Raw genomic sequence first — 60,948 nt, 5'->3', positions numbered from 1 at the left:
CAGACCAGGGGTCAAACCCGTGTACCCTGCCTTGGCAGGCGGATTCCTAACCACTGTGCCACCAGGGAAGTCCCATCCCTGCACCATATTTTTATAGCAGATTGTTTGCACCTCCTGGTGCAACACTTAAAGCACGGTTTCACCCACTAGACTGTGACTAGCACAGGGTCATTCTTTGTTACCACCCTCAGTTCCCCGAGCAGTATTACTTGCCCCATCGTAGCAGGACTACCATACGTACCTGTGTCCGCCAGGGGGCACTATGGCCGCACCTTCTCCTCCCGCTCCCTGCACCCCTGCGCAACCTGAGAGGGGCGGAGCCAGCGTTGGGCGGAGCCAGCGTTGGGCGGAGCCTCCGAGACGCCCTAGGGGGAGCTATCCCGGCGGGCCGCGCGTGCGGCCGCGTTTGAATGGCCCTGAGTGGGCTCGGCCGGGGATCCGAGGGATAGTCTGGGCGGCCGGGGCGCAGTCGGTCAGCGCCTGGGCTAGGCGGAGGCGCCGCGGTACCATGAGGCGCCGGTAAGTGACAACCGAGCCTGCGCCATCCCCGCGCCGGCGGTTGCCTTGCAGGGGCCAGGCTTCTCCTCGGGCCTGACCGCGCCCTGGGCCCACCTGCAGGCCCCGCGGCGGCCTCTGCTCGGCCCGGCCCGCGCGGGGCTGCAGGGGTCGGGGGTCGGGGCGGCTAGGCCGCGGTCTCCCGTGGAGCCCTCTACCCGGCCGCGGCGAGGAGGGTCGGGGCGGCGAGCGCAGGAGCCCGTCCGGGTGGGCGCGAGGGGTCCGGGCCGGGAGAGGCGTGGACGGAACCTGCTGTCACTTATTTATCTGCGGGTGGAGCCGACTTGTGCATCCCAGGGAGGGGGGAAGGACGCCGGCGTCTGAGGCGCTCTGTTTGAGGACAGGTTTTTCCGAGAGCCGCCTAGGCCCGGCCGTGGTATTTCCTTATTTTCTGTCGGGTCCTTGCTTCCCTGACACATAACCTTTTGTTCAGCAGGACAAAAACTTGACATAACTGCATAAGAATTGCTGATTGCAATTTTAAAAACCTCATTGTATTTTCTGAAAAGTTGTTCTGTAACAGTACCTAGGCTTTTACGAAGGTCTTAAATTGGCTTAAATATGGAGAAAACAAAGAGTTGATTTGTTTTCTTGTGGCTTGTAAAATTCCTTTAAAACAGAGGTGTCTATGTCAGTTTCTTTGAGATTTAAAAAAAAAAAAAGACTAACAGAAATTAGGTCTGTTATAATCACCAGTTTAGCACTGGCAAAGATTATGAGAAACTAGTCCACCTAATAGCTTAAATTTGTGTAGTTTGCCCTGTTGTGTTGTTTTTTAGACCAGCTTCAGACTTGAATCAGAACTTTATACGTTGAGGCTTTTACTTGGCTAATAACTAGCGTTGTAATCATAACATCCTGAAATGGGTCAGCCCCTCCATGAGAAATAATTACCCCAAATGTCAGTGGTGATGAGGTTGAGAAATCCTCTTTTAAGTTGTTTGCTTATATGGCCAGCCTCTGTTTCCATATGCTATAGATAAATATGAATGATGAATTTTCAGACCATGAGTACAAGCAATATTAAAGTTAGGGAGAAGCTGCCTCAGAGACCTCAAGAAGGCAGCTATTGTTGGAGTCCTGGGGGAAAGAAGCTATAAGGAGTTAGGATAGGAGCACTGAGAGTGAACAAGTAGTGGTAAAAATGAGACAACTATTTGAATAATATTTTTTCCAAGTTTGAAAATAATGCATGTTCATTGTAGGAAATTTAGGAAATGTAGAGAAAGTGTAAAAAGAGCAAAAACCGCTTATAAAATCCCCCAAGCAGAAAGAACAACTGTTAACATTTTCATGTGGTGTTTCCTTTCAAATCTTTTTTTATGCTGATAGCTATTTTCCTTCATAAAACTAGGATTATACATTTTTCTCCTTGTGGGTTTGTTTTTTGTTTTTGTTTTTGTTATTTTGACTCAGCATATCATGAGTATTTCCCATTCTTTGAAAAATGTTCTTCAGTGAGTCTTTTTTGTTTTTTTTGTGTGTTCTTTTCAAGTTGGGAATTTTGCTTTGTATTCAAAAGAGACATTTTGAAGGAAGAAATATTAGAACATGATGACTGATTAACTATAGGAAACAATAGGGGTAAAAGTGTATGGTATCTCCAAGGTTTTAAATCTAGGAAGCTAAAATAATGGTGCAGCTATTGAAATAAATTGGGATTCTCATCTTAGGTATGGAAACTGCCGTTTACAGAGACACATAATGAGATTTTAATGAGGATCCTTGATGCCTATCAGCTTACATTTTTCCTAAAACTCCTATAATTAATAATCTTCCTTTTCTTTTCTTTCCTTTTTTTTTTAAACTTTTTGTTTTTTGTACTAAGCTTATTTTTCAGTTCTTTCTTTGCAAGTCTTCCCCTTCTTGGAAAGGTTTTTTGAAATATGTTTTCTATTAGAATACTAAGTACGGCTCAAGTTTGTTGGTCATGAATCTTTACTTTGAAAGATTAAATGACTAGTTTGAGTTTTTAAAATGTATAGATTGCTAAAGTTTATAAGCAAGAGGTGAGTATAACTCTTCCAGAGGAGGAGGAATTATCTTTAAAAATGCTTGCCCACTGATGGGATGCGTCATTACATCACATCAGTCTATATTACATTGCTATTTTATCAATCATTATACTTGTTGATCTCTATCTGTTAATTTGGTGCTTTGTGGAAAATGTATTTAGGAAAGTAAATTAAAAAAAAAACCTTAAAGCTATTACAAATGGTACTTTTACTGGGACTATATGCTTTTCAAATTGGATAGGATGTAATTTGACTTTTTTTTACTACTGACTGTTTTAGTACTTCATGTTCATCCCCCACCCCCGGTATCTTCTCACTAATAGCTAATATCCATTAACTTTGGAGAAGTTTTGTAATTTCTTTGTTCTTGGGACATGATGAGGGTAGAGATGGGAGGAAAAGGTCTTCTGAAAGCTCCCCTCAGTTTGCCTCCCCTATAAACCACCTGTCTCTCCTTCAGTTTTACACACTGCCTAAAATTCCTGAACAAGTCACTCAGGAACCTACCACCTATGTATGAATCATGAATACCCGTTCTAGCATCTCTTCTAACTAGTGTAATCTTAAAACAGGCAGCCTGGTTATACGGGAAAGGCTGTAACACTGGAAGTTACAGTTCTAAGCCTGGTTCTCCTATTAGTGGCTGAGTGTTCTTGGGCAAATCCCTTAATCTTATCTGTAAATTGAAATTATCTCCAAGGTCCTTTCCAAATCTTAAGAGTCTGTGAATCTGTGAAGTATTTGCTTTTGTAATTACCATGGGGAGACTATTAGTCTTTTACATTTCAGCGTGAATTAATCATAGATCATAAATGATTTCTTCCAAAGGCATTTGTAAAAGCTACTCCCATATCATAAGACTGGGGGAGGAATTTTAGAATGGAATTTAAATGGCACTAGAATACAAGCTCCAGGAAGGCAGGGAACTTTGTTTTGTTCCCTTCTGTTTTCCCAGTGCCTAGAGTGGTAATTAGTATATAACATGTGTTAATATTTGTTGAATGAGTGAAGGAATGGGTTGTTTTTGAGGAAAGACAAGCTTGTTGGAGTACTGTACAGATCCTCTGAGTACCTTGAAAGAACTCAGAGTACAAATCAACCTGATTACAACCCAATCATTTCTACAATATAAAAATACGTCCTAGTTGTTGTAAAGCATCCATTGTTCACTTGGCTGCCTTTCAGAACTATTAAGTCATGACTGCCCTGACTGCCCTTCATGCTCACAAAGTGCAGTTTTGTCCATCACCAGATCTTACTTTAGTGCCAGCCTGATTTTTCAATGTGCCTTTTACTCTTATTTGCAAAAATCTATGCTCTGCCTATTCCCTATACCACTTAATATTATCATTAACAGTATGTTTAGTGTTACCGCAAAAATAAATCATATATATCGATTAAAATTTGGTCTTTCATCTATGGAGGATTCATGGCACAGCAGTTAGAAACTAGTACTCTTAGCCTTCCTATTCCAGTCATCCTAATTCTACAACTGCCATATAAAATAATCTTCAGGAATATTTTTAATCATATGATATACAAAGCTTCAAAGTAAGGCTGTTTTGTCTACAAACTAAAGTCCAAGATTCCGGACCCGGCATTCAGTGATTCTGCATTTTAGCCAGTCTACCTTCTTAGTCTATCCTAGTCTTTCCCCTGCAGTGACATGGACTGTAACTATTTTTTTTTTTGCCGTGCCACGCGGCTTGCAGGATCTTAGTTCCTCAGAGATGGAATCTGGGCCCTTGGCAGTGAAAGCCCAGAGTCCTAACCACTGGACCACCAGGGAATTCCCTGGACTCTAACTATTTGTAGATAATAATGAAACAAACACAATTATTCTTACCTAGAAGATATGTTTTCAGATAAGGAGAGGCTGACAGACTATTTCTCAAGAAGGCTTGTATTGGGTGGCATTGACTATTTGGCTGAATTATTAATTTACTGAAAAATAACATCAAGGAACAAGAATCCTTAAAACGCTACATAAACAGTTTTTTCTCTCCTTGTTGGCAGATGTATCTGGAAATTAAATATATGTATAGTATATATATTTAGTGGTATTAGTTGACTACTTAGTGAGACTGACTATATAATTCTGTGCCCACAACATTGTTTGGATGGTTTATCAGTCTGGATGGGCTCGGTTATTTTGCAGTAACAAATAACCACCATATCTCAATGGCTTAAAATAACAAAGGATTATTTCTTCTCAATTCATATTACATGTGAGTTGTCTGGGGGCTGTACTGTGTGTTGTCCTTGCTCAGGAATACTGAGCAAGTCATATGACCTTGCCTAACTTCAAGATGATGAGCAAGTACAAACCTATCATGTATCTGAAAGGAGAACTGGAATATAATGGCACAGTTTTAATGTTTACCACAGTTGGGGCAACCATTGACTTTTTTTTTTTTTTAAGTTAGAGAGGAAAGGTTGCTTTATTCAGGAGGCCGGCAGCCTGGAGAGAAGGTGGACTCATGTCCAAAAACCAACTCCCCCTTTGACATTTTTGAATATATTGTTACTCTTCTCTCCTGGCTGACCGTTATCTTTCATGGTTGACATAATCTTTCTTTAGATATGTTCCTTCATTTATCAGCTATTCATTAAGTACCCACTATATGTCAGGTACTATCCTAGATACAATGAATGTGGTTCCTGGTCTCATGGAGTTCACAGTCTAGTGGGAGGACATGGACAAAAAGCAAATAAGCAAGTTAATTTCAGATAGTGATAAGTGCTATGGAGGGGTGAAATAAGGTACTGCTGTAGAGAATGGTTGGTGGTGAGGGTAGGGTTATCCTTGATTGGGTGGCCAGGGAAATCTTCTGGGGTGGGTGACATTTGAGCTGGGAAGCAGCAGCCCTGAGGGTATGTGGGAGAAATATCTTAAGCAGAAGGAATGCCACAAAATGGAAATGAGCTCAACATGTTTAAAGACAGGAGACCAGTATGGCTGGAGCATTTAGGAGAAACTGATACTATAGTCCAAGGGAGAGATGATGGTAGTTTGCTCTAGGATGGTGATAATATATTCCCAAACTGTATTCTAGTTTGGGAATATATTATAAAGGCATAATCAATGTATTGGATATAGGGAGTTTAGGAAAAGAGAAATCAAGGATGAATCCTCTCTTTTGGACTTGAGCAACTGGCAAGATGATGGTTCCATTTACTGAGTTAGGAACAGTTAGGAGGAGCAGATTTAAGAGGGTGGATATTAAGGGTTCTATTTTCAATATATTAAGTTCAAGAATGATGACTCTTAGACATCCGAGTGGAACTGACTTGTAGGAAGTTGGAGATACCACTCCAGAGTTTAGAGGAAACATTGAGACAAATGATTTTTTTTTTTTTAATAAATTTATTTATTTATTTATTTATTTTTGGCTGTGTTGGGTCTTCGTTTCTGTGCGAGGGCTTTCTCCAGTTGCGGCGAGCGGGGGCCACTCTTCATCGCGGTGCGCGGGCCTCTCACTGTCGTGGCCTCTCCCGTTGCGGAGCACAGGCTCCAGACGCGCAGGCTCAGTAGTTGTGGCTCACGGGCTTAGTTGCTCCGCGGCATGTGAGATCTTCCCAGACCAGGGCTCGAACCCGTGTACCCTGCATTGGCAGGCAGATTCTCAACCACTGCGCCACCAGGGAAGCCCTGATTTTTTTTTTTAATGAGGCTAATATGTTAAATTTGGTTACAGTTAAGTCTTAGACCTGGCAGTCATTATATCTCCTTAAAGCAGTGTACAATTCCTCTGGAGAAGGGAGTGTTCCCTAAGAGAAGGGGGCGTTTTCAAACTTCAGTATGCTCTGATTTCAGCCCAGGATAATGGTGGTAACAAACCTTGTAACTGATGGGATGTACGATAATCCTTACAAGCATTCTAGTGTAAGAAGCATTAAGAACCATTGCTATAAAAGGATGCTAGTATCATCGTCTGTTGATTTCTTCATTTGATTCTCAAAGGAAAATCTACCCTAATGTTTAGGATCTTTAGGGTATACTTCACTCTACTGATTTCAAAATTAGGAACATGTATTACAACAGACTGATAATCCTAGTCCAAATCATGAAGACAGGTTGTTAAAATTAGTTTACATCAGCTTGTCTTTTTTGAGTGTTATGTATCTATATTGGCATATCCTTTCACATATATAGAGTCTGTCTATCTTGAAAGCATCAGGAATACCTTTAGTAGCTAAACAAGGGTTCAAAAAGGATCCTTAAGGTGATGTTGTTTTATATATATGTATATATATTTACATTTCTGAGTTTAGGAAGACAATTGGAAAGGATTAGAGTGGTTTTTCCTCCCTGTGAATATTTCCAGAAAAATAATGGAATGTTGTAACAGGGAGAGTAAGGGATATTCATCAGAACATGCTAAGATAATTATCTACGTGGCTTAAGAAACCCTAAGTCTTCCCAAAGATTTGGGTGTTTATATAGCCATAAGAAAAGAAATATATAATACATTTTAATTTAGTTAAAACATAATTAGGAGTTTGGGATTAACTTCTAATATATATACACACTACTATGTATAAAATAGATAAACAGCAAGGACCTACTGTATAGCACAGGGAACTATATTCAATATCTTGTAGTGACCTATAATGGAAGAGAATCTGAAAAAGAATATATATATAATATAACTGAATCACTTTGCTGTACACCTGAAACTAACACAACATTGTAAAATGACTATACTTCAATTTTTAAAAAATGGTTAAAAATGAAACATAATATTTGCATTTGATACAAAATTCAAATTTGATACAGATTCAAAGGGAAGTCTCCCTTTCACCCCATCCCCCAGCCACACATATCCTCTCTCTAGAAATGACTTTTCTCCCCAGTTTCTTGTGTATCCTTCCAAAGATACTCAGTGAATATATAAGTAATCACTCACGTACACTTTATTTTTCACTTAAGTAATAGCATACTGTTCTGTACCTTATCTCCCCCCCCGCCCGCCAACTTTCCAGTAAAAGGCATAAAGTCACTGAAAATATTAAGTCTGTATGTCCAAAACTATTGATAAAGGGTGATGATAAACAAACACCTAGTTATCAGAATTTAGCTTACTTTGTTTTCCCATTATTAATCTCAGTTCCTTAATGTAGAATACTCAGTGGGCTTAATTATTACATCTGAGGAGTAGGGACTTGCCTGGTGGTGCCATGGTTAAGAATCCGCCTGCCAGTGCAGGAGACACGGGTTCAAGCCCCGGTCCAGGAAGATCTCACATGCCGCAGAGCAACTAAGCCCGTGTGCCACAACTACTGAGCCTGCACTCTAGAGCCCACGAGCCACAACTACTGAAGCCTGCGCTCCTAGAGCCCGTGGTCCGCAACAAGAGAAGCCACCACAATGAGAAGCCCGTGCACAACGAACAGTAGCCCTCACTCGCCGCAACTAGAGATAGCCTGTGCGCAGCAGCGAAGACCCAATGCAGCCAAAAATAAATATAAATAAATAAATTTATTAAAAAAAAAACAAACTGAGGAGTAGGTGGTGGGAATGGTAATTCCCACTTAGTATCAATTTTGTAATTTTTATTTCAGGGTGACTTAGTCATAAGAGAGTTGGAATTCAGTTTGGTCTAATTGATTGAAATGATGTATCATCATGTTGTACCCACTGAATTGCCAGAAATCTGTATTTTCACGCTTGACCCACCTTCCTGAAATTGACATTATCTCTCAAACCAGCCTTCCATGGGAAACTGAATTAAGAGAAGGTGGTGTGTTGAATCTTTCAACAAATAAAAAAGCCCTTGGGGTTTACTCCAGGTACTAGGGGTTTTGAGTTGTTAAGAACATGGAATCAGAATGATGGTACTTAAGTTTTATGATTTGACTGTTTAATGATATCGGGCTCTGATAACTTGGTAAATTGATTACCTCAGTAGGAATAAATCTAGAAATGTACTAGAAAATCTGGGTAACTTGATGGGGCACTCTTTCCCTGGACAGTGCATGAATAAGCACCGGCTGTATTTGTTTCTGTGCTTCTCTTTTTCTTCTCCATAATTGTTCACCTCCTCTCCCCCTGCCCCCAATCCATACCCCATCTAATTGACAACATTATTTCAAAATGTTAACCTTTAATCAGATTAGAATCTAGAAGGGATTGAAAGGCTCCAAACAAAATGAAACAAGTCAACACAGTGTATCATTACTCTGCCAGTGTAATAGTTTCTCATACAGTTTATGAAAAGCACAGTTAACATGCCATTCACTTTGTCACTTTGAGTAGTACAAGTGTCTGCTGCCTTTGTAAACCACCACCCCACCCATCCGCCCAAATATGCTAGATAAATCAATGTCACAGTTAGGGAATCATGTAATCTTTTTTTGAAACTGGCTTGACATTAAAGTATGTTTTTTTAGTTCTTACATGTGATAAGTTGTATCTGCTCTACACTGGGTCACATAGTCTGTTCAGCGCACCATTTGTGTTGAACACCCTTGTTGGAATAGTTAGGGGAATACATTTTACATGTTGATTAAAATTTAGTTAAACACTCATTGAGAGTCACTGGGTGAGTCCTACTGGCCCAAAAGCTATTGTTACTCTGTAAAATGACTCTCTAAATAGCTTTGCTTAAAACCATTCTATTTCATATTTTAACTCAGAGCAATTTTTCCCCGTAAGCTCTTAGATAAATCATATCACTATGCTTAACATAATGTATTATAATTGTTTGTGTTTCTCCCACTGTAAATCTTGTGGTGATGGTGAGACTTTTACAATAGGAAAGTTTGGGAAGTCTAAGGTTATAAGCAGGAATGAAGCAGAAAACTCCTAGTTACTATGATGTAGCTGTATGTAATACCAAGAATTCTTCTACCTAAAGTGATTCAAGTCATGAATTTTACAATTTTGTGTTGCTTTACATAACTTAGGAATTTATGTGTTTCAAGGCTTAAGAAACTTTATTTCCTATTACTGTATTGTCCTCTTATGTTTAAAAAAGAAACTTAATTCTTTTATTAAAAATGTGAATTTTTTTACTGTACAAAATTGATACAGAAAAATAAGCCAAAGAAAATGGTTCAACCTTAATACTGTAGAAAAATAAATAGGAAAAAAAAGGATTCAACTATAATAGCACTCTTTAGAAAGAACTTTTATCCTTTCAGCCTTTTTTGTTCTCCTGTGCTATGTGTGCACATATACAGAAACATATAACAAATTTAGGAACTGGTATTAAAATTTCCTGACACCACGAAACATGTTTCTCACACCAAAGGCAATTTTCTTCACTAGTGATGTTTGTGTGTAACTTAGTAAGAGTTAACATTTACAGTGATTAACCATGTGCTAGACATTGTGGTAAGTGGATTATTTTATTTAATCCTCACAACTCTACTCTGAAAATAGGAGGTTAAGTAACTTGCCTAATATCACATAACCAGTAAATGGTTAAAGCAGGACTGAAACCCAGGAAGTCTGACTCCAAGACTTGTGTTTGCCCCTTACCACATACCGCCTAGTCCTTTCCAGTTTAATCACAGAAGAAAAATACAACTTATATTAAATATTTCAAAAGCAAACTAAAAATACATACACAATCCTAAAGATGCCACCAGAAAACTACTAGAGCTAATCAATGAATTTGGTAAAGTTGCAGGATACAAAATTAATGCACAGAAATCTCTTGCATTCCTATACACTAATGATGAAAAATCTGAAAGAGAAATTAAGGAAACACTCCCATTTACCACTGCAACAAAAAGAATAAAATACCTAGGAATAAACCTACCTAGGGAGACAAAAGACCTGTATGCAGAAAACTGTAAGACACTGATGAAAGAAATTAAAGATGATACCAACAGATGGAGAGATATACCATGTTCTTGGATTGGAAGAATCAATATTGTGAAAATGACTATACTACCCAAAGCAATCTACAGATTCAGTGTAATCCCTATCAAATTACCAATGGCATTTTTTACAGAACTAGAGCAAAAAATCTTAAAATTTACATGGAGACACAAAAGACCCCGAATAGCCAAAGCAGTCTTGAGGGGAAAAAAACGGAGCTGGAGGATTCAGGCTCCCTGACTTCAGACTATACTACAAAGCTACAGTGATCAAGACAATATGGTACTGGCACAAAAACAGAAACATTGATCAATGGAACAAGATAGAAAGCCCAAGATAAACCCACACACATATGGTCAACTAATCTATGACAAAGGAGGCAAGGATATACAATGGAGAAAAGACAGTCCCTTCAATAAGTGGTGCTGGGAAAAGTGGACAGCTATATGTAAAAGAATGAAATTAGAACACTCCCTAACACCATACACAAAAATAAACTCAAAATGGATTAGCGACCTAAACGTAAGACTGGACAGTATAAAACTCTTAGAGGAAAACATAGGAAGAACACTCTTTGACATAAATCACAGAAGGATCTTTTTTGATCCACCTCCTAGAGTAATGGAAATAAAAACAAAAATAAACAAATGGGACCTAATGAGACTTAAAAGCTTTAGCACAGCAAAGGAAACCATAAACAAGACGAAAAGACAACCCTCAGAATGGGAGAAAATATTTGCAAACAAATCAATGGACAAAGGATTAATCTCCAAAATATATAAACAGCTCATGCAGCTCAATATTAAAAAAACAAACAACCCAATCCAAAAATTGGCAGAAGACCTAAATAGACATTTCTCCAAAGAAGACATACAGATGGCCAAGAAGCACATGAAAAGCTGCTCACCATCACTAATTATTAGAGAAATGCAAATCAAAACTACAATGAGGTACCACCTCACACCAGTTAGAATGGGCATCATCAGAAAATCTACAAACAACAAATGCTGGAGAGGGTGTGGAGAAAAGGGAACCCTCTTGCACTGTTGGTGGGAATGTAAATTGATACAGCCACTATGGAGAACAGTATGGAGGTTCCTTAAAAAACTAAAAATAGAATTACCATATGACCCAGCAATCCCACTACTGGGCATATACCCAGAGAAAACCATAATTCAAAAAGACACATGCACCCCAATGTTCATTGCAGCACTATTTACAATCGCCAGGTCATGGAAGCAACCTAAATGCCCATCGACAGATGAATGGATAAAGAAGATGTGGTACATATATATGATGGAGTATTACTCAGCCATAAAAAGGAACGAAATTGGGTCATTTGTTGAGATGTGGATGGATCTAGAGACTGTCATACAGAGTGCAGTAAGTCAGAAAGAGAAAAACAAATATCGTATATTAACGCATATTTGTGGAACCTAGAAAAATGGTACAGATGAACTGGTTTGCAGGGCAGAAACTGAGACACAGATGTAGAGAACAAACGTATGGACACCAAGGGAGGAAAGCGGCAGGGGATTGGGGGGGTGGTGTCATGAATTGGGCAATTGGGATTGACATGTATACGCTGATGTGTATAAAATTGATGACTAATAAGAACCTGCTGTATAAAAAAATAAATAAAATAAAATTCAAAAAAAAAGAGAAAGAGGTTAACACTTCCCAATTAATTTTATAAAATCAGCAGAAAGTAATGCCAAAAATCTGACAGAGCCATTAAAAAAAAAAAAAAAAAGAAAGGTAGTGACTTACAAGGAAGGTAAGCAGAGTACAGAATTCATGGTTGGCAGTTTTACAATCAAAATGCCAAAATTCAAAATCAGCTCAGCAAATAAAGACCAAGTGCATTTGGAAAAGTTTACAGTCTCTCTGTGGTAAAGTGATAAAGTGGTATGAAAATAATAATACCTACTTCACTGATTTGGAATTAGATGAGTAAACGCGTGTGAAGGGCTTAAGAGTTCCAGACATTTATTAAACACTCAAGAAATGTTAGCCGTTATTATTACCTAAGATCCCATAGCTAGATGGTGACAGAGTAGGGAATTCAACCTCAGTCTTACTGAGAACAAGGAAGAGGGCAAGTGTCATGCTGCCCAGGGATATGTAAATAGCACGTGTCTGCTCTAACTCCCCAATAAGCAGAAGGAAATGTCAGAATACTGTAAATTGTAAAGTCCTATGAACATACAATGTGATACTCTTAAATACGTGTAAAAATGTGATACATCATCTTTATAATTAAATGTTGCTGTTTAAAAAAAAAGCAAACTAAAACATGGTATTGTTTATTGTCTGTCAAATTTTCAAAGGGAAAAATTGATAATACAGAATCTTCTGTTATCAGGAGTGCTGATAGTGTTCATTCTCTACCCCTGTTGGCAGGAGTCTGGATCTAGAGGATCTAGAGGGTAGCTGTCCATTTCTGCCATATTTGCCAAGCTTACATAGTTACCCAGTGTAGAAAATATAAAAATTTAAAATAGGAGTTTAAAAACATTGCTTCTATGAAAACTAATTGGAGTACTTTGGATAGACTGGATGAAGGCAGGTGACTCAAAAACTTCGTATCAAATGCAGTGTAGGTTAGAAAGCTAAAGGTAAGTGAAGAAAAACGAACAGTTTAGGATTTTGCACTGATAATGCTTTGTGAGTATCATTAAGTTCTTGAGCCACTTTAAAGAAATCCAAAGTAGAAATCATAGATGATGCTTATGCATTATTTTTAGATTTTAAATTAAAATGTTTAAGGTGTATGTGTACATCTGTCACTTTTTTTCATGAACCCTCATTTTAAGTGATTTTTTAAATCATTTTTTAAATAAATTTATTTATTTTTGGCTGCGTTGGGTCTTTGCTGCTGCGTGCAGGCTTTCTCTAGTTGCGGTGAGCGGGGGCTGTTGTTCGTTGTGGTGCGCGGACTTCTCATTGCTGTGCCTTCTCTTGTCATGGAGCACGGGCTCTAGGTGCGCGGGCTTCAGTAGTTGTGGCACGTGGGCTCAGTAGTCGTGGCTCGCGGGCTCTAGAGCACAGGCTCAGTAGTTGTGGCTCACGGGCTTAGTTGCTCCGCGGCATGTGGGATCTTCCTGGACCAGGGCTCGAACCCGTGTCCCCTGCATTGGCAGGCAGATTCCTAACCACTGCACCACCAGGGAAGTCCCTTTTTAATCATTTTGAATGACCAACCACCACTCCCAGTCACATTATATAAAAGGGCTCTTACTATATATTTTAAGAGCTCTAAAACCATATTTTTCAACCCAGTAATATGCTTATCCAAAGGAAATAATCAAATGGGTACAAATATTTGTGTATACAGAGATTCATCAAGTATTTTCTGTAATAGCAGAAATAAAAACAAACAGCATCCATGTGATAAAATATTTATATATTAATTTAAATCATTTTCCAAAAAACTTTTTCATATGTAGGAAAGTATATGTTAATGACAAAATGCAACATATAAAACTAACAGCATGAGAGGAGAAGCACCAGGATATTATTGGTGGTTGAATTACTGGGGATTTTTTATTTTAATTTATTTTAAACTAAGTAACATTTGTAATGAAATGCAAAATTTGGTATAAAGGGAGTTTAAAGTTAAAAGTGTCTCATCTGGTCCCCAGCTTTGCAGTTCACCTCTGTGGAAACATTCAGTGTTTGCTGGAATATTCTAAAGTGAGAGAGATAATTTTTGTCAATGTTTATTTCTGATTTTTTTTCTTTTATGCAACACACTTCCTTCTACTCCCAAATCCAAGGATGTGGAGTGAGGGAGGGAGGGACAAGACATAGTCTTCCTGTGCACAGTTGTTGTTTCTATCCCTTTCCCCCTCCCCTGCCTCTTTCACAGTACTGTTGTTGAGACAAAGCTGACTGCATCTACAGTCATTAGAGGGAATACCACCTCTAGCCCAAAGAGCAAGGACATGGCATTTTAACTATATCTTTGATAACATTGCATATACATATAGCCCACATATAAGCTTTGCTCATTGAAGTAGTCTAGTATCTTATCTAGTTCTTGTTTTTCTTCTTATTTTTTTTAAATTATATTTTGGCCATGCCTCGCGGCATGTGGAATCTTAATTCCCCGGCCAGAGATCGAACTTACACTCCCTTCAGTGGAAGCACAGGGTCTTAACCACTGGACCACCAGGGAAGTTCCTCTTATCTAGTTCTTATAACATGTAAAATTTTAATCATATAGAAAAATAGAGAGGATGGTATCATGAACATCCCAATTACCCAGCTTCATCAGTTACCAGCATTTCTTGTTTTATTGATTTTCCCTTTATCTGTGCAAATCTTGTACATCATCTCTTGTACATCATCTGTATGATGTATGTATCTCTGAAAGACTCTCTTAAAAAAGAAGACATAACCACAATACCATTCAACTAGAAATAATTAATAATAATTTCTTACTCTCATACACTGCTGTTGGTAATGTAAAATGGTACAACTTTTAAAAGATTGGCAATTTTCTTAAGTTAAACATAACACCTTCCCTATGACCTAGCCATTCCGTTCTTTAGGTATTTACCCAAGACAAATGAAAGTATCTGTTCATACTAAAACTTGTACATGACTATTCATAGCAGTTTTATTAGTAATAACCAAAACTGGAAACAACCCAAGGATCCATCAGCAGGTGAATAGATAAACAAATTGTGGTACATCCATACGATAGAATACTGTACTGCTCTGCAATAAAAAGGCATGGACTATTGATACATGTAACAGCGTGGATGATTCTCAAAATAATTATGTTGAGTGAAAGAAACCATCTCCCTCCAAAAAAGAGTATATAATATATGATTCCATTTATATAAATTCTAGAAAATGCAAAGTAGTCTATAGTGACAGAAAGCAGATCAAGTGGTTGAGGAGAAATTAAAAAGGGGCACAGGAAATTTTTGATGATGGGTAGGGTCACTATTGATTGTGTTAATGGTTTAATGGGTGTATATGTATACATACACTTTAAATGTGTGCAGTTTATTATATGTTAGTTATACTTTAGAGTTATAAACAAATAATTATCCTTAATATCACATATCCAGTTGGTATTCAAATTTCCCTGATTCTAACACATCTTAACAGGTTTTTTTTTTCACTAGGACACATACTATATTCAGTTGATAGTCTTTTTTGATATGTAGGTTCCTCCTCTTCTTTTTTTTTTCCTTGCAAAGTATTTGTTGAGGAAACTGAGTTTTGTGTCCCAAAGAATTTCTGTATTCTGGATTTTTTATAATTACATCCTCATGGTAGTGCTTAGCAGGTTCCTCTCTGTCTAGTGTATTTCCTTTAAACTGGTAGTTGGTAACAGGTAGTTGAGGCTTGATTATGTTCAGGTTAGATTTTTTGACAAGCATACTTAATAGTAGTGTTGTATAGTATTTCCTCTTGTATGTATCACATCATCACGAGGCATATAATGTCTGGTTGTCTCCTTTTTTGTAATGCTAAAGTTGGTTAGTGATTTGGATGTTGTCAACCTGATCTATCCGTTATAAAGTTCCCCATCAGCTTCTGTATCTTTTTTTGCTTTCTATTCATGCTCAAATTGAACAACCATTTCTGGAGAAGAACTGAAAATATGGAAGCAAGGAAAGCTTTAGATTCTGATTTTTGAGTACATAAGAGTTTTTATTTTTTTACTATGGTTGCTTAATAGGAGCTTTCCTTCATTTCATTTTCACAATTTCCTGTTTATCTTCAGGACTCAAATCTAGTGTAACCTGAGATACATTTCTGGGTATTTCACTACCCCTCAAATTAGATGTACTGCTAATGCTTTTTTAGCAACCTGTACTGTTTCTCTTGTATAGCACTTATTGTTTTATATTTATTGGCTTTCTTTCCCACCAGGCTATGAGCTTCTTGAGAAATAAGGCATACACTTATTAATCTCTTGACACATAGTAGGTGCTCAGTAAATGCATTCTGAATTAAATACATATGCTTTCTTTCCTTTAATCATCTAAAAAAATGAACCTTAAAATACTAGTATACTTTGATTGTGATTATATTCATATGCTCACTGTTGCCTTATTGATTTTGTCTGGATGATTTGTCCATTGATGTAAGTAGGGTGTTAAAGTCCCCTACTATTATTATATTATTGTCAATTTCTCCCTTTATGTCTATTAATACTTGCTTTATATATTTACATGCTCCTGTGTCTGCAAGTTTTCTTATTCTTTTGGAGTAAGGCAGGAGTAAAACATCTTCACTTTTATAGATCAGTAAAATGAGGCTCTGATGTTCATGTAGTTGGTTAAGTGAGAAAGCTGAGAATTTGAACATGGGTCTGTTTGACTTAACCTTTTAGCTACGCTAGCCTTTTAAGATTGATGAGTCTCTAATTTTTCACCCAAATAATGAGTTGTGATTCCTACTGCATAGTGAGCAGAAAGTTTTCTAGAGAGCTGAGTGACACAGGAGGAGCCTTGAGGCCTTTGCAGAGTAAGCTTTTAACTCCCACTAGCCTCCAAGTGAGAGTACTCACCTCACATCATTGCTCAGGGAGGGCACTGAGGGCATCTTGTGTCCTCAGGGCCGGACACAGCCCACATGGATTAGTAGAATAAAGAGAAAGCCAGAAGGGGAGGCTTTAGTAATCATCTGTCAAAACTGATATATATTCCAAATGCTTTGAGGAAGGTTTCTGGAACCTCTAGGCCTGAAGTGTGGACCTCAATTTCTTGGAGAAAAAAGAATGGATGTGGGCCCCGAGCCATATTTCTCAGTTCCATCAAGTGAGTTCTGAGTGTCCAAGGAGCCTAGTGAAAAGCTATTAATGACATGTGCTCTGCATTCCAGTTTTTTAAAGTCAGGTTACTGAGGTATTATTTATGTGGGCTTCGACATATGCACAGTTGTATATAACTACCACAGGATATAGAACATGTCCTTCATCACAAAAAGTACCCTCTTTTTCCTTTAGAGTCAACATCTCCTTCTCCCAGACTCTGGCAAGAAATTGATATTTTTGTTTCCCTATAATTTTGCCTTTTCTAGAATGTCATAAAAATGAGGTATAGTATGTAACCTTTTGAATCTGTCTTCTCTCATTTAGCATAATGTGTTTGAAACTTATTCGTGTTGTCATGTTTTTCAATAATTTGTTCCTTTTTATTGCTGAGTAGTTGATACAGAAAATCAATCTAGGAAAGTAAACATTTTAACTGGGGCAGGTTGGGGGTGACAGTGCATCCCAATTTGCTTGGGATAAACCTGGTTTATGTCTATTGACCCAGAGTAATTTTTATAGTATTTCCTTTTACTCTCAAATATGTCCTAGTTTGGATGATAAATTATATGGCTGTTGTAAACTGAGTGACAAGATATGGTCATAGTTCATTGCTCTATAGTGTTGTCAGTTTTGCCTTCCAGAATACCAGAGTTGTATATATTTATATTTTATATAAATATTTTGAATGATAACAGCAGTAATAACTTGCAGGTAGTCTTATTTTGATCTTCACAACAGTCTCATTTTGCATTTGAGAAAACTGATTCAGAATAGAATAAATGATTTGCCAAAAATCATGAGATTAAAAGTGATAAAACCTGCATTGTCTATCTACACATTTACCCTTAATATCTCATATTACTTGAGAGACAGTATAGTGTATTGGTTAAGAGTGGAGGCAATGGTGACAGAGTGCCTGGGTTCCAGTCCTGACTCTTACCGCTTTTTTGCTGTTTGACCTTAGGCAAATTATGTAATCCTTCTGTGCCTTAGTTTCCTCGTCTATAGAAAGGGCATAATATGATATAACTACAATGCCTATGGCTAGCATGTGGTAAGCTTTTGATAAAGGCTGCTATTATTTTTAATGATATTACCATTCTTTCATTAACACCATTGCAATAGAACCTCCCTCCCTCAACAAAAAACCTCCCTTTCCCCCATATAAAAGAATAGTACGGAATGTTTTGCTCAACTTCCTTCATAATTAAAAAAAATTATTAATCTCTGATAGCATGGTACCTGATTATGGAGGTCTTCGATATTTAGATAACTATTGATAGTTTAGTCTTGATGTAGTAAATCAATTCCACAAACTCTGTTCCTTGGTACCTCTGCATCTTTCAAATTTTATATGTATTGGTCAAAATTTTAAAAAAATTTTTAAAGTAGGATGGTGGCTAAGTTTGGGAATCAGAGTTAAATGAACTTATGCAGGCTCCTCAGAGCCTTTTTAATGTATTTAATTTCCAAGAAGCAGTTTAACATCTAGTATATCTAAACTTATGTGAACAGAGTAAAACATCAATTAAAATCTATGTGGATACTCTAAACATAATTTAGGAAATTCTGTAGTAAACAGGAGGGACCTTTTAGAGATTTGGGGATTTTGCCATCAATACCATAGCTTGCAAAGGTTGATTTATAGGAACCAGGAAGAGACTGGAGGCAGGAAAATCAAATAATTCATATAGTAATTAGGCTTGAAGTGATAGGGCTAGCATTTTGACACTGGGAAAGGAAAGGTCCAAATGGATCTGTGAAATATTTTGAAGAAAGATTCAAGAAGACTTAGTGATTGATTGGAAGGAAGGAGAGGAGAGTCAAAATAACTCCTAGGTTTCTAGTCTGAGAGAAATTTGATGCCAGTAATTTAAAATTTGGTAGCTAGGAGGAGCAGCTAGTTGTCCTGATGTTGGAAGAGATTGAAGGGGTTTGTTCTAGATGTGTTGACTTGGACCTAGCAGTGGCAGATCAGGAAGTCAGATGCATAGAAGTTAGAGGAGAGTCTGGGTCTACAGAAATAACTGAAGCTATGAAAGCATATTTTTCCAATTTTAGTGTAGAGAGAAGAGAGTTGTTGAAGGAAAAGGAACCAAAAAGGAGAAAGGGAACAAGGAGAGTCAAGATAGTGCTGTGTCCTGTGATCAGAAAGATTGAGGGTGGGAAAGATGAAGGGATGAAAAAGCTAAATGGTGATGAGGAATGAGCAAAGTCTGTAGAGTTATCTTGGCTGACCTGAGTGGGCATCATCAATGCTCCAAAAGGCTTCCGTATAGCTTCAAGTAACCTTGAAGATGCAATTTTTTCAGATGAGAGGGCAGAGTAAAAACAAGGTTATAAAGGGTTAAAGAGAAAATGGAAACTAAAAAGCACTCATTGTAGAAATTTGGCAGGAAAGAGAAGTAGAGAAAGAGTATAGGAGTTGAGAGGGGAAACCTGAGCAAGTTTGAAAGCAGAAGGAGAGGAATCAGTTCAAAGGGAGACATTGAAGATATAAAAGTGTGTGTGGGAGCTAAGTCCCAAGTGAGGTGAGAAGGCGAGAATTGAGAAAGTTAGATGGAGTTGCCCTAATTTTGGAAAAGTTAAAATAAATTCTTCCCTAGAAATGTTACCTCTATGTGTTGGCATTTACACCTTTCTCACTTTTTTACTATAAGGTAGTTATATAATTTAGCTGCTTTTTGTAAGATGGTGACTTCATTAAGTTAGAATGGTATTCAGATTATGAAAATAGTTCATGTTCATTGTAGAAAATAGAGAAATGTGTAAATGAAGGAAAAAACCTACCTATAATTCCACCAGCAATAAATAACTTCTGTTAATGTTTTGATAGCGCTCTTTTGAATGGATTGATTATATATATACATACAGCTTTTGAAACACCAGAATTATACTGTACATTCAATTTTCTATCCTGCTTTTTATAATAGTGTTATTTTTTGAACTTTCTTCCACTTCACAAGACATTCTTTGAAAATAGTGTTTTTAATATTCCATTGTAAGCACTGATCCCATTTGAGTCCGCTTTGGCATTCTCAATTCCTTTTTTTATCACCCTGTTTTTTAACTTGATCCAAATTCCATTATTCATGTTAAGTGCTACAGATAGCAAAGCATTTATTGAGAGGCTGGTAGCTGAATTTTGGAGGAAAGAATCAGTATCCCCAGGCCCTAAAGATTGCCCCAGAAAATCTCATCTTTACCTTCTATTTTTCTCCCCTACACTGAAATTCTTGAGAGAAAAAGTCCACGTTCATCCTTCCCTTTCATTTTTTGTGGGGCAGCTGTGTCATGGGGAAACTTATGATTTGTCCTTAAGCCCTATAAATTCCCTGATGGGCGCTAGAAAAGAAAAAGTTACCCTTATAGGACGAGGGAAGGATGGAAAGTAGGGTTCCCTTATAGTTTACGTTCATTTGTCCCTCTCTTGTCATCTCCTCAGAAAAGTTAGCACTCTCATCTTATTTGGCTTTTTTGGCTATTCAGGATTGAAAATGTTCACTTTATTGTAGTTGGGAATGAATTGGATTCAATTAATGAAAACAGAGATGTGGTAGAATGGCATAGATTCTGTGCCCTACACTCTGTCACTAACCTAGTTAGAGTCTTTGGGCAAGTTACTTGATCTCTCAAAAAATTAGGCTGAAGCTTTAAATTCTAAAACCTCTTTTTTTACTTATATATTTTATTACTATGCAATAGTGGTCAGTTTTCAGCCTCAAGACTCTTAGGGAATACAGTTCACGCCCTTTGTGATAGTGAGAGTTGACTCTATGGTGGTGATTGGAAGAGAATCACTGATACCAGGAATACTAATTATTCAATATTATAATTCTTTGTATAGCCATGCTTTGCTTTCCAAGGCAAGGAATGAAATTGCCTAGTGAAATTGCAGAGTTAAATACAGTGCAAATAATTGATGTACTGTAGTATATTGATGTAAAAAGAAAGTTTAAGTTAATTTGATCTTGAGCTGTAACTTATTAGAGACAAAAGTCCAGACATGTTTCATTTCTGTATGATGAGCTTTTCTCATTGTCATGAGTAGATAGTGAGTATCTATCTAAGTAACACTTAGAACTATTTAATCTTTTGATTTGGTAGCCATTGTAATAGATTATGTGAATAGATCCCTTTTCATCTTTCTAGTAGGAGATAAGTATTATATAAAGGGAATTCATCCCTCCAACTCCTTCTACATGCCACTATTCTTCTACCTTCTCAAGAAAATACCCATAAGCAATCACTTTAATGTCTTGATTTAAGAAAATATGCACTATATCCAAATTCAGAATAGTTATCAGTTAGTACTTTTTTCTCTTCTCAATATCTCCTAGCCCTTGCTTTTTTTTTTTTTTTTTTTTTTTTTTTTTTTTTGCGAGGGCTTTCTCTAGTTGTGGCAAGTGGGGGCCACTCTTCATCACAGTGCGCGGGCCTCTCACTATCACGGCCTCTCTTGTTGCGGAGCACAGGCTCCAGACGCGCAGGCTCAGTAGTTGTGGCTCACGGGCCTAGTTGCTCCGCGGCATGTGGGATCTTCCCAGACCAGGGCTTGAACCCGTGTCCGCTGCATTGGCAGGCAGATTCTCAACCACTGCGCCACCAGGGAAGCCCCCTAGCCCTTGCTTTTATTCTCTTAAGGCCTTGTTTTCTTTTATTCTGTTTTCATTAAAAGATTTGTCCTTTCCAGTTTCTGTAATCACTGCCTTCAACCACTCTTAATCCCACTGCGGATTATTCTCTTTGTGTGTATTATCAAATGGCACTTAGAAAACACCTAGAAGCCTCAATAATTGCTTTAAACTATTTGAATAGCACTATCTTATGCTCTTGGGGAAAAGGATAATCCTATGTTATTGCCCAAGAAAGGTACTACCAAATGCATAAGACATAAAGCAAAATGGAATTTGTAGTGTAAAAAATTCCTTTGTAATGAGACTTTAACTATTAGAACTGTGATAATTTCCTTCCCTTTTTTAAGGCTTTACTCAAGTATAATTTACATACCATAAAATTCACCTTTTTTATATGTACAATTCACTGTTTATAAGTATATACAGAATTGTGCCGTTATCAACCGAAATCTAATTTTAGAACACCTCCATCGCCCACCATAGAGCCTTGTGCCCATTTGTAGTTATTCCCACTCCCAACCCAGCCCTAGGCAACCACTAATGTACTTTCTGTCTCTATAGATTTTACTTTTATGGACATTTCATATAAATGGAATCACACAATAGGTGGTCTTTTGTATTTGGCTTCTTTCACTTAGCCCAATGTTCATGCATATTGTAACATGTATTAGTACTTCATACCTTTTTGTTACTGAGCAATGTTCCAGACAGATATACTACATTTTGTTTATTCATCCACCAGTTGATAAACATTTGAGTCCTTTCCGCTTTTTGGCTATTCTGAATAATGTTGTCATGAACATTTGCATACACGTCTTTGTGTAGACGTAAACTGTCATTTCTCATGAGTAAATACGTAGGAGTGGAATTGCCGGGTCATATGGTAAGTCTGTATTTAACATTTTAAGAAACTGCCCAGCTGTACCGTTTTACATCCCCACGGTAACATGTGGGGGTGCCAGTTTCTCCACATCCTTCTCCACACTTGTCACTGTCTGTCATTTTTGTTGTAGCCATACTGGTGGTTGTGAAGTAATATCTCATTGTCGTTTTGACTTGGCATCTTTCTAATGATGTTAAATCCTTCACTCTTAAAAAAATGCAACCTTGTTCTTTAAAAAACTGTTTTAGGGAGTTCCCTGGTGGTCTAGTGGTTAGGATTCTAGGCTTTCACTGCCATGGTCCAGGTTCAGTCCCTGGTTGGGGAAGGTGAGATCCCACAAGCTGTGTGGCACAACCAAAAAAAAAAAAACTGTTTTAGCCTATGAAGAGATGAATATTTTTCCCATACGAAAGGGGGACAGACTATCAATAAATAAATGCTATCTTCTAGAGGAAAAAATATTCAAATCTACAGACTTAATACATATATACATACACACACGTTTGTGTGTAATAAACAGGGTTAAATCTGTGGATAAAGGATTCTGGTAGTCTGCTATGAAAAAGTTAGGCTAAAGACTAAAGGTGAAAGTTGTTTCAATTAATTATCATTTTTACATAGTATAGAATGGAAATTTTACTAATTCATTCAATATATACACATAGAGCACTTTCTATGTGTCAGGCAGTGTTTTAGGCCCAGGGAATATAGCAGTGAACCAGCAGACAAGATCCCACTCCTCATGGAGCTTACATTTTAGTGGAGAAGACGTATGATAAACAGACAAATAATATATGTCTAGTAGTGTAAATATTATGAAGAAAAATAGGATAGGGTGAGAAGATAGAAGTGAAAGTAGGTGCTATTTGAGAGGAGAGGTCAGAGAAAGCACTCTGAGGAGGGCATACTGGAGCAAGAACCTAAAAATGTTGTAAGGAAGAAAGCCATAAGAATATATGAGGGGAAAGCATTCCTCAGATACAGAGTACAGCAAACACACAGAGCCTTCCTTGAGATGAGAAATTTTGTAATCCATCATCCGCTGATCAGGCAAATTTAGGCCTCAGTAAACATAAAACAGCTTTGGTACATTAGACCAAGTTACTTACCTTCCCAAAACTTTATTTTGTTTAAATAAAATGAGGATTGTAATTTCTGCATCAGATATTGTGCTGATGATTAAACGAGGTAACTCAATATAAAGCAGCCATAGTTCTATGATAAAATGATGGTAACTGTTATTTTCTTGGAAATTGTTGTTATTGTCACACAACCCATTTTAAGCTTTCAAAATTAGTTTTCCAACTACTATTCTGTAGTAAATTTTTTTGTTTAAAAATTTTTAGGATCTTAAACCAGATACTACTGTTTTAGAAATGTCATAGTCTTAATGAAACAGGACCGTTACTCCCAGCTTACAACTATTACGCTTTCAATTATCATTCTACTGTATTTATTTTAAAAATATGAATGACATTGAGACCTCTCTCCTCCAATTACTTTTATTTCTTAAGGTTTGTTTGTGATAGAGACAACTCCAGGTTTATTGATAGTTGGATTCCAAAAAGTTGACTTTTTATTGGTTGTTTAGTAATCAGATTACATCTTTGACAGAAACAAAGGCCTACTCTAATAGGTGATTAGTTTCCAAGCTTAGGTCTTAATAGCCTGTTTAGAGCTGATCCAGTAGTACTATTAATTGGATTTCTATGGGAAAATGTAACTTGAATCCAACTCAGGATGCTAAAAATACTTTCTTTAATTTAGCCTCTTCGTATAAGAAAAAGATGGAGGGAGGCACCTTGTAGTAAATGCCTGTTGTATATAGTGGATTTAAATTTATTCTTTGGATGCCTGTACTGGTAAATAACCAAGTTATTCCCACCTTGTAATCTTGTACAATATTGAGATATTTGGTATTTTTCCTTAAGCTCTCAGTTCCTCCTACCTGAATCCAATCTGTTATCAAAAGTCCAATTTAAGCCTTGCTTGTTCCCAAGCCTTTCCTAATCATGGTGGTTTTCAGAAATATGCTAAATCCCTCTTTGAACTCATATAGAACTTAATTTTCTATAAGTTTAGTCTGTATATTATGTGAGGTATACAGCCTGGTAGAATTAGATAACTGTCATGTGATTATGTCATGTGTCTCTAATAGAGTAAGTTTCTTAAGCGCAAGAACATCATCTTTGTTTTCCTTTCATCATTTTGCTTCATTGACTCAATTATTTGTTTTAAATACTATATTGACTGTTCGAAACTTGTAAGAAGAACTTTATTTCCCATAAATCCAGACACCTTTCTTAATATATTTGTATCAGATTACAAATTAATTCTTTTTTAGTAAGTGGGTTTTAGAAATCTCTTCAAAGCAGTGCTCAGTTCTTTGCCCACTGTATTTTTTTAAATGTATGCCTAATTCGTATCTCTTAGAATAGAGAAAATGAATTAGCTAGTTCCTCTCATGTATTTTCTTCTAGTCTCTCTAGTTTCATAGAGACTTAAAACAGTTCGACATTTATCTTCATCTTTTTGACTGTGTATCTTGCTCATTTTTACTCTGTTGAGAGGGAAAGGTTTTGACTATCATTGCAATTTCCCTAGATACCTAGTTTGAATTCAGAACTTTTTGGTGGGGGAGGGAGTGCTAAAGTAAATGGTAATGTATTTTTAATTTCAAATTGCACTTGCTCATCAATGATATATAGGAATGTGATTGACTTGTATTTTAACCTTGTATTCTGCATCCTTGGTGTGATCACTTACTAGTTCCAAAAGGTTTGGGGGTTTTTTGTTTGTTTGTTTGTTTTGGTCTGTTCTTTCAGAGTTTCTACATAGATGATCATAGCATCTGTGAACAAAGTTTTTTTTCCCCCTTTCCAATCTATATATCTTTTATTTCCTTTTCTTATTGCATTAGCTAGAACTTCCAATATGATGTTGAAAAGCAGTGATGAGAGGGGACACACTTGCCTTGTGCCTAATCTTAGCAGGAAAGCTTTGAGTTCCTCACCATTAAGGGTGATGTTAGCTGTAGGTTTTTTGTAGGTGCTGTTTATCAAGTTGAGGAAGTTTCCCTCTATTCTTATTTTAATGAGAGTATTTATCATGAATGGGTGTTGAGTTTTGTCATATACTTTCATGGCATCAATTGATATGATCATATGACTTTTCTTCTTTAGCTTGTTAATATCATGGGTTACATGGATTGATTTTGAAATATTGAACAAGCGTGTCCCTGGGACAGATGCCACTTGATTGTGGTGTATAATTCTTTTTTGTATTGTGAACTCCATTTGCTGATATTTTGTTAAGAGTTTTTATTTATAGCCTTGAGAGATATTGGTTTGTAGTTTTCCCTTTTTTGTGCTTTTTTGTCGTATTTTTGCATCAGGATAATATATATTAGCTTCATAAAATGAATCGGGAAGTCTTCCTTGCTCTTCTGTTTTCTTGAAAAAGTTGTGTAGAATTGGTGTTCAGTCTTAAACATTTGGTTGAATTTTCCATTAAAATCATCCAGGCTTGGAGGTTTCTAGCTGGGGAGTTTTAAAATTATGAATTGTTTCCTTAATAATTACAGGGGGCTTCCCTGGTGGCGCAGTGGTTGAGAGTCTGCCTGCTAATGCGGGGGACACGGGTTCGAGCCCTGGTCTGGGAGGATCCCACGTGCCGCGGAGCAACTGGGCCCGTGCGCCACAATTACTGAGCCTGCGCGTCTGGAGCCTGTGCTCCGCAACAAGAGAGGCCGCGATAGTGGGAGGCCCGCGCACCGCAATGAGGAGTGGCCCCCGCTTGCCGCAACTAGAGGAAGCCCTCGAAGAAACGAAGACCCAACACAGCCAAATAAATAAATAAATAAATAATTAAATAATTAAAAAAAAAAAAATAATTACAGGGCTATTCAAGTTGCTTATTTCATATTGAGTGAGTTGTGGTGTTTCTTGAGGAATTGGCCCACTTCTTTTAACTTGTCAAATTTATGTTTGTAGAGTTGGTTGTGGTATTTTCTTATCCTTTCAATGTCTGTAGCATCTATAGTGATATCTCCTTTTCATTCCTGATATTGGTAATTTGTGTTTTCTCTTTTTTCTTTGTCAGTTTCCCTGGAGGTTTGAAAATTTTTTTGACCTTTCAATGAACTAGTTCTTTGTCTTAATTTTTTCTGTTGTCTTTCTGTTTTCGGTTTTGTTGATTTCTATTATTTATTATTTCCTTCCTCCGCTTGCTTTGGGTTTATTTTGCTCTTCTTTTTCTAGGTTCTTGAGGTGGAAGCTTAGGGTATTGATTTGAGACTTTTCCTCTTTATGCATTTTAGTGCTAAAAATTTCCCTCAGCACTGTTTTAGCTGTGTCCCACAAATTTTAATATGTTAAATTTCCATTTTCATTTTGCACAGTGTATTTTATTGATTTCCCTTGAGACTTCCTCTTTAACCCATGAACTTTTTAGAAGTGCACTGTTTGGTTTCTAGGCGTTTGGAGATTTTCCTGTTATTTTTCTTTTATTGATTTTTAGTTTCATTTCATTGTAGTTGGAGAACATGCTCTATATGATTTTGATTATTTTTTTATTTTATTTTAATTTTTTTGGCATCCTGGAGTTTGATGTGTTTATATATATTTTTTATTGAAGTATAGTTGATTTACAATATTGTGTTAGTTTCAGGTGTACAGCAAAGTGTTTCCATTATACATACATATCTATTTTTTTTTCAGATTGTTTTCACTTATAGGTTATTACAAAATATTGAGTATAGTTCCCTGTGCTATACAGTAGGTCCTTGTTGTTTATCCATTTTATATATAGTAATGTGTATATATTAATCTCAAACTCCTAATTTATCCCTCCCCCCACTTCCCCCTTTGGTAACATAAGTCTTTTTTTTTTTTTTTAACATCTTTATTGAAGTATAATTGCTTTACAATGGTGTGTTAGCTTCTGCTTTATAACAAAGTGAATCAGTTATACATATACATATGTTCCCATATCTCTTCCCTCTTGCATCTCCCTCCCTCCCACCCTCCCCATCCCACCCCTCTAGGTGGTCACAAAGCACCGAGCTGATCTCCCTGTGCTATGCGGCTGCTTCCCACTAGCTATCTATTGTACATCTGGTAGTGTATATATGTCCATAACACTCTCTCACCCTGTCACATCTCACCCTTCCGCCTCCCCATATCCTCAAGTCCATTCTCTAGTAGGTCTGTGTCTTTATTCCCGTCTTGCCACTAGGTTCTTCATGGCCTTTTTTTTTTTTTTTTTTCCTTAGATTCCATATATATGTTTTAGCATACTGTATTTGTTTTTCTCTTTCTGACTTACTTCACTCTATGACAGACTCTAACTCCATCCACCTCATTACAAATACCTCCATTTCATTTCTTTTTATGGCTGAGTAATATTCCATTGTATATATGTGCCACATCTTATTTATCCATTCATCCGATGATGGACACTTAGGTTGCTTCCAGGTCCTGGCTATTGTAAATAGAGCTGCAATGAACATTTTGGTACATGACTCTTTTTGAACTATGGTTTTCTCCGGGTATATGCCCAGTAGTGGGATTGCTGGGTCGTATGGTAGTTCTATTTGTAGTTTTTTAAGGAACCTCCATACTGTTCTCCATAGTGGCTGTATCAGTTTACATTCCCACCAACAGTGCAAGAGTGTTCCCTTTTCTCCACACCCTCTCCAGCATTTATTGTTTCTAGATTTTTTGATGATGGCCAATCTGACCGGTGTGAGATGATATCTCATTGTAGTTTTGATTTGCATTTCTCTAATGATTAATGATGTTGAGCATTCTTTCATGTGTCTGTTGGCAATCTGTATATCTTCTTTGCAGAAATGTCTATTTAGGTCTTCTGCCCATTTTTGGATTGGGTTGTTCGTTTTTTTGTTATTGAGCTGCATGAGCTGCTTGTAAATCTTGGAGATTAATCCTTTGTCAGTTGCTTCATTTGCAAATATTTTCTCCCATTCTGAGGGTGGAGACAAAAGACCTGTATGCAGAAAATTATAAGACACTGATGAAAGAAATTAAAGATGATATAAATAGATGGAGAGATATACCATGTTCTTGGATTGGAAGAATCAACATTGTGAAAATGACTCTACTACCCAAAGCAATCTACAGATTCAATGCAATCCCTATCAAACTACCACTGGCATTTTTCACAGAACTAGAACAAAAAATTTCACAATTTGTATGGAAACACAAAAGACCCCGAATAGCCAAAGCAATCTTGAGAATGAAAAATGGAGCTGGAGGAATCAGGCTCGCTGACTTCAGACTATATTACAAAGCTACAGTAATCAACACAGTTTGGTACTGGCACAAAAACAGAAATATAGATCAATGGAACAGGATAGAAAGCCCAGAGATAAATCCATGCACATATGGTCACCTTATCTTTGATAAAGGAGGCAAGCATATACAGTGGAGAAAAGACAGCCTCTTCAATAAGTGGTGCTGGGAAAATTGGACAGATACATGTAAAAGTATGAAATTAGAACACTCCCTGACACCATACACAAAAATAAACTCAAAATGGATTAAAGACCTAAGTGTAAGGCCAGACACTATCAAACTCTTAGAGGAAAACATAGGCAGAACACTCTATGACATAAATCACAGCAAGATTCTTTTTGACCCAGCTCCTAGAGAAATGGAAATAAAAACACAAATAAACAAATGGGACCTAATGAAACTTAAAAGCTTTTGCACAGCAAAGGAAACCATAAACAAGACCAAAAGACAACATAAGTCTTTTATGTCTATGGGTCTATTTCTGTTTTGTATATAAGTTCGTTTGTATCTTTTTTTTTTTTAGATTCCACTTATAAGCGATATCATGATATTTGTCTCTGTCTGGCTTACTTCACTTAGTATGATAATCTCTAAGTCCATCTGTGTTGCTGCAAATGGCATTGTTTCATTCTTTTTTATGGCTGAGTAATATTCCATTGAATAAATATCCAACATCTTCTTTATCCATTCCTCTGTCAGTGAACATTTAGGTTGCTTCCGTGTCTTGGCTATTGTAAATAGTGCTGTAATGAACATTGGGATGCATGTACCTTTTCAAATTATAGTTTTCTCTAGATATATGCCCAGGAGTGGGATTGCAGGATCATATGATAACTCTATTTTTAGTGTTTTAAGGAACCTCCATACTGTTCTAGATAGTGTCTGCACCAATTTACATTCCCACCAACAGTATCAGAGGGTTCCCTTTTCTCCACACCCTCTCCAGCATTTATTATTTGTAGACTTTTTGATGATGGCCATTCTGACTGGTGTGAGGTGATACCTTATTGTATTTTTGATTGGCATTTCTCTAATAATTACCAATACTGAGCATCATTTCAATTATTTCAAATTGTTGTGGTTTGTTTTATAGTCTAAGATATAGCCTATCTTGGTATATGTTCTGTGGCATTTGAAAATAATTATTCTGCTGTTGTTGGTGGAGCATTCTATAAATATTGATTTGATCCTATTGGTTGATGGTGTTATAACTTTGCTGAATTTCTCTCTATTTGTTCTGTCAGTTGTTGAGAGGGGATATTGAATTCTCCAAGATTACTGTGGATTTGTCTATTTCTCCTTTCAGCCATGTCAGGTTTTTTTTTTAATAATTAAACTTTATTGAGCTCTAATTCACATACCATACAATTCACCCACTTAAAGTATATAATTCAATGACCTTTAGTATATTCACAGAGTTGTGCAGCCATCATAATCAACTTTAGAGCATTTTCATCACCTCCCAAAAGAAACCCCATACCCATTATAGCAGTGCTGGACAACCACTAATCTACTTTCTGTCTCTAAGGATTTGCTTATTCTGAACATTTCATATAAATGGAATCATACAGTATGTGATCTTTCATTTCTGGCTTCTTTTCTTTCACTTAACGTAGTGTTTTGAGGTTCATCTATGATTGAGCATATATCAGGACAAAAATTCATTTTTATGGCTGGATGATATTCCATTGTATGGATTTTATTTATTTACCACATTTTATTTATCTATTCATCAGTTGATGGATGTTTGGATAGTTTCCATTTTTTAGCTCTTATGAATAATGCTGCTATGAACATTTGTGTACAAGTTTTTTGACAAGTTTTATTTCTTTTGGATGTATATGGTCATATGATAACTCTATTTTTAAACTTTTGAGGAACTGCCAAACTGTTTTCCAAGGTGACTGGATCCTTTCACATTCTCACCAACAGTATGATGTTATCTGGGCTTTTGCATTGATATTCATCAGTAAAATTGGTCCACAGTTTTATTGTGCAATCTTTATTATATTTTAATAACACTGGTATACTGGCTTCTTAAAAGAATTTGGAAGCTTTTCTTATCTTTGGAACCACTCTAAATTACTACCATAGTGCTACATTACAATAATTTTTACCCCATTATTTTAGAAGTTATGATGAAATTGTATGAATTTGGATTTAGAATACTCTTTAGCCATGTGTATAGACTTTAGTTCCATGTACCAAATGTCTTTATTTTCAAAAGGGGAATTTAAAGAGGGTGCCACTCCAGAGAAGTAATAGTGGACCCAAAGACAGAACTGATTAAGAACGTTCCCCACTGGATCACCAAGGGAAAGAAGCAACATCACAGATGAACCAAAACAGTATTTCGTTCATATGTATTCCTTCAAACAGATTATCTGACCAACTTTGTTGATTTTATCCTGAAATAAAATTAATTTACATTCTAGTCTAGGAATAAGGCTAGGAGAAAGGTGAGGGAGAAATAAAATTAGATCTCAATGAAATTTTTACCCCAAAAGATCTGTAAGACTGATCAACTACACACAGTTGAGAGTTGACTGTAGGTCAGGTCCTGTCCTTTCTTTGTAAATACGTTATGTCTGTAAAATAAACAAGAGAATACGGTGGATGGAACTGGCTTTAATGAATGGAAATCTGGACAACTTTAAAACAATGAGCACTACAGTATTTAATGAGAAGCTTTCAGAGAGAACTCTAATTCAGTAGTTCCCAGGTGAGGTCTTCAAACCAGCAGCATGAGCATCACCCAAGAGCCTGTTAGAAATGCAGAGTCTCAGGCCCCACTTCAGTCTTTCAGGGGATGGGGCCCAACAATCTGCATCATAAGAAGCTCCACAAATGATTCCGATGCTAAAGTTTGAGAACTGCTGCTCCAGCTTATCACTTCTATGCTTCTAGGCTGACTTTAAAGCTGATCCCATCCTCTGGCTCCATGTTTTTACCTGTAATTTAGCCGAAATAAACTTATTTCAGAGTCCAAAAGGAAGACGGATTTGCCTAACTTTAGGAACCCCTGTGTTGGTGACCAGAATATTCTACACTGGTTAAGGAGGACTGGTAAACAGTTTTGAGATCTTGGAATGTAAGGTACTAATGAATTATTTTACTAATTATGTTTTCCATTTCAAATATCTCTGAGTCTATGATTATGTCAGCTGATTAACTTACATAGTAGCAAAACAAAGTGACAATAAAAAAATTAGTTATGCTAATTTAATAACAAATTACAACTATGTGCCTTTTGATATGAAATCATAAAATTAATTATTCTTGGTGTTTTCATTTACTTTTCTTCTTTTTTCTTTATTTTTCAAACTTATAAACTTACAAGCATAGTGCATTTTAACAGAGGAATTTTGCTATTTCTTGCCAATTTCAAATTATAACTTCCAGCCTTGTCAGTTTTTGCTTCATGTATTTTTTCACCTGTGTTGTTTGGTGTGTACATATTTAAGATTGCTATGTTTTCTTGATGGTTTGGCCCTTTTATTTTTATTTTTTATTTTTTTATAAATTTATTTTATTTATTTATTTTTGGCTGCGTTGGGTCTTCGTCACTGCACATGGGCTTTCTCTAGTTGCAGTGAGCGGGGGCTACTCTTTGTTGCGGCACGCGGGCTTCTCGTTGCAGTAGCTTCTCATTGTGGAGCACGGGCTGTAGGTGTGCAGGCTTCAGTAGTTGTGGCACGAGGTCTTAGTAGTTGTGGCTCGTGGGCTCTAGAGTGCAGGCTCAGTAGTTGTGGTGCAGGGGCTTAGTTGCTCCGCAGCATGTGGGATCTTCCCAGACCAGGGCTCAAACCCGTGTCCCCTGCATTGGCAGGCGGATTCTTAACCACTCCGCCACCAGGGAAGTCCTGGCTCTTTTAAATTAATATTTGCATGATACATCTTTTTCTTCCTTTTACTACTTTCTCTTTTCCCCTGTGATGAGACCTTTTAAAGATCTATTAAGATCTTTCTTCTATGTTCTACTTTCCTTTATCATTATATTTGAAATGAATTTCTTATAGACAGCATATTGTTAGGTCATGTTTCTTAATCTACTCTGCTAATCTCTGGTTGGTTTTTTTTTTTTTAAAGACCTCAGACATTTTTTTTTTTTTTTTTTTAAAGATTTATTGATTGATTGATTGATTGCTATGTTGGGTCTTCGTTTCTGTGCTAGGGCTCTCTCCAGTTGCGGCAAGCGGGGGCCACTCTTCATCGCGGTGCGTGGGCCTCTCACCATCGCGGCCTCTCTTGTTGCGGAGCACAGGCTCCAGACGCGCAGGCTCAGTAGCTGTGGCTCACGGGCCTAGCCGCTCCGGGGCATGTGGGATCCTCCCAGACCAGGACTCGAACCCGTGTCCCCTGCACCGGCAGGCAGACAGACTCTGAACCACTGCGCCACCAGGGAAGCCCCAATCTCTGGTTTTTAACTGATACGTTTAGACCATTCATATATAATGGAATTATTGATATGTTTCTGCCATTTTATTTTTTGTTTCTGTTCTCTCCATTTTTTTGTTTCTCTATTTTCTTTTTTTTTGCCTTCCTATGAGTTATTTGAACACATTTTAAACATTACATCTCAATTTATCTATAGTAAGTTTTTAGTATGTTTCTTAATAAAACAGTAGCAGTAGCTTCTAGCAATGGTTCTAGGTATTATGTTACACATCTATAATTTATCACAGTCTACTGATGGCATCATTTTACAAGTTTGAGTAAAGTGTGGAAACTTTACCTCCCTTTATGTCCCTTTGCCCTTCCCCACTTACAACATAGTTGTCTTAAACATTCTTCTACATATATTTTGAACCACATCAGATAGTGTTATAATTTTTGCTTCAAACATCAAACATAATTTACCTTATAGTTTTCTTTTTGTCTCCTTGATGTTCTAAGATTCCTTCTTTAATTTCCTTTTATTTGAGAATGTCTTGGTTTCTCCTTCATTCTGAAGGATATTTCCTCCACATAGGAGATTCTGGGCTGACAATTCTTTTCTTTTGCCACTTGAAACATGTGCCACTGCCTTGTGACTCTCCCTCAGTTCTCTCCATCTCCCCTCTAATGAGCCCCAGGTATTATAAATCAATTTCATTTATGTAACGACTTCTCTCTTCAGTCTGTTAACCCGCTCCAATTGTTGTCGTGTACTCCTGGTGCACAGCCTTTATCCTGGGATCTTTGTTCATAACCATCATGGGAATTCCCTTCTCATTTCTCCTGTTGGCTCTCCATTTCTTGTATTTCTCATTTTTATTATTTCTCAGATTGCTGCAGGAAGAAATTTTTTTGGAACTTTGAATTTCTGAAGATTTTTTTTCCTACACTTGCACTCAGGTGGTGAGTAGTCTGGATATAAAATTTCAGGTTTCCTAAGAATTTTGAAGGCATTGTTCTGTGCCTTTATTATTTGTATGTGACTTGGTTTGGATTTTAGGGGGGTTTTGTTTATTTGTTTATTGTGTGTTTTCACCTTCTCTGGTTTCTCTGGTGCTCTGAAATGTGACGATGTGCCTTGTCGGTCTATTCTCATCTGCAATGCTGACCCTCAATGTGCCCTTTCAATTTGGGAATTCATGTCCTTCAACTGTGAACAGTTTTCAATTATTTCTTTGATTTCCTCTTTGCTTTCTTCTGTACTCTTTCTGAAATTCTGTTTATTTGAATGTTGGTCTGTGTAAACCAATCCAGGTTCTTTTAAAAAATCTTTTTACCCTACATTCTAGGAGATACCCTCAACTTTCTTTTCCAACTTCTATTGAGTTTTTCTGCTATCTTATTACATCCTATTTTTAATTTCCAAGAGTCTTTGGCAGTTTGTTTTTTCTCATTTGTGTTTCGTGGATGCAATTTGTTCTTATCTCTTGAGGATTTTTTGAAAGTTGAGTTTATTGAGATGTTTACATGCAAAAAAAATAAAAATTTATACTATTAGAGTTTTGACAGGTAACTACTACCATAATCAAGATATAAAAAGTTCTTTCGGGACTTTGACCATCACTGATATCAGTATTTTTAGGAGTGAGTGTGTGTGTGTGTGTGTGTGTGTGTGTGTGTGTGTGTGTGTGTTTTTCCTCTGGGACTGATCAGAGTTCCCAAAGAAGCATCTTCTGTACTCTTCCCCTGGAGTATTTAAGCCTGGCTGCAAGCCTCTGTGAGGCATGTGGTATAAAGAAGGTTAGAGGTCTTAACATTTAGTATGTAAACTTTCACTTGATCGCCCTGTTTAGAATATGTTCCTCTCACCCTCATTTGTGCCTGATGTTTCCCATCCCAAGGACTCTGTTTTAGATTTTCCATACAATAAAACTCCAGTTTTTTACTGAAATGGGAAAGGGGATCTGGGACTCTTAACTGTGTCTTAAATGGATATTCATTCATTGTACTTGTTCTTAAGCCCACCTTTATCCCACTTTTTGAGGTCCTCAGTATTGCCAATTTCTGAACCTTTGGGGGATTCTGCTTTTCACCTTTCCTCACTGATGCTTTTGGATTTCGCTTTCTTAGATCTGCTAAGTCATTTATCACTTATGCTTTGCAGTTTCCAAAATGTTGTTGCCATTGCCTCATCTTCTATTCTTTGCCCTTATGGGGTTTATGCCTTTAAAATCTTCTTTACTGTCATTGTAATAGGGTTTCAGGGAAAGGTAAAAATAATTGCATGTGTTTAGTCCATTATCTTTAACTAAAAGTCCCCCTTTCTTTCAAAAACAAAACAAACAAACAAAAAAGCTTACCTTGTGGACAAGACCCTTTCTGATCTAGCTTCTGCCTATCTCTCCAGCCTCATTTCTCACTCTGCTGCCGCACACCCCCAGCCTAAGCTCTAGTCACATGCATCTACTTAACAGATTGCCAAACAAATCATGTTGCTTCATGCCTTTCAGTTCTACACATGCTATTTTCTCAGTGTGCTATTTGCCCTAGAAGACTTTCCTCAGTGGAGATTTGCTGACTTGCATGGGTGCCCCTCTGTCAGAGTGCTTATTGTATTACTGTAATTATTTATTTACTTTTTTAAAAGTCTCATCCTAGAGGTTTCATAACCTGGGGGCACAAGTGGATGGGCTGTCCGTGAATTAGCCGCAAGAAATCGTAAAATACCCTGAAATTGATTGCAGAATTTCCTGTGTTCGTGTATATTTTTGGAAAATTCTCTAAGACAGATTTTTTTTTTTTACTAAGAATGTGTATCAGAAAAACCTGTGGGGAGGGGCAGGGAGGGAGAGGGATGGACTGGGAGTTTGGGGTTGGTAGATACAAACTATTACATTTAGAATGGATAAACCACAAGGTCCTACTGTATAGCACAGGGAACTATACTCAATATCCTATGATAAGCCATAATGGAAAAGAATAGTAAAAAAGAATGTCTCTATGTGTGTAACTGATCAGTTTGCTGCACAGTAGAGATTGCCACAACATGGTAAATCAACTGTACTTCAATAAAAAATTTTTTTAAATGATAGAAATACCTGTGGGGCTTTCTAAAAATATAATTGCTTTGGGCTTTTTTCCTGATACCTGCTGAGTTATAGTCTGAAATTAGGGCCCAGAAAGATGTATTTTCAAAAAGCTTCCTAAATGATTCTTTAGAACAGGATCTCTGTCCGCCATCTACATTAACTCCAGGGCCTGGCATATAAAGAATGCTCAATAAATGTTTAAAACAAGAATGAGGGAGAAACTTGGGTTTCAGGGCATGACCTGAAATAAATTTGCTATGTGAAACCTGAGTGCAAGTGGGAAAGTCACTAATATCCTCTGTTACATTAATGAAGTCACAGCATCTATTTTCTGCCCTTTGGATATAATTGGAGGAACAAAAGAATGTGGGTTATATTTTTCAAAGATGGAAGAAAGTTTTGGAGAGCTAGCTGCACGAATGAAAGAAAAATTTAAAGGTTGGGCATAAAACAAGTCAGATATATATAGTTTGATTTTGGTTCCCCTGGCTGCTTATGGTTGTATATGACCCAGTGATTTGATTCCAAAAATTTAGGCTTCCGTGCATTCAAATCTCAAGATACCACTACTATTAGACCTGATTTCATAAACTTTAATAATATATGGCTAGTGATATGGAAAATGGGGAGATTGACATGTTGTGTTGGCAAAAAGTACATGCCATATTATTGTAACTGGTTGCAACTTAAGAATGAGAACAGAAAGAACTTTACTGGAATCCCCTGCCTTGTGCTTCCTCTATGTTTAAGGCTTTTAAAAAATGTATAACTTAGAACTATATTCATACCTCAGAGATATTGGAGGTTTGGTTTCAGACCACCGTAATAAAGCAAGTCACACAAATTTTTTGGTTTCCCATTGCATATAAAAGTTATGTTTACACTATACTATATGTAGTTTATTAGGTGTGCAGTAGCGTTATGTTTAAAAAAAGTACATACCTTAATTTAAAAATACTTTATTGCTAAAAATTGCTAGCCATCATCTGAGCCTTCAACAAGTCGTAATCTTTTTGCTGATGGAAGGTCTTGCCTCAGTGTCGATGGCTGCTGACTGATCAGGGTGGTGGTTGCTGAAGTTGGGGTGGCTATGGCAGTTTCTTAAAATAAGACAGTGAAGTTTGCTGCATCAATTGACTCTTCCTTTCACAGATGATTTCTCTGTAGCCTGCAGTGCTGTTTGATACCACTTTACCCACTGCAGAACTTCTTTCAAAATTGGAGTCAATCCTCTCAAACCCTGCCGCTGCTTTATCAACTGAGTTTGGCAATATTCTATATAAATTCTTTCCCGTCATTTCAACAGTTTTCACAGCATCTTCACCAGGAGTAGATTCCATCTCAAGAACGCATCTTCTTTGCTCATCCAGAAAAAGCAGCTCCTCATCTGTTAAAGTTTCATCATGAAATTGCAGCAATTCAGTCACATCTTCCAGCTCCACTTCTAATTCCAGTCCTCTTGCTATTTCTACCACATCTGCAGTTACTTCCTCCACTGAAGTCTTGAACTCCTCAAAGTCATCCATTAGGGTTGGAATCAACTCTTCCAAAATCCTGTTAATGTTGATATTTTGACCTTTTCCCATGAGTCACAAATGTTTGTAATGACATCTAGAATGTTGAATCTGTTCCAGAAGTTTTTCAGTTTACTCTGCTATAGCCTTACAAAATATATTTCGTAAGTAATAAGACTTGAAAGTCAAAATTACTCCTTGATCCATGGGCTGAAGAATGGATGCTCTGTTAGCAGGCATAAAAACAACATGAATCTCATTGTACATCTTCATCAGAGCTCTTGGGTGACCAGGTGCATTGTGAATGAGCAGTAATATTTTGCAAGGAATGTTTTTTTCTGAGCAGTAGGTCTCAACAGTGGGCTTAAAATCTTCAGTAAACCATATTGTAAACACATATGCTTTCATCCAGGCTTTGTTGTTTCATTTATAGAGTTCAAGTAGAGTTGATTTAGCATAGTTCTTAAGGGCCCTAGGATTTGGGGAATGGTAAGTGATCACTGGCTTCAACTTAAAGTCATCAGCCACATTAGCCCCTAAGAAGAGAGTCAGACTGTCCTTTGAAGCTTTGAAGCCAAGCTTTGACTTCTCTCTTAGCTATGAAAGTCCCAGAAGGCATCTTCTTCCAACAGAAGGCCGTTTCATCTCCATTGAAAATCTGTTGTTCAGTGTAGCCACCTTCATTAATTATCTTAGCTAGATATTGTGGATAACTTGCTACAGCTTCTACATCAGCACTCGCTGCTTCACTTTGTACTTTTATGTTATAGAGATGGTTTCTTTCCTTAAACCTCATGAGTTAACCTCTGTTAGCTTCAAACTTTTCTTCTGCAGCTTCCTTACCTCTCTCAACCTTTATTAAAGAGAGTTAGGGCCTTGCTCTGGAATAGGTTTTGGCTTAAGGGAGTGTTGTGGCTAGTTTGATCTTCAATCCAGATCACTAAAACTTTCACCATGTCGTCAATGAGGCTTTTTCGCTTTACCATTCATGTGTTCACTGGAATGGCACTTTTAATTTCCTTCAAGAACTTTTCCTTTGCATTCACAGCTTGCCTAACTGGTGCAAAAGGCCTAGCTTTCAGGCTTCTCGCTTTTGACATGCCTTCCTCACTACGCTTAATCATTTCTAGCTTTTGACTTAAAAGGAGAGACTTGCCACTGTTCCTTTCACTTGAACACTTAGAGGCCATGGTAGGGTTATTCATTGACCTAATTTCAATATTGTTGTGTCTTAGGGAATAGGGAGATCCGAGGAGAGGGAGAGCGCGGGGAATAGCCAGTCAGTGGAGCAGTCAGAACACATACATTTATCAATTAAGTTCACCATCTTATGTGGACAAGGCTCAAAAACAACTACAGTAGTAACATCGAAGATCCCTGATCACAAATCGTTATAACAAATATAATAATGGAGAAGTTTGAAATATTGTGAGAATTACCAAAATGTGACACAGACATGAAGTGAACAAATGCTGTTGGAAAAATGGTGCCAATAGACTTGCTTGATGCAGAGTTGCCACAGACTTTCAATTTGTTAAAAAAAAAAAACAAAAAAACACAATATCTGTGAAGTGCAATGAAATGAGGTATGCCCACATGTCCTTTGCTTTACTTGTAAGCCTCTTTTACATAGCGTAGAGCTGTTGTATTTTTATGTGTGTTAAGGAAAGGATCAGGCTCTTTTGCTTTTTGTATTTTCCATTTATTATTTTTATTTTTTGTCTAGGTATTTAAGAGATTATGGCATCTGAAACCCACAATGTTAAAAAACGCAGCTTTTGTAATAATATTGAAGATCATTTCATTGATGTTCCTAGAAAAAGGATCTCTAATTTCACTAATAAGAACATGAAGGAGGTAAGTAAGTCTATGGTTTCTAGGAATGGGTAAGACAGTATCTCAGTCTGTTTGGGCTGCTACCCAAACAGAATACCATAGACTGGGTGGCTCATAAACAACAGAAATTTATTTCTCACAGTTTTGGAGGCTGAGAAGTCCAAGATCAAGGCCCTAGCAGAGTTGGTATCCAGTGAGGGCCCACTTCCTGGTTTATAGATAGCTTTTCTCTACTTCCTCACATGATAGAAGGGGAGAGAGAGAATTCTCTGGGCTCTCTGTTATAAGGACACTAATCTTATTCATGGGGTTTTACTTTTATGACCTAATCACCTCCCGAAAGCCTTACTTCCTAATACCATCACTCTGGGGGTTAGGATTTCAACAGAGGAATTTTGGGGAGACACAGTCATTCAGTTTGACACAATTTAAACTGCTAAGTCTATGGATACTTCTGGTTAAAGTGTTTAAACAATGGGAGGGTGACAGTTCTGCTCAATCTGCCAAAATTAAGTAGAATTAATAAAATAATTGAAATCTGTTTGTATTCCAAAAGCTCTGAAAACTTTTTGGCAGTATATTGTTTTGATACGGTATAATTTGAATATTTTAGTTTAATTTTAGAGGAATCACAGAGATGCTTTTTGTTCACCATTGCAAGGCTTATTAGCACTGATATAATTTCTTAAAAGCATATTAAAATTCAACTCATTTATTTAGCACTCTGTATATATAATATGTGACTAGTAGCGTGGAAACTAGCCAGATGGGTATGTTGCGTTGTTAAAAATACCTACATACAATGTTGTTGTAACTAATGATTGAGAGTACAGCATCAGTACAGTAAAAGCTTTAATCTGAAAAATTTAATAGTTCAATTTCAGACTTGTTGACATTAATCACAAAGTTTACATAGCTTTGTTAAGGAACTTAAATATGATGCAACTATCTACTTTAATTTTTCAGGTTAAGAAATCTCCAAAACAGTTGGCTGCTTACATAACTAGGTAAGAGCTTCTTTAAAGTTTGTGGGAAACAGCAAATACTGAAAGCTGGGTAAGAGTGAAAATAGTGGGGGAAAAAAGTATTGTCTTTTAGTATAATAATATTAATTTATTGTCGAACAACTCCTTTGGGCCAGGCACTGTGCTAAGCATATCAATATTAGATAGGTATCATTACCCCAAACAGTTGATGAGTAAAACTAAAGATTTGTGATTTCTTTAGGATTGTACATCCAGAAGGTGGTAAAAACGGCATTTACTCTCAGATCTGCCGAACTCCAAAGGCGCTTTCTACTAAACCACTGGTTCTCAAAGTGTGTGATCTGTGGACCCTGGAGGTCCCAAAGGCCTTTCAAGGAGTTTGTGAGGTCAAAACTATCTTCATAACAATACTAAGACATTATTTACCTTCTTCATTTCCACTCTCTTACAAGTGTACAGTAGAGTTTTCCAGCGGCTACATGATATTTGATATCGGGCTTCCCTCGTGGCGCAGTGGTTGAGAATCTGCCTGCCAATGCAGGGGACACGGGTTCGAGCCCTGGTCTGGTAAGATCCCACATGCCACGGAGCAACTAGGCCCGTGAGCCACAATTACTGAGCCTGCGCGTCTGGAGCCTGTGCTCCGCAACGGGAGGGGCCGCGATGGTGAGAGGCTCGCGCACCGCAATGAGGAGTGGCCCCCACTTGCTGCAACTAGAGAAAAGCCCTCGCACAGAAACGAAGACCCAACACAGCCATAAATAATAAATAAATAAATTAAAAAAAAAAAAGATATTTGATATCACAATATATGGAATGCAGAAGCAGATATGAGGATCCAGCTGTCTTCTGTTAAACCAGATATTAGAGATTTTGCACAAATGCAAAACAGTGCCATTCTTCTCACTATATTTTTTGTTCATTTGTTTTGGAAAATAAAGAATTTTTAAAAAAATATTCTATGTAGTATGTAATGAGTTTCTCTTTTTCTTTTTCTTTTTTCTTTTTTTTTTTTTCGGCTGTGCTGCAAGGCATGTGGGATCTTAGCTCCCCGACCAGGGATTGAACCCACGCCCTCAGCAGTGGAAGTGTGGAGTCCTAACCACTGGACCGCCAGGGAATTCCCCCGAGTTTATCATCTTTAAAATGAATTAACAAATTTTCTGTTTTAGTTTCTGATTCATCAAACATCAGTAGATATTGCCCACATAAAAAAAATTATTTTGACACCTCAATAATTTTTAAGAGTACAAAGCGTCCTGAGGTCAAAACATTTGAGAACCACTATACTAAACCATGAAATGTGCTCAATAATATTTTATCTTATTCAAACAAATTAAATGTACTTCAGCTTAATTGAAATAAGTGTTTTCTTTTTTTTATATTAAAATATATATTCAGACTTGCCTGATTCAAATTAAAATATTCAAACTTGCTCACTTATTGTGTCACTTTGTTAGAAAAAGATTAGGTGACTAGAAATTGTTAAAATTTTCATACTCCCTGAATGCCCTGTAACATTTCATTTTAAAAGTATCTAGTTATTATGCCTCTTCATTTTTTTTTTTTTCCTTTTGGTATAAAGTACCATCCTTTTCATTGTTTTCCAGATGGTTTGTAATTTCCCTTTTGTTTTCCTCTTCAATCTAAGAGTTAAGATTTTAAAAAATTATTCTGCATACTTCTAATTTTAGTGGATTGTGATCACAAAATGTGGCCTACTAAATCTTTCTCTTTAAAAACTTTTAAAGGTTTTCATATGGTTCTTTTTCATTTAAGAAAATCAATTCTTTTTACAGAACAGTTGGACAAGCTGTGAAAAGCCCAGATAAACTACGTAAGGTGATCTATCACAGAAAGAAAGTTCATCATCCTTTTCAAAATCCTTGCCACAGAAAAAAGCAGTCCCCCAACAGTGGGGGCTGTGACATGGCAAATAAAGAGAATGAGCTGGCTTGTGCAGGCCGCCTCCCTGAGCAAGTGCGGCAGGGTAGTCGACCATATCTGGTTAGCCCCAGTGATTCTGGTTCTTCACAGACAGAAAGCCCATCATCAAAATATAGTGGGTTTTTTTCTGAGGTAAGTCATTTATATAAGCTTAACTTTATTCCTGTTTTAATACTGGCTTTTTCCTTTGCCGTAGTCTACTAGCAAAACAGTTCACTGCTGATTGAATTCAGACTATTTGAGAGACTGTAGCTCCCTGAGACAATTTTCTGGATTAACTAAATTTGAATCAGTTGTTTATTCCTTTTCCAAGTTAGTGATATCTGAGATGGAATGAAATGATTAACAAGCTGCTGTAAATATCCAGAATGGAAAGTTGGCCAGTAGAGACTTAAAGAAAGGGAAAAGAAGAAATCTTGCCTAACAAGTGGACCACGAAAGCCAGTTATCCAGGCACATTTTGCTGGGCTCTCAAAATTGCCATTGGAAAGTTTTTTAAGGCAAACCTGCTTAGTTTTGCTGTTCTTCTGGCTCAGGCAAAGTTAGTTGTTTGAACAGGTTCACGGGAATTGTTTTGGGTGATAGAAATGTTCTAAAACTGGACTGTGATGATGGTTGCACAACTTCATAAATTTATTAAAAATCATTGAATTACATACTTTAAATGTGTGTGAGTTTTATGGTATGTAAATTATACCTCAGGAAAACCATTTTTTTTAATGGTTATTTGAAAGAATGGTTTGTTAAAATTTATAAACACGACGAGTTTACAATAATAATTATTACATGTTTATTGTATATGTTATAGAAAATAAATCCAAAGGAAAAAATTATCCATAATTTCAACATTTGTAAATAACAGTATTAAATTTTTGATGTGTCTTTTTTTCTTCATATTATATTGTTTGATAATTTGATTTTTGTGTTTAATAAATTTGAATATTTTTCCATGTAATTAAATAACACTTCTACAATTTTTTCCCTTCCAGTTTTATTGAGACATAATTGACATACAGCATTTTAAAAGTTTAAAGTATACACATAATGATTTGACTTAACTACATCATGAAATGATTACCACATTAAGTTTAGTGAACATCCATCATCTATAGATACAAAATTTTAAAAATGGAAAAAAATTTTTTTCCTTGTGATGAGACCTCTTAGGATTTACTCTCTTAACAGCTTTTATATATGAAATACAGCAGTGTTAATTATATTTACCAAGTTGTACATTACATCCCTAGTGCTTATTTATCTTATAGCTAGAAGTTTGTACCTTTTGACTGTCTTCCTCCAATTTCCCCTCAGCCACGCCCCACCTCTGGTAACCACAAATCTGATCTCTTTTTTTGTGAGTTTGTTTATTTGTTTGTTTTGATGTATAATAGACCTACAACACTATGTTAGTTCCTGGTGCACAGTGTAGTGATTTGATATTTCTGTACATTTCAAAATGATCACCACAATAAGTCTAGTTACCATCTGTCACCATACAAAGATATTATATAATTAATGGGTACATAACATTACATTGCTTAAATTTACCTTAATTTCTTTAACTATGACTTGGTAAACTTAGTATTGTTTCTATCTGGCATGACAGTTTGAAAAGCATTTTCTGTGGCATACAAGCAAAAAAAAAATCTTTTTATATTAAAATGGTCATAAGTATGTAGATGAATGAAAATGAGCATCATATGCAGGATAATAATTACAAGTAAATAATACAAAAGACAGGTAGAAAACAAAGTGTTATTAACTAAAACCATAATGAAATGATGCAAAGATTCCATTTGCCAGTGGAAGTGTTCCTGTGTAAATAAGATCCTGGGGGAGTTCCCTGGTGGTCCAGTGGTTAGGACTTGGCGCTTTCACTGCCGTGGGACTAGGTTCGATCCCTGGTCAGGGAGCTAAGATCCCGAAAGCTGCTCAGAGAGGCCAAAAGAAAATACCCTGGAGTAATAGAAAGTTAGTAATGCTGGGAGAGGTGAAGGAAGTGTGTATGGTATCTGTGAGAAAAGAGGGAGCAAGGAGAATTTAATAGTGAATTTTATGAGCCCTGGAGAATAGGATACCTACAAGTACCTAAACCTTAGTGTTACAGAGGATCACTATCATACTAAGTCATTCACAAATATTTATTGATGGCTCCTTGCTGTGCCGTGCATTCTGCAGGCTCTGAGAAATGGATTGGTGGGTGAAAAACAGACACTACCCCTACTTTCATGTAGTTATGGAAGTGATGAGGCTGACACAGATCAGAAAATCAAAGAAACTACATACCCTGAAGGAAAAGAACATGTGACTATATAATCCAGAAATCTGGCCTAGATTGGGACCTAGGTTGGTTCTTCAGTTGAACTGAGGGAATAAACATGCTCAGTGAAAATGCCTTAAAGCTGCAGTTTCACATTTGTTTAGTGCCGCAGTGTGGCATTTTTTCCAGGGCTTCCTTTAACCTTGCTCCCATTTCACTACTTTTCACAAACCTGCATTAACCTCACACTTAACTAATGGGTTTATTGATTGTTCTTTTGTTGTTTCAGATGTTTTTTCCTGATTGACTAGTGCCTGCTCTAAAAACCTAAATTTAAAAGTGATGCTATATTATTTTGTCAAAGTTCAAATATACATAACCTTTTCACCCGACAGTTGCACTCCTAGGTATATACCCAGAGAATTGAAAACATAAGTCCACACAGATATTTATGAACAGATGCTTATAACATTTTATAATAGCCAAAAGTGGAAACAATCCAAATGTCCATCAACAGACTATGGGTAAATAAAGTGTCATATTCCATACAATAGAATATTATTTGGTCATTAAAAAGGAGTAAAACACCAATATATGCTACATGGTATATAAATCTTGATCTTTCACACATCATGCTTTGTGAAAGAAGCCACACACAAAAAAAGGTCACATATTGTATGATTCAATTTATGTGAACCGTCCAAATTAGGTAAAGTCACAGGGACAGAAAGTAGATTAATGGTTGTGAGGAGCTGGAGAGAGGGGAGAATGGAGTCCAGGGTTTCTTTTGGGAGTGACGAAAATGTTGTAAAATTCATTATGGTGGTGCTCGCACAACTCTGTGAATGTATATACTAAAAATTACTGAATTGTACATTCAAAATGGGTATGTGAATTATATCAATCTGTTATTGAAAAAAATTGGATCTCGCTGTTCCAGTTCTAAAATTAATCCTACAGAAGGTTTTGTACAAGTGCACATGTTTATATACATAAGGATGTTCATTGATGCACAGTTTTAATAGGGAAAAACCAGAATCAATCTAAAATTATGGTACATAAAGACTGGAGAATATGTAATTGTTTTTTAAAAATGAGACTGATCTATGTTTTGACATTGAAAAATCTTCATAATGTGTGTGAAAAAACAAGGTTTTCAAAAATACAGATATTAGAATATTTTAATTTTATATCTACCTAATTTGTCTCTGTCTAGAAAGTGGCTTGAAAGATACTTACCAGTCTGTTAACTGTGATTACTCCTGAGGAATGTTAGTTGTTTTTGTGGGCAAGTAGAGAATATTCACTTTCTATTTTATAAAGTTTTGTGCTACTTGAACTTTTTACAACAGGAATATATTACCTTAATTATACAGAAAAAAATGAATGAATGAATTTAAATACTTGTCACAAAACTCAATTTCTGTGGTTCCCTACTCATGCTATTCAGTTGGTAATGACTAGCCTATATGTTTACCTTTTTATTTAATACACATTATAAATTAAATCCTAGGTTTGTAGGTGAGTAAAAATAATTTATTCTATGAACTATTGAGATTTAAAAGGAAAATGGTAGCAAATAAGAAAAAGTATTGATAAAAAATAAACAGGTCCTAAATTTATTCAAATCATTTGTTTACTGTGTTCACTGCAATATTCCTTTTTGTGGGCCAGTAAAAGGAGTCATCTTTGCCTAATTTTAAAATATGTCTACCAGAATAATTTAATTGAAAAAAATGGTTTCATGTCATATCTCAATGTGCTTTTTAACAAATTAGATTCCTGCCTTTCAGGTTTCTCAGGACCATGAAACAATGACACAGGTTTTGTTCAGCAGGAATTTGAGATTGAATGTAGCTTTAACTTTCTGGAGAAAGAGAAGTATAAGTGAACTTGTAGCTTATTTGGTGAGGTAAGTGTGACCCTTTATGGTTTTGTTCAGTAAAAGTAATTTCCAATGTATTATCTAGAAGTGCCTCTTCTTTTTTATGTTATACTGGCTAAAATTTTGAACTTCCTATGTTTAGCCTCAATAGTAGCAGTATGGTTTAAATTACATTTATCTTCAGTCTAAGAGTCCAAAATACAGAAAACCATCTGTTTTATCAGATTGAACAAAGCTGTTACCTTCTCTGATTAAGATTCTTATCTATAAAACTAAGAGATACCATTATACCATTTAACCAACCTTTTAAAAATCCCCTTTGAGTGAAAATTTTAACTATTACCTTCCTCACTGTATTTAAGTCTCCTCACATGTTACCTTGGTGAGGCCTTCCTTGACTACCTTATTTAAAAATACGTATTTCTTCATTCCCTATCCTTCTTTCCCATTTTATTTTTCTCCATAGCCCTTACCACCATCAACATGCTTTATATATTTCACTTGTTTATTGTCTGTCCCTGCCCTCTCCACGTCCTCCCACACTCACACACATATTGAAATACAAGCCCTATTTCTTTGTTCACTGCTGTATCCCTAACACCTGACTCATCATAGACACTCAGATCATTTGTTGAATGAGTAAATTTCTCAAAAGCAGTGTGAAGGTTATAATATGAAAATAAATAAGGAAATCAGCTATCTAAGCAATTTTGTTCCCACAGGATAGAAGACCTTGGAGTTGTGGTGGATTGCCTTCCTGTGCTCACCAATAGGTATAAAGAATATTTTTCAGAAAAAAGTACATTTAAAGAAGGACAAATTGTGACCTGTTCATAATTTTATAACTTAGTATTTATTTAGTTTACAGGAGGAAAAACAATACATCTCACTTGGCTGCTGTGTAGACTTGTTGCCTCTAGTAAAGTCACTACTTAAAAGCAAATTTGAAGAGTAAGTGCTAATCTGAATCTCAATTCATTTTTCTCTTCAGCATCCTTGATTTTGTGCCTTATAAGTGCATAGTGGTAGACTGAGCTCCATGAGACATACATGGTTTCTGTTTTCCAGGAGCTTATAGTCCAATTAGAAAAAGAATATGGAATGACTAAAGAACGATTATAAAACTGTCTATAAACATGTTACAGAAAGTATAGTTTTGTGAAAGTAGTGAAATAAATTTTTTAAAAGGGAAAGATAAGTGTGTATGTGTTTTTTGAGGGGGGTAGAGTGTCATCTTTTCTAAAGGCTTCTTGGATGAAAACACTTGAATTTTGTAACGAAATGTCATTTCAGATATATAATAGTTGGTTTAAACTGGCTTCAAGCAGTCATAAAAAGGTGGTGGTCAGAACTATCATCCAAAACAGAAATTATAAATGATGGGTGAGTATACCTTTAAACTCATACTAATAAAGTTTTTTTTCAGGAAAAGCAGCTTGATTAAGCTAGGTGAGAATTTTATTTCATGATTATCAGTATATAATACTTATTCTCTTCATTTTCAGAGAAATATTAAATTGGGATACTGTTCATATGTGAAAAGTTGAATTCCAGAGCCCAGTAACCCCCTGTATATATTGTTCTGGCAGAATCCTACCCTTCATTTTGGGAGGCAAAAGCACAGCAGTGGTTTAACCCTTATATCCATTAGAAAGGAGTGAGAAAGAGAAAAAGAGATGGCTTTTAGTGGAATAAGATTGAGGCACAGGAATGGAGTCATCCTGCAGGGTCCTTTGGCTCCCAGACATTAACATGAGAATCCAGTGTGGATAATTACACTTCTAAAAACTGTATTATAATCATAATTTGAGTATTGCCTTGATGTGAAAATGTGTGGGTATTCTACCAAATGAGCCAGATTATCATGAAGCTACAAAAAAAAAATCTCCCAACAGTTTCCTTTAAATCCATAATTTGCTTTCTAGCCTCTCAGAATTTTCCCACTTTCCCACTTCATACTCGATTGTCTGAATGTTCCAAATGCCTGTTGTTTTCTTACTTTCTTTAACAACTAAGTAACCTTTAATTTCCATGATTGACATGTACTAGTTTAAAGAGTTGCTTGACTTCAAATGGTATAATTGTATCCTGAAAAATACTTGAAAATTTTAAAGCTGTTTTCATGAAGTGTATTTACTACCAAAGTCCATATCTTACTATATTTGCATTTTTTCTTCTTTTTTTCTCCTAGAAATATTCAGATTTTAAAACAACAGTTAAGTGGATTGTGGGAACAGGAAAACCATCTTACTTTGGTTCCAGGATATACTGGTAATATAGCCAAGGTAATCTATATTTAAGCTTAATTAAAAATTAGACATAATGTAATAGTATTATACATTCATAAACGAACTCTTTCAAATGTCCAATTCAGTACTACTCTAATAACGTCTAAAGTCAATTTCATATTTATAAACGCTTAAGGTCCTCTGGATATGAATATGACTTTGGCAAGGAATACAGGAATTAGTCATTGAATGTGTTTCATATACAGCCACAGAAATAATGTGGTAGTAGGTATTTAATGACCTAGCTCCAATTAGAGAAAATATTTGAAAAAAGGTTAAGAAGGCAACTGAAAAGACAGTGCTACTCAGGAAGCAAGGGGTGAGGAACATAATCAGTTTGGGGGTATTTTTACTTGGCTTTTGCTAATGTCATGCTTTTTTGGGAAAGTTAAATTGCTCAAATCACAGTATGAATTTGACATCGTTCTTTATTGATTTGCTTGTCCCAAAGGAAAAGGTACATTGTTATTTTGGATTTTAATATTTAAACTCCAAAATAGTTTTGTTAGTTAAAATATAACTGCAGGAAAAAAATCACTGTTAAGAAATATTTCCACCCTTGTATTGGGCATACTGCTATCATATAAATGGGTATTCGCCAGAAATATAAGAACTTTCTTTGATTTAAAAAAATACAATATTTATATTTATGTCTTGGACTTACTTATAAAATTCTTCTTGGAATACCTTCATGAAAGGAAGCATAATGATGTCAATATGAGGATTTATGTCTTGGACTTATAAAATTCTTCTTGAAATACCTTCATGAGAGGAAGCATAATGATGTATCAAGCAAGTGTGTTACCACTGTGTATAATTTTACTGTGTAGAATTCTTAATGATGAAAATGTTATGAACGGAAATCAATTTCCTGAAGTTTTTTTATTGTTATAATTTTAATTGTTGTTCTTTTGATAATAGGAGGGAAAATGAAGTAAAAGTTGATAGAAAATAGAATACGTGATATATCACCTTGTTCTGGAAGTGCCTTGTCTTCTTAGTAGTAGAACTGAAAAATTGTTTCCTTAGAAATTTGCTTTCAATTGTAATTTTTTATAAAGGGAGAAGCTTTATTGTGAACATAACCTTAAGATACTGTATTTATTATTACAAACAATATTGAGTGATTAAAAGATCTATGAAGTTCCTTAACCTATGATAAAACCTCTTTTACAATATTAAACCCTCAATGCAATTTTTTGAGGGTAGAAATCAGAACGGCTATCCTCAAGCTGGTCTAGAGTTTATATAGCACTGAAGGAGTTGCTGTGAATGATGTAATGATCTTGCTTAGCTATAAAAGCAGAGTTGTTTGATCACAGAGACTAAAACATTCACTAAGCACTTTGCAAACACTTATTGAGCACATGCTGTGTGCTACAAAAGTGCAGATAAAATGTTGAGTAAGACAAATCTTTTGCCCTCAAAAGGTCACAAAGGGAAACAGGCAAAGCTAGTGACCAAAAGGGAGAAGAAAATGGGGTGTGTGTATGTGTTGTATTTACAGTGCTGGCTAACGAAATGTTTTTGTTTTATTCTCTAAGGATGTAGATGCTTATTTATTACAGTTGCATTGAGAGACTTCATCTACTAAATAGCATTTGGTTATTCAAAACATCCCTGGACTATATGATTTCCCAAAAAAATGTCTCAACTGAGAACTGTGAACTGTGGAAGAAATCAAAACCATTTTTTCCTTTAAAAAGCCACATAATGAAACCACTAATGAAACGCTAAGGATCTACTTCACATTGAAGTGGAAAAATATCCAAAAGGAGCAGCTTCAACTTCAATGAGGTGAAAGTGCACTATGAAGATTGTTCACCTTTGCTGCAGTTTGGGATTTATATGGTTATTTGGTAACATTGTTTAAGAACTACTGGGTCTTAATGCAATCCTGCATAAGAATATAATTTATACTATGTGAAAAATAAGACAGGACTTATTACTAGGAACTATAAAGACCAATCATCATTTTTTTTTTTAAGATTGTGTTTTATAAGAAAACACTTAAATGTGTGCAGCTACTATTTTCTTATGTTGGAAAGACTTTGAAAGTTTAAACCATCATAGCAAATAATCAATACTAAAAGTTTTTTGTTCACACTGAGATACTGTGTATGCAGAATGCCTTAATTATTAATAAGCCAATGTGTATGATACCAATATCTGGTTAAGAAAATTAAAACCAACCATGCTTCTGGCATGATAAAATCATGGAATTAAATCAGGGGTTTCCATTCATGTAGAATGTTGTTGTTAAAACTTATTCCACACCATTCTTAAAACTTGAGAGTATTTTTAGTATCTCTGATTTTTTTTTTTTTGCCAGAATCATGTCATGTGTGTATGTGTTATTCCCATACATAAGAAAAAGGTGAATATGTATTTGTATGAATGCTTAACTGGAAATGTCCATGGAGTTGGCTAATTTATATTCACTTTTTATTGTATATAGATTTCTAATATTTTCAGTTCTGTATCATTTAAGTTTTCTTCATCTGAGTAAATTCACTAAATATTTCTATTTTTTGCTTTTTTAAATTCTGATTTTATATGAATTCTGATTTTTTTCACTACATATGTTTAAAGAATTGCATACAATGCTTTAGAATTGTTTACACTTAGTGCTGACCTTGTATTTTAAATTCCAACACTTTACTACCTCCTCCAAAGGTTGGTATGAAATGCCAGCAGACTGTATGAGGTCTTTTTTTTTTTAATACCACTCTTAGTATCAGTGAATGTCTTAACATTCTGGAATGTCTTAACAGCTGTATGCATTATCTTGAAAGTGGCTGGGGTTAAATGCCACTCTTGGTGGTTCATACATCATCTCATCTTTAATAAGCCTGAGAGGCGTCTGAGCAAAGATTTTGAGTAATTGAATTTCTGTGCAGTAATCCTTCAAGCACTTGAATGTAAATCTTTAGCGTTTATCCAATTAGCCACTACTGATATGAATCCAAAACAAGCATCTTTCTTGCTTTAAAAAATGTTATTTTTTCACTGAGTTCTATTTTTGTGTAGCTATATTTTGTATAGCTATTTATTCCTTACAGTGAACATCAATTGTAGTAACTGGTTATTCTCTAAAGTTTTTAGATTAGAATAATTTCAGATTACTGCACTTCTGAGTTTTGAGAGTTGAGTTATTTAAGAAGTCATTTTTCAGGAGATGGGAATTTGAATTGTAAACCTGCATCATCTCTGTGAAACCTTAAGATCATGAAATACAACCCTTCTTTGTTCCTATTCCTTTTAGTTTGCACTCTCTTATCTAACAGTTTCAACCAGTCAACGCAGTTGGTGCATGGTGCTAATGAGGCTAAGGACAAGAGTTCAATCCTTTTAGGTGTTTGTTAACTGTACTCACATACACAGAACTATTCATGGCTACAGATTGCACCTTCTCTTAGGTGTCCATCTCACAGATTCACTCTTGGTCACAAGGAAGATGGTGTGTATAGCATAACACAAACCCTTCACCTCAAATGGAAAGATAACTCAAATAATTGGCACATGGGATACTATAGACTTTAATCTAATATTTAAAATAATATTAAAAATAATGTAATATCTAAAATTCTGTGTCAATATAGTTTTCTCTGGGTAAGATCAATGACTAAACATTGTCCTCTGAAAATCAAACTTAATCAAACTTCAGTAAAAATTAGGTACAAATACAAATGAAACATATTAAAAAAAAAAAGTATTATCCTGTTAATGCTGAGTTTGGGTTTGTTAAAGAATAGTAGATAATACTTCATTTTTACATACTCAGAGCCATATAAGGCAGCAGTCTTTAGCTCACAAATATTATTCAGTGGCACACACTCCCAATTTCTGTTCTTGGCCTTTGCAGTTTACCTTAGTACCTACCTCTCTCAGTTACTGAGTTATGATTAGTATTAGGTGATTTTAAGATTCTTGGATAAAAGATGTTGGATAAGTAAATATTGTTGAACTCTTATGTTGTTATCAAGCCCTTCTCATGCTGTTTAATTAGAACAGTGTTGATCTCCAGAAAGAGCCAAAGAAAGTGTTTACAAAGTATTTTGGCTGTTGTATTGACCTAGATTAGGACAATTGCTGTCTGTCATCGCTCTTTTGTTGCTGTGTTGCTAAGCAGTATAACTGAAGGACTACCCAAGGTCTCTATGCCTTTCTACCTCTTCTACCTTCTTCAGTTTTCTGTTCGTGACTTTCTAACTTTGCAAGTCCAGGGACAGGTAGTTTTTTGAGATGGTAGAGGGTTATAATCAAGTAATTTGCTTCTTCTAGGGATAAAGTAAATGGTTTTATAATGAGTGTTCAGAATAAAAGTTAAAAGTTAGGAGGCAAGCCTTATCAGATGGTTTTATCTTTTGGCAGTAATTTCAAAAGTAATTGACATACATTATTTACATGAATGCTGAGGTGTGAGAATTTGGATATAAATATCTATATCTACTTTGAGGGATCATTAATATCAGCACTGAACTCTAAGGGCTACTGAGGAAGTAAATCCTAATGCCCCTAAACATACTTGGTACATGTCATGTCCTAACCTTAAAAATGCTTGTGTGGGTTCAAAGCTATATATCTGGACTTTGAAATAGTTTTCTCAAACTTAGAACATTTCTATATTTGGCAAGTTGTTGATATAATTACTATCAATGGAAAACTAATTTGAGTAATGATTATTAGCTATTAAATGCTGATAATAGAAATTATATCTAAATGTTTATTTAGTTACTTAAGTTAGTCAAGGAGCTTGAAAAAACAAAATTTAAGTTAATATTTTGGTAGGTCATTCCCAGTTATTTTTCTTCCTATTTAAGAACAAAATGGTAATATCAGTTGCCTCTGTTGATTTAAAGAAAAAAAAATAGAATCACAAGCAGCTGACTCAACTGGAGTGATCTATTTGGATGCACTACTTATCTTTCAACACAGACTTTTATTTTCTAGATTATTTTCAGATGAAAATAGTATTGCTGGACATTTGTTGGTAGGTATTTACTCCTATGTTATTCTTTCTCCCTGAATTTTTAATTCTTCTAGCTATGGAAATTGTCATAGAACTTTGTGACACACTATTCCCCCCTCCTTTTTCATTCTGTAACAGGCACATAGAATAAAAAGTTCATCCTTAAACACTGTATGGTTCTAATTTGTAATATAGCTTGATTGATTCAGTAAGAGCACCAAGTATAACAATAAAAATAAATACTGCATATCGTAAACCCAGTATACTGAGTACATTTTCCAGTGCTGTACTTAATATATAGAATATTGTAGTCATCATAATTTTCTCTGGGTCAGATCATTGACTTAACAGTAAATGCTAAAATCAAACTTCAGTAAAAATTAAGTACAAATACAAATATATACCACAGTATTTTCTCTTATAGACTATAATTAATCATAAAACATGAAAAGACATAGTTACTGTGTACCAGTAGTTCTATGAAAGGGCAGCCCCACAGCTGCCAGTATTTTTTATAGCAATGCTTATTATATATTCTTTGATATACAGAATTACTATTCTCTGAACTACGAAGAAGTTTTCTGTTGGTAGATGCCATGAGTCTAGATAAGGAGTCAGCCCCCAAATGTACTTTGTGTTCAAGTTCTATGCTTTACAGTATTCTGTATTTTCATTCAGATTTAAACCAGGATTTTTTTTTTTCAAAGGTCCTGGACCTGGCCAAGACTGTTGTGACACTATGGATTTATACAAAAGCTCAGAAGAGTTGATCCAACTAGAGTGAGAGTCCTGGGATACACTGAATTGCTACAATTACTAGCTTCTAGAATTACTGTATTGCATTTATTAACCAAACTTGCAACATGGGGCCTGGATTGGAATTAGACTTCACTTTCCAGAAGTCAGGAGCAGAATTTGCATCCATTTACTTTTCTACTTTCATTTGAAAAAGAAAGTGAGGGGGAGGAGGAGAAAGAGAGAGAGAAATGTAAAAACTTCATTAGACCACTGCATGAATTAGTTGAACGGGTGAATGAGGACCTGCGTCACCTCTCATTTGCCCTGCAGTAACCCGCTGGTTCCTCTGTGTACACCTGTAGCTTAGGCCCAACGACAGCAAAAGAAATGCAAGTTAACACCTTCCTTTTAGGTAGGTTCCAAAGCTTACAAAAGGTTTAGAAGATGCTTATCTTCCCCTCCTTTGCCATCCAGATTCCTTTCCCCTTGCTTAGAATATAGATGACAAGAAATCAGTGAAGGGGAGAAACCAGTTCACTTTTCAATCTCTTGAAGGCCCCCCCTGCCTCTCCCTTAGACATAGGTATTCTTCAAGGTTCTGTCTTAGGTTCTTTTCTCTTCTCCCTCTACCATTTCCCTGAAAAAAACATTGTTTATTCCCATGGCGTCCTTTATCATCCACATTAATTGTTCTCATTTGGGGGACAGAAGGGAAGTCATTTTTTGACTGATCAAATAGGCATGGATCTTTTTTTTTTTTTTAAGGTTGAGAAAACACTGAATTGTATGTTTTATCATTCTCAAATGTATATCTTGCTCTAAACCCAACTCAGCGCATACACTATATATCCAGTTGCCTACTGGAAGTATCCACTGGGATTATCTTGTAGACATCCTAAATAAAGTGTACCCAGAATTGACCTCATTCTCCACCTCCACTCCCTTGCCCGGAACCTGCCCCCCAACCCCCTCTCCTACCACCACCCAGGGGGATAGAAGTGTTGTGTCTGGGTCTTGGATTTCCATTCTCATTGAGTATTCCTAATATCAACAGTTATCAAGCCACAACCCCATGAGTCATCTTTGAATCATCTCCAAATCGCTCATCACATCCTGTTGGTACAACCCCCTAAATTTCTCTCATCTTGCTGCATCCCTCCACTTCTGCCGTTACTTAGTCTACATTATTCCAGCAGCCTCGGGACTGCCCTCTCTGGCATTCGTCCTGCATCCCTACAACCTATTCTCCGCACATGCTCCCCCAGAATAGTCTATATAGAGCACAAATTTTACCGTGTCACTCCTTAAGGCCACTTAGGAGAGAGTCTAAACAGTATGGTTTACAATCTCGACAGTGCCACCTTTCTCCCTTCTCCTCCCAATGCTCCAGCTAGAATGAACTTGTTTCAGTTTCTGAAAAACATTACACTTCCTCTGCAAGGGTTGTTTGCCTGAACACTCTTCTCCCAAAGTTCACCCATTTATCATGTTCTTAGCCTTCAGGTCTCAGCTTAAACACAGTATTTCTCAGACTTCTCTGAAGCCTCTTCAGCTACTAGGGGTCTCTGCCACAAGTCTTTCACCTCAACCCTGTTTTTAGCTCTGTGTAGTGTATTGTAATTGTTTATCTGTCTTCCCAGGTAGACTGATAGCTTTATGAGGCCAGGGTCTGTGTTCTCTGTCACATCCCCAGTACCTAGCATTTACCTAGCCTACCAGTAGTAGGCATTTAATTCTTAGGAATAAAAATGCAAGGGTGTGGCATCTTTGGGCATACTGTGTGAGGAAGTAATTTAGTAGTCCAAAGCTATTGTGTGATAGCATAGCAGCTAAAAATGAGTAGTTATAGAATCAAAATATCCAATTTTCTTCTCTCGCTTTTTTGTTTTATGAAATTGGTTTATAAATGTTCATGCTGCAACAAAATACAGCCTTAGCTAAAATGTGTTTGATTCTTAAAAGATGTTACATTTATTTCTCTATGGTACGGTTTTACACTCCACACAAGACCCATGCAAGTAAGGACCATCTATAAAGTTCAAAAGGTATTTTCATGTAATGTGTAAAATACATAAATTTTCTTGGAATTGATGTTTTATGTTTCTCTTCTGCTTTTATCTTAAAACAACTGAGAATCGTGAGGTTTTTTTTCTATTAGTGCCTTTTTAAAATTACAATAGTAGTTCATACTTATTTTTGAAAATAGAATAAGAAAAAGAAGAAAATTAAATACCCATAATCTCATCCACCTAGAGAGGAACCACTGTGTCTATCCTTCCAGATTTTAGTCCATATGTATGCATATTTTTAATGCAAATGGATTCATACTCTACATACTGATGTTCGGTATATTGTTTCCTACTTTATATATCCTGGAAAAGCTTGAAGGTAACTGAAAAACTTTTTTGCCTATTAAAGCTATGCGTTAAAAGCTATTAATTTCTTTGGGGAAATTGGAAGAGGTGAAAAAATATTTGAGAATTACTTTTGAAGAATTTTTAGTATAGGATTCTGTTTTGTTTGACCATTGCTAATCATTATATACTTTTTAAAAAATTTTATTTTAGGAAGAGAGCTTATAAGGAAAAAATATAATTTTCTGTATTTTGAAAAGAAACATAGGTTTGTTTAAATGATTCTAAGTATTTTGGAACAAAATTTCAAAATTTCAACTTCTACTGTAGTGTATTTCTCCTAGCCATCAAACTTAATTTTCTGAATAAATAGTAGTTCAGTCCTTATTTATGAAACTGACATAACATTAAGCAGTACTATAAATGTTGAGTCAGTATAGAACTAAGGTTTGATTTTTAAGATTCAGCCCTATCCAAATAAATCAATTCCAAATAACCTGACTCTTAAAACATTTTCGACAAAGAGTCCATCTAATGAGGTGCTTCTAAGTGAATAATTTTCTCTTCTGCCTAAATAATTGTTCGTTAGGTTCTGTATTCTTAAATAAAAAGTAATCATTGCATTCTGTCCAGGAAGAAAATCACTTAATGCTGGAAATGGAGAAAAGATTAGTTAATGGTGAATAGGAACAGAGGTAGGTAAAGCTAGTTAATTATACATACACATACACACATACTCACATATATAATGTGAATATTATCCTATGCCTAGGATCAACCTATTATCCTATGCTGTGATCAGCCATAAAGATTATTATATCTTTATGCAGAGTAAAGGGAGGGGGGTTTTCTTACAGATGGACACATAAATGACTTTTATTGAATGAACATTCTCCTGTAATGGTTTAGTGTGTTTACACTGCTAACTAGGTGAAATTCCTTAGTCTTCATCAACTCTAAGATCACACTTTATATTGGCTTGCTTTCACAAAGAGCCATTTAAATGTTTGTTTTAAAGAACAGCAATAAAATTTTATTCTCCACATTATTTGAAAAGTTATTGGTGATTTAACCTAGTATAGTTTTGTTTTCTTTGACTTGGCACTTTTAAAGCCAATTAACAGCAAAACATCAATAGAAAATTATTTAGTACCCTTCTAATTAATAATTTTTAAACATTTGAATATAACTTTTATTTTGTCATTTATGAGCTTTTTAAAATAAAGGCAATTTTTAAAGGTGACTGGATAGCAATTGAAACCAACCTAACATGTTAGACTTTCAAGAATGTCTAATAATATTGATTCAGGGCCATGTTATTGTTGCCTTAGTCTAATAATTTAATCAGTAATTTCTGCTTAGTCAGAATGTAGTTAGATTAATGTGTATAATGACTTCATTCTACAAATCTTCAAAATATGAGATAGCAAAAGTTTGCTTTAAAAGTTTCTCATGATAACTAGAAATTATAGATTGGTCAAATTATTTAAAGTAATTTTCTGTAAATTTTATTACTTAAATATTGACATAAGTTTGGATTTAAATAGGTAAAACTATAGTTATAATGATCAACATGTGTTTGTGTAGTCTTCAAGAGAGTAGCTAATGTTTTAGAAAAGTATGAAACCATATATCTTCTTAAGATTTTCTTGGACAAATGATACACTTTTGTAATATGAACTAAATGAAAATAATGACTTTCTTTTTCTGCTTTTATGAGATAGTAGGACCTATTAATTCCTTGCAAATATAAGTTGATATGGGAGGACTCATTTATAAGATTTGTGTTTAAATGACACAGCTTAGTGCTTTTTTTAAAAATGTTAATTCAGCTGTTGACTAGTATATTTGAGGAACTGCATTATATCTTTGAAATCAAATACTTTAATTAAAAGATATTTATAAAATATACACAGCTTCCATGAGCTGCTTGTAGCAGCTGGCCCACCCCCATTTGTCAAATCACATGTGTGAGTTTCATGTCTGCTACTTTTACCTCTTGATCATTCTTTTCCACCTCTTCTTTTAAGTAAAAAGCAACAGCTGACTATATGGAAGGAATAGCTTCCTCAAATACATACTAGTAATATTTATTAGTAGTGATCTAAGTAAATTGTAATACTGATAGTTTAGAAATATATGTATACAACCACTATAAACAAAATGTTTATAAATACCAAAGAAACATTTGGTTCAACATTCAACAATTAAGTTGTTAACAAGTGTTTAAATTTTTATAAAGTAGAATCTAGGGAATATTTTTTTCCTCAAGAAAGACTAATAGAAAATTTTTTTCTCCTGTTATTCATTCTGATTATACAGCTCCCTAAAAGTCATATTTCAAGTAAGTTTCCTAAAACTTTTATTGGAAAATTAAAAAGTTGGTTTTATGTCCCAATGGATGCTAACAGGTATGATTGAGGCTATGTCTAAAGTTCTCTGTTTACTATATGTCATTGTTTCCAGATGCTAAACAGAGGCTTTAAGCTGTCAGATACCCAGTGGGTAATAAGATGTCAGCTGATTGAGGTAGTGAGGCCATCCATAATCAACAGGTTACTTGCTATATGCTTGTTGATGTTAAGCAGAAAGGTTAGGTACAGTCCCTGTCCTCAAAGAGTTGTTTTAAAATACTATATAAATGTACCATGATTCTAAAACCATACTATTGGGAAAGACTTTGAAAGATTTAGTTCTTACCTATACGTTTTAGGGTGACCGACATGTAAGCAATTTCATACTCAAATGCATAAGGTAGTATATTGAACATTTTAATGTTTTTTTCTTTATGTAGTGCATGTTACTTTTTACTAGATGACTAGCTGCAGAAGAGGGAAGCTATTTGCCCTGGTGTCAATAGATGACTCAGACCTTTATAATCAAAACTCAAGTAATGATTAAGTTTAAAAGAGAGTTTTGTATACCATGGCCATTCCTGTTTATTTCTAAGTTAGATGTATGATATTTATACTTATGTATTATTCTGCTGCTTTGAGATGAATGCTCTGTATATATCAATTAAATCCATTTGGTCTAATGTATAATTTAAGGCCAGTGTTTCCTTATTGATTTTCTGTCTGGATGATCTGTCCATTGATGTAAGTGTGGTGTTAAAGTCCTCTACTGTTATTGTGTTACTATTGATTTCTCCTTTTATGTCAGTTAATATTTGCCTTATATATTTAAGTGCTTCTATGTTGGGTGCTATATATTTACAGTTGCTATATCTTCTTGGATTGACCCCTTGCTCATTATGTAGTGTCCTTCTTTGTCTCTTGTAACAGTCTTTATTCTAAAGCCTATTTTGTCTGATATAAGTATTGCTACCCTGGCTTTCTTTTAATTTCCATTTGCATGGAATACCTTTTTCCATCCCCTTACTTTCAGTCTGTGTGTTTCTTTTGATTTGAGGTGAGTCTCTTGTAGGCAGCATATATATGGGTCTTGTTTTTGTATTCATTCAGCCACTCTATGTCTTTTAGCTGGAGCCTTTAGTCCATTTACATTTAAGGCAATTATCAATATGTATGTTCTTATCGCCGTTTGTTAATTCTTTTGGATTTGTTTTTGTAGGTCTTTTTTCCCCCTTCTTTTTTCTTCTTTTGTGATTTGATGACTATGTTTAGTGTTATAATTGATATAGAGAGAGCATCCTATCCAAAAGCAGCAGAATATACATGGAACGT

At 35.9% G+C, this 60,948-nt stretch overlaps 1 protein-coding gene across 1 annotated transcript; it reads left to right on the top strand.

Annotated features, from left to right (window-relative positions):
• Positions 1 to 404: 404 nt before the first annotated feature.
• On the top strand, positions 405 to 50,793 carry KATNBL1 (katanin regulatory subunit B1 like 1). Its single transcript, XM_061182293.1, has 10 exons — positions 405 to 519; positions 39,723 to 39,853; positions 40,799 to 40,839; positions 42,618 to 42,897; positions 46,819 to 46,937; positions 47,633 to 47,683; positions 47,772 to 47,861; positions 48,204 to 48,293; positions 49,102 to 49,195; positions 50,743 to 50,793. The coding sequence occupies exons 2-10, from the start codon at positions 39,737 to 39,739 to the stop codon at positions 50,773 to 50,775; spliced, it is 915 nt and encodes a 304-aa protein (XP_061038276.1). The 5' UTR covers positions 405 to 519; positions 39,723 to 39,736; the 3' UTR covers positions 50,776 to 50,793.
• Positions 50,794 to 60,948: the final 10,155 nt, after the last annotated feature.

Source organism: Eubalaena glacialis, chromosome 2, assembly GCF_028564815.1.
Source record: "Eubalaena glacialis isolate mEubGla1 chromosome 2, mEubGla1.1.hap2.+ XY, whole genome shotgun sequence".
In the NCBI taxonomy this organism is placed as follows: Eukaryota; Metazoa; Chordata; class Mammalia; order Artiodactyla; family Balaenidae; genus Eubalaena; species Eubalaena glacialis.
Note: the sequence above shows the minus strand (reverse complement) of the source record. Positions and strands in the feature narration are given on the sequence as shown.

Excerpts from the sequence above, each read along its gene's own strand:
- KATNBL1 (XM_061182293.1), top strand. The coding sequence starts at position 39,737 with ATGGCATCTGAAACCCACAATGTTAAAAAACGCAGCTTTTGTAATAAT. Across the intron at positions 47,684-47,771 it reads CTTCCTGTGCTCACCAATAG|TTTACAGGAGGAAAAACAAT; the intron begins GTATAAAGAATA and ends GTATTTATTTAG. Across the intron at positions 48,294-49,101 it reads ACAGAAATTATAAATGATGG|AAATATTCAGATTTTAAAAC; the intron begins GTGAGTATACCT and ends TTTTTCTCCTAG.